Raw genomic sequence first — 72,089 nt, 5'->3', positions numbered from 1 at the left:
CACAACGCACAACTGTGGGAATACACACGTGACCAAACCACATACAACATGTCAAACTACACGACCACCTACCAGACACGACAACACCACTCCATGGTCATCCTGGGCTACCCCTGCACCCAATACAGACATTACGTGGCACCACAGCCACACAACAGCTTAATGTGTGGAGATGCGGAATGCAGCCATGTGCAAGCATGCATGTGACCCGTGAATGGGAATGTAAACAACGAGAAGTGAGGCGTGGATGTGCAGGACAGACATGGCTATGCAAACCACAGACATGTCCATGCAGACCACAACTGCTGGTGACTGGAGAGTAGTAAGCAGTGGATGCAACAATGTCACCCCAGGCCGAGGAATAGATAGCCGAAGTGTGGCACGCTCCGTCCCCCTCTGTGTGTGTGAGCGTAGTGGGTTGGCCATGAGTACGCCACGGCTGTGCAGGAGTGTGGTAACAAACCCCGTTCCGCAGTGTGTGGTCCACTCCCGGGAAGGCCAACGTCACTGACAGTGCGGCGCCGCACGGCCTGTAACGAGGCCGACGCCGTGGACAGCGGGGCCTGTGCGCCTGCTGCACCCCAGGACGCTGATGCACAGACCAGGCCTGCCCGCATCAGCGCCCCAGGGCCGCACTGCTCACCTGCTGACACCATTGTGTGTCGAAGAGGGCCCAACACGTACCGGTGCAAGCTCCAGTCCCCAGTCACGCGTGCTCAGCAGCCTCCGCAGACCCTTGCTGGCTGCCCTGACCCACATCACTCCTTAATTGTTGACATGCTCCACCGGCGTCCTCTTCGGACCAGTAGTTCCCACATGGGGAACAGTGTCCTGAGTCCTGAATGGCAGTGACCCCAAGTCCGTGGCAGCGGCCACAGCACAAGACTCCCTTCGATCAGTGTGGCATAATTGCATTAAGCAGGCCTGCAACACGTGATGCCACTAACCCTGTACGCCATGAGTGACCGTCATCGGCCGGCAGAACATTGTTGGTGTCTGAGCCTGTGGCATGGGGGTTTTCATCAGCAACGGGCAGGTACGGACTTGGTGTCGGGCCTGGGTCTGTGGCATTCGTATGCGCCATGTTGCTGGACACAGCTGGCATGTGCCCTCTGCATCATGCCCTGGGGGTAGGCACCCCATTCTCCCCGTGACACTCCGTGGAAGGCACATATGACACATACAAGACCCTGCTATGCCCTCATGACCCTACCCCAGTCTCCTGCAGTTCAGAGTCTCGTGTCGGTGGGCCCGCGTCGGCCGCTGTACATCTGGGGTCACTAGCCCTGTGCGACTCGAGTCATTCCCCCTTGTAGTTCTGACATTGCATTACTGAGTGCCTCATGACTGTTGGAGTTGTTGCTAGCACCAGCTACTCCCTGAGGGCTGGCTTACACTCACCCCACACACAGCCAGCACAGGCGTCATTGTATTGGTGGGCCTGCCATCACATCCTGCCAAAACAAGTATTGACTCTGCCCAGAGGCAGTACAATGCGGCCCACATACGCACCAGGGGCATAATTGAACACACATTTGGCGTGTTGAGGACACGTTTCAGGTGCCTGGACGGCACAGGTGGAAAGCTCATGTACAGACCGGACTTCGTGTGCAAGATGATCGTTGCATGTTGTGTGTTGCACAACATCTGTGTTTGCACCAATGCCCCATAGATCCCAGTTCCTGAGGTACCCTACGATGATGGTGACAGTGGGGCAGGTGGCCCACATCCCACTGCAGCTGCGGCAGGAATGGCCCGTAGGAACTCCATCATTGACACTTACTTCTCATGAGCACGTCACATTGTGGCCGTCCATGGCAATCGTGGGATAATTGAGGATGTTCAATAGCGATGCATGTGTGATTAAAACATATTTGCCAGTAACAGGTCGTACTTGTACATTGTCATGTTCCATGTCCCTGCATTTTCAGGTGTGATTTGCCATGGTGTGCACATTTGCGGAACCTGTAGTGTTCTGTGTTCTGTTGTGGAGGGGTTGCTGTTTGTACCGGGATGTTGTCAATGTCGAGGTGCTCTTCTGCTTATGTGTGTATGCTGCACGGTGGGCAAGTCGCTCCTGCGTCTCTGATTTGTCTGCCACTGGTCTCTTTCATGCGGTGTGCCAGTCGGTTCTGTTCTTAAACGGTGCTTGGATGTTGTGGTGTACATGTTGTCCTCTGCAGTCGGTCAGGGTGCATCCATGGTACTCCTCTGTTGATGCTTTTTTTCTGTGGCATTTTCCGTATGCTGTTCTTGTGCTTTTTCCCGCATTATGTGTGCGTATTGCTGCCCTCACGCTGGTTGTCACTGTTTTCTTTTCGCGCTTTGGTCCATCGCCGTTTTTTTGGTGTTGTGGTTTGTGTTTTTATCTCCGTCGAGGTGGTTGTATCGCGGTCATTGTCCGCGGTTTCGGCAAACTATCGCATGGTACCGCTTTGTTCTGAATTTCACGTTGACACAGGGTTATTTTCCCGCAATGGGCTGCGATGTTGAGAGTTGCGTTAAGCCACTCTTGCGGTAGTTATCACACGTTCTTGTGAATGTACCCCTAAATTCTGTCTGGGAGGTGGTTACACCTCCCTGTGAGAGGAAACCTATTCTACCTACCCATGCTCAAGCTTGTCTCAGCAGCAAAAAGATTTTAGAAAAACGTGATAAATGTTTGAGGTGGTGGCCTGCCCATCTGGCATTGTGCTTCCCCCACACCTTGGACCTCAGCCAGTGTTTGTGAGCTCATATAGGTAAACTGGGAGATTTTCTTTCAAGAAATCCACTACAGGGATGAAGAAAGACACTAGAGACTAGAGAAAATATTAAAAAAGGAATAGATAGGAACAACCTTTACTGGTATCATGCTCTCACCTCCTTCGCTGTTCCTTGATAGTCTTTCTACCGCCTGAGTAGTTTGGGGGACTTACCCCCAAATTTACTTTCCCAGGTGACAGAAATCCATTATACACTGGGGAATATTTAGAATAAAATTAGAGGAAGTGGACATGCCTGTCCTGGCATTGGGCTGCTTACTCTTCACACCTTGGCGTTTCTGGCAGTCTGGTGCCTGGGAGTGGGCCCAGTGCCGTGAGTCATTGGCCCCCACCTTAAACCCTTTTTGGACATCAATCCCTGGTGTCACTTTCTGATCCCTGGGAGGAGATTGAGAGCCTAAATACCAATCTTCCCACTCAAGAAGATTGAAAGTCAAAAAAACACCAGGGATTGGCATCTAAAAAATATAACGTTGGAGGGATTGTTGGCCATCCTGACATTGGACATCACCCTAGGCAGTAGATCATTTAATGTCCAATGGAACAGAATGTCACTAGCAATCAGCCTACCCTAGCAGTCATCATGCACACTAGTCACCACAGATCTAAAATAAAAAACAATGGGTTGAGGGTGATCCTGTCCTGGCATCGGATGACCCTCAAATTTCCTGGGCTCCAGAGAGTCTTACTTCCCCCTTCTGTGGTGGATTCAAATGTTTTCCACTGATCTGCCCACCTTGGAGGGCAGAGAGCCCACTAGACACCTCAGAGTGGGTGATGGGTGCACCAATCCTGGTTTGGGCTGTCTTTCCACCCACATAGTCAATACAGTCTTTCTGACCCTATGGAGAACACTTTTGGGGCTTTACAACCGATCTACATATCCTAGCGTAGTAGTTAGCTCACTAGACACCAGGGATTGGAGACCAGAAAAAAAATGCTCTGTGAGGCTCGTTTATCCTGTCGTCAGCTGCATGTGGTAAGAGTCTTTGTGCCCCATTTGGTGTAGACTGAAGGGTTTGCACCCCAATCTGCCTATCCCAGGTGTCAGACAGTCCACTTGTCACTAGCAATTCCAAAAATTGATTGCAGAGTGGATCCGGCCAGTCTTAGTATTTGGCCCTAACCATGGACATCAGACTGTCTTTTTGAAGGGCAGATTGGGGATGTACAAACAATCTGCCCACCCTAATGGGACAGCATGCAAAATAGACACCAAGGAGTTTTGTTTTTTAAAGGACTGGTGGGGGGCTAGATCCTTCGTGCATAGGGATGCCCCAACCTGTGGCCTAAGTTATTATGCCTACACTGAGGTCCAGAGCCAGAATATTGTAGTCTTCCCACCTGGCAAATGACAGGCAATTTGTATTTCTCTGGGTGTAGTTCTGATATATGGGCTAACAAAGATGAGTAAAAACTCCCCATTATGCTTCCCGTAGGCAGAATACAAGTATATGGTGCCCAAAGCCAAGACGGGCCAGGAGGACACACATTAGAACCCTCCAGTCTGTTTCATGAATGGGCAAGAAAACTGCTTGGTGCCCAATAGTGGTTGGTGGGAGCATCCCATTGCGAGAAACAGCGAACCTTACACTCCTCTCTCACTGTTTTCCCTGATGGTGTGGTGGCAAAATTGGTGTTAAACATTTACATTTGCCCACCTAGGGAATAGACAGCCCATCCGATTACCACAGAAAAAAACATGGAAAACTGCATAGGGTACATAATGGGTCTGTCTTTGGTTTGGGTGGCACCTAGTACCCTAGACAATCTCTCCATGCAGCAGATTGGTGTGTTTACCACAGATCTGTCTACCTCTGGGCAGGGCAAGAAATCCAATAGATTACCAATGAAAAAGTACAGAGAAAAGGAATGTGGGGTGAAAGCTGTCCCAAATTGGCATTGAGTCCAGACACCAGATAGACTTTCCTACCCCTGTAGGAGATAGAAATGGGGGTTTAGCCCTTCTCTTCTCGCACATCTGTCAAAACTAGACCAAAAAATAAAATGTTCCTCCTATTTGTTGTAATGCTATAATCAGTTATACATTGTGAGATCATGTATTGACCATTGACTCAATTTTGCTTTAACTGCATTATGTGAGCAAGGTTTCATCTTGTGTCTGTCTGACCATGTCTTTCAGCTGCAAACGCAGGCAGGCCCAGGTTACTTTAGTGCATAGGTTGTTTATGTTTCTCACTTCAATGAACGAGAGAGATAAGCTGCTAGAACATATGGTATGGGATGCGTACAGTGTCCAAGGAGAGAATGTGAAGAATTCTGCTTCAGAACTCTCATCGGAACCTTTCTGCTTCCTTTAAATGATCTTGACGCAGGGAGTGTAGCCAGTACCTACAGTGCTGATGAAGGGCGGGCGTGCTTCTTGAACTCTCCCTCAGTGTTAATAAAAAGTATAAAGATGGAGACCTCATGGCACTTTGACAGGACCTCTCAAGTGGAGCGAACGCTCTGCCCAGGGCCTTCTTGGTGTACCTGGTTGAGATCGCCTGCTTGAGACTGTCAACGGGTTCCCCAGTCGTGCTCACAAGGATGATGCCAAAACAACCAGTTGGTGAAGTATTCTAAGTTTTAATTACTTATTCTTACATATATAAATTCACTACATGCATTTATCTTACATGTATGTAATTGCCATTTGATATATGGGAACTCGCTGCAATAAATATTCCCCTTTACTTCGCAAAGAAGTGTTGAGCTTTGTTAAAGTTGTATTTTGGTATTCTAAAGTGTGTAGAGCCCTATTTTAAAGAGTGTTCACGTTGTATCCTGGTGTTTTGAAGTCTTGCCCAGGTGCTCTGAAGAAAAAGCAAGAAACTTGAAATTGGGAATATCTGGAGTATTCAGGTTCTCTTTTGTCCGTCACCCAGCGAAGCCTACCAACTCTGAGAATTTCTGAAAAATACACAACGAAAAGAATCCAGTGAGGTGTGGCTTGAATAGATCCAAGTGCAATTTCATAAGCGGAATGGTGTACAACTGTTGAAGTAGTGGTCAAAAGGTGCCTAGCTCCTCACATTATTGTGACAGAATCTTAAATCCTTCTAGCCAATAGCCAAGGTTTCACCATCATGCATTTCCAAATGCCTGAAACCAAACAAGCAATGGTGGCTAGGGAACCTGTTTGTAGCACAATCACATGTTGCTAAAAGTGTCTAGTGATAAAGCAGAATTACAGTTGCCCACCTCAAGAAATGGTTTGCCACCAATTAGAACCATAAATAATTCAACATAAATCACAGAGATCTGGGAAGCAACCAGACCAACATACACTGAAATAACGACAAAATTGCCAGGCATAAACAGATGAAACAAGAGATTATCTTTGAATATTAGACCCTTTATTTCATATTCTTTGGAGAATTTGGATACAGCAAACGCATTTCGCCCATATCTGGGCTTCTTCAGGGCTGCAATATATACAAATATGGCTTACATTATTTCATTTATAGTTACAACTCATAACCTCAAGTTAAAATATTAACATTGAAATACAATCCACCAAAAATAATTATGAGCAAATTAGGGTAAGCAAAAAAAGATTTTAAATACAGTTCTTTGATCCTCAACAAAGGATATTAATAAGCATAAATTATATACTTAAAACACACATACAAGTTAGCTCATTTTCATTTCAGCTCATTAAAGCATAACAGTCAGCAATAAAAGTGCACTCAGAGAGGATAGGAGATGATAACACATGTAATCAGCAATGCGTATTAATAAACGAGCTGAGCAAATGCTATAATTCCTTTAAAGCAAACTGTTCCAGTAATGCTTAAGAACCAAAGAGACCTTATATTTGCAGCATCAGGAAGAATTATATGACATTAATTCAAGCCCATTCCATCCACCAAACACAGGGAAGTTAATCTCGCTTACCATCCAAGAAGACAGCTCCTTAGTTTCATGGCTATTCCCAGTGCGATATCTTTTTATTGAACCAGAAGCTACAAACAAAGAAGATGAAGTCACACATCCAGCTCCACAGATGCTACTTAAAATACTATGTAGCAGTTGAGGATTAGTAAGCATAAAGGGCTAACAAAACAGTCATCCAAAATTAAGTGAGTTTGTCAAAGTTATATAATGCATGTAGACCTCTTTTCAAAATCGATGGGAGCTTTACTTGAATTAGTTCCTCATTTCAAACCCATAGCCAATTGCAAATGCAGATCATCCAAGTACTTTGTAAACATGTGCATACGTGTTGCTCTTAAATAGGCTCAGCTCAAACATCTGGTACAGTTACGAAACGCAAAGAGATCTAATTGGCATACCTGTACAGCTTGATATCAATCAGCACAAGTAAAATCCAAATTCGTGAATGCTGAAAGTCTTGAGTGAAGAGGTATTGACAATACGACACAAAGAAGGAAAGGATAAACACCGGGGTGATGTGAAAAAGTAAAAAAAGACGAAAGAGAAACACACTACTTCACCCTATATACACAAGTAAAAAACGTAAACCTCAACAAACACTTTAACGAACAGAAAAAGCATATCTTAATCCCAGAATCTTTGAAAAGTGGCCCAACACTCTCGATCCTATATGTCCATTAAGAGTTAAAAATGCACATCATGAGTAAAACATCATCAACACTAATGATTGAAACATTAAGTTATTCGGCCAGAATTTTATGGAATCACATAGGTAACAGTTTGGCTAATAAGTGACTGTATGCCATAATACAAGGGAATCTATAGCATATATAACATATCAGTGCGACTAGGGTTCTCCACGCATGTATGGAATTTAAAAAGCTGTAATCAGCATCGCCAGTGTAAAATGTGGAAAGGTCAATAAAAGGAAAGGTTATTCCTATTGGCTATAATGTAACACATGATTATTACCGAAACAGAAGGAAGGACAAATCATGAATGGAATCTATTCAGGCCGTTGTATGAATTAAAAGGTACAGCCAGACAGGGCTGGGGTGGAGGCTGTTTCTAGCCACACCACACTGCAATGAAGGGCACATTTGGTGCCCTCCTTGCATACTCAGGTTTGAGCCAGTTCAGGAACTCTTGGTTCCTGCTCTGGCGGGAAACTGGACAATGGACAGGACAGTATCCTCCCCTCTGTTCCAACCCTTTCCTTGGGTGATTAAGGGCTCCCTGCCGGTGGATCCTCAGATTCATTGAGGAACAAGACTTACTCCTGAAACCAAGACCCTTTTCAACCATCTGTACACTTGGACTTCATTGGACTTTTGCCTGAAACTGAGAACGCATCAAGGAAGACTCCTGCAGCTCCTGGTCCCGCTGTTTTACAAGTCTTCTGTCTCGCCTGCTTGTGTGCTTCACTCAGGTTCTCCATAAGACATGTGAGCATGAAGGACAGCTGTGGAAATCTGTTTTGGAGTGAAGGAGTCACTCTCCTGCATCTGTAGGCACCACAACAAAGCTGACTGGTCTGCTGCTCCTGTCTTCCTACGGATTTCCCAAGGTTCAGCAACACAGGTGGTGGTTCTGTGGCTCTCCAGGGGCCTTATCTGTCTTCCCTGCAATTAGGAGGATAGTGTCCCTTGACAGAGCAGCTGGTACAAAATCCCTGTGCACAGCACCGACTTGTCATTGCCAAGGCTTGTTGACTCTACATTCCAGAGATCTTCGGACTACAAAAAGCTCCATCCTCCAGCACGTCATCCCTTGAAGATCAGTATCCTCACTGGGTCCCTTGCACTGTGGGCCCCCATCTTTATTGAACTGTCTGAGGTTCTCTTGAGACTCCTGTGTCTTCGGCGTCTGGGTCCTCTCGAGGGCCCTCTTCTGCTTTGGTGGGCTTCCCTGCTTGCTTAGGGCCTGCTCTGAATCTCCTGCTCTTGGTTAGTCTCTTAGACCATGCTAGTTCCAACAATTGCATCTTGTGGTCTTCCACGCCAGGCTTGTTGGTGCACCGGCCGGACCCCGACCACCTAGACATGGATATCTGACATGTAAATGGTAATGTACGTCTCCTGGTCTTCCTCATACTCCTGATACCTACAGCTGCAGCTACAAGGTCCTCGTCAACTCTCCTGAACTCCGTGCCAAGGGTGGGCATTGTGCTTCGTGCCTCCTTGTCACCTCTGTGTGGCATAGACTCTGTACTCTTTGCTTGCAAGTTCTCTTCTTTAAAAATCCACCCTTGGATTCCACCGGACATCTTCAGAGACTTCGCCAGAGGACTTTCTTTCCAGGTCTTCCATTGTTGTCTACGGGAGGTTCTGTCGTCGCTTCACCCCTATGCACCCGGCTTACCTGGTGCAGGCAACCTGTTCCTAGTGCATCCACAGGTGGTGTGGCTCTTAAACTTTCTGTCCTCCAAAAGGTTTCTTCGGGGGTCCTCTGGAAAGGCTCCTTTTTCTTTAAAATTGAAACTGCAACTTCTCCATTGACTTCAATTGGTCACCCAGCTGGTTTTCCACTCTGCACACAGCCTTCGTGGGGTTCCTGGGTACCTACCTTGAGTGGTTCCTGGTTCTCCCAGGTCCTCTGAGTCCTTTGGTCCAAGTCCTGTCCCTCCTTGCAGATCACATTCCACTTTTTTAGTATCTGGTTTGGTCTCCCCCTGGACACCAGTGTATATTTGTACTACTTGCCTGATTTCTTTAAAGTATTTCCATGTGTATTATTGAAATCTCTGGCTAGGACATATACCAATGTGATAGTGATTGTGTTGTTAATAAATAGACGTATTTTTCTTAAACACTGGGTGGTTCTTTTTCATCTCATCTAGTCTATTGATTAAATGTGGTAAAACAATCTGCTTTACACTCCTTCAAGATAAATTACCACTTTTAGAGCCCAAGGTTAACAAAGACCACTAAAATCACCGTAAGGGCTGCCTATATTAGTGCAAGGTGCATCACTCCTTTAAGTGTGCACCATATACTAAGCCAGCCTCCTTCATTATATGATTCAAATCACAAAATTATTAGAGTGATTCAGTAAGAGGAACATTTGTATAAATAGGTGTATGTTTAATGTTTGTGAGTGATTTTCAAACAAAGACTGGAGGACCACCAGCATCACACTCAGAACTTAAGAAACCTTCACAAAATGTATATTCAAATGGCAAGTGCTTGTTCATGAGAGCAACTAAAAAGTGTCAAGATAGTTTAGCCTGTTGTTAATTAAACTATGGGCCTAACACTTATTGCAGCTGTAGTGTATACACTCACCTTCCTATTCATTATATGCACTTCTTTATAGATAGCGGTGAAGTTTTGAGAAAGAACAGTTTTTTCTACACATCTGTGGACCCTATTTTCATTTTCATTCAGGTCTCTAGCTCATTTCTTTTCTTGGCAGTTACGTTACAGGTTGGTCAAAACCTATATTCAGTTGTAGCACAAATCATTTGAGATCAGCTGTTGGGTGGAAGACACAATGGTTTGTCCTGTGTTTGTGTACTTGCCCTGAAAAAAGACACTGCACAAACATCGCCTGTTAACGACAAATGCATCTACCATCTTTGTGCTTGTGCAGGCCACTAAATTTTAGATATTTTTTGTTCTCACAGAGGGAGCGCACTCAAGAAGATCGTCGACGTGAACCACCAGATTGGAATCAACGACAGGTAGGTTTTCCCAACTTTTTAAAATTCCCTGAAGATAGGGAAAAATTCAGGAGATCTACTCTATGAGAATCAGTAAAACGCATTTGTGTGGTTTACATACCTGTTAATACAAAATGACAAATGTGATCTCTTTTGAACTCCTGCAACTCTTGGGATATTTTGTGAGCACTCCCAGAGCATGCCGCAGAAGCCCCCATGAAGAAAATGGGGACACTGTGCTGCCAATGGCACCCAATCTCCAGGTGAGCATTACATTGTTCCAGGTTCCCAGATGAGTCCTACATGTGGCTATCAGGATTGAACTAATCATGATCAAGTGGGTCATTTACAAGTTAGAGAAATGTGTGAACTGTAAATCGGTGGTTCTCTCATTACTTTAAATTTGCAGTTCCCCTACCTCATTTAGGGCCTGATAAGGATGGCGGCGTGGCCGCTAGCAACAGACTGTCTGTGGCGGTCTCTCCACCATCTGAACCAGTTTTACTGCCCACCACATTAGGATGGCGGGTGGTGTGATGGCAGTCGGTAACACCGACCACCACGCATCGGCAGAGGGCCTCACAATTCCTGCAATGGTCGCTGTGCCTACCAGGCATCGCCATAGGGATTACGATGTCCCTCCCTGCCAGCCGTTTCATGGCAGTAGACCCACCGTGGAAGGGCTGGCAGAAAAGGACATTGGGGGCCCTTAGTGGTCCCCCCCTTGCTCCCGGGCTCTTGATTTTGGGTTTAGGGAGACACCCATTGTGACCCCCTACATATCCCTGCACCATGTGGCCGGCACCACATGATGCCCACTACGTAGTGCAGGGATATGTTCCCTGTCTATATCTTGTACTGCGGTGTGTGCTGCAGCACGTAGTACCTGCTGCAATAAAGGAGATAGGCAGTGCAACTGCCTTGGAGATGGTCGCATCGCAATGAAGTTGACGGGACCACCAACAGTATGTCGGGTGGTCCCATTGTCCGATAGGGTCACGGCAGACGTGAGTCCGCCTGCCATCCTAATCAGGCCCTAAATGTAGGGCTTTTATGACAAGAACCTCCACTGTGTGATAGGATGTGCACCCATGCCCTGAGTTACCTATCTGCACGTGACTCTAGCATCCTGGCTTTCGTTGGGCCCCAGCACCCACTAAAATCTGCATGCATTCTGAGGCCCAGAATACACATTAACCCAGAACCTGGCTCTGAAGTTAAGTATCGAGTGTCAACATCGTACTCCTTTGGAAAAACTGACTTGACACAAGTTAATTGGATGTGCACCCATGCCCTAAGTTACCTTTCTGTGACTCTAGCATTCTTGATTTCTTTTGGCCCCAACATCCACAAAATCTGCGTCCTTGCCGAGGCCCTGACCAGAAATTTACCCACAACCTGGCTCTGAGGTTAAGTATGTCTTGCCAACTATAGTGTTCCTGGAACGTGTACAGTGAGTGGGGGTGACAGCATACAGTTCTCTTCCAGGGGATCCTCATCAAAGTCATAAGTACTTGAATATTACCGCTCATGCGCGGGGACCCCGGAAAATATATAGAAATATATGTGAAAACATATATATAGCTCTATATATGTATATATATATATATATATATATATATATATATATATATATATATAGATATATATATATATATATATATATATATATATACATATTTTTTTAATTTTATAAAAAACAATCAATGCAGCCTTTCATACACCACAGGCTGAGCAATGCTGTAAAATGTTTCTTTGCACCTATACAAAAACAAAGCAGGAAAACAAAAGACATTTGAACTGCTTTCAATGCACAGTAGAAACCATAACCCTGCAAAGAGAAAAGCAGGCATTGTCAGCTCATAGGCTGCATCGTAATTCCAACAGTATAGAAAGCTGAAAAGCTAACCCAGAGAAACACAAAGAAACTGGCAACGTGCCTTTAAGGCAGCCATGACCCCTAGCTTCCCATTATGCCTCAGGGGTGACAGTTAGGTCAGTTGTTCTTTCCGGCTCCTTCAGTCAGGACCCTGAGTAATCAGCTCTCACATTTTTAACTTTTTGTCAGAAATAATCTCTTACCTTTTAATCAAAACCTTATTACTTCGACATTTTATACCTGTTGGAGTATTTATTTGCAATTTTTCAGAGTTCAGCATTTTTTCGCACTCAGAAATGCCCTCTCTGGTTGATCCTTGCCCTTTCTATGGCAAAATGAAGGATAAATCAGACTCACATCCTGTATATATTATTTGCCTTTCTAATTCTCATGTTCCCAAGACTTTGCCAGCACTGTCAGTCCTTATCTAAACATACTCTGAAGGACAGAGAGAGGATTCACCTCTATAGACTGGCTGAGAAAGGAAATCTTCCTCTAGAGGCAGGTCTACGGTGAGGCAGAGGAAGGAGAGGGCCAGATCTTCTTCCAGAAGCAAGATTCCGATCTGCTCTCCATCGTGTCGGGCTCAAAAGTGCCTCCACTGAAACATCGACGAAAAGACCATCGACGGCGGGCTCGCAGTCGAGAATACATAGGTCTTTGTCAAAGAAGACCAAAGATAGAGGTACATCATTGTCTAATCCTCCGCTGTCGTCAACCCGGCGACGATCGGCGTCGAGGAGTCTAACTCCGTTGGTGCGGGATCGCCCAACGTTGAGGCATCTCTCTCCTTTGTCGCCTTCGGTACGGCGTTTGACGTCGAGACATCATTCTCCGTCAACCAGGCGGCGGTCAATGTCGAGGCCCAGATCTGAGACGACGTCGAGGAAGGGTTCGTCGCCAAAGCATCCATTGAAGTATTTGAGACAATGCTCAATGTCGAGGCAAAGATCCCCTACGATGTCGAGAAGACCTTAGACATCGAGGCAAACTTCTCTGTTGGGGTCCACGAGACACTCAACATCAAGGACGAGATCCGTGAGGTCGAAGGGTTCGACGTCGAGAAGGATTTCTCCATCACTCTCTCCTTGTTCGACGCCGAGTCTTGGAACTTCGAGGGATATTCATCTTCCAGCGTCAAAACTTAAATCTCCATCAACAGAGCAGCAGTCGATGTCGAGACAGAAAGAATCTGCATGGTCGGCATCGAAACCAAGATCTCCTTCAAAGGACTCAACGATCCTAGCAGGGCATAGTCGCTCGAAGTCGAGACATTTATCATCGATGTTGCATCGTTCCTCAAGACACCATTCCACTTCTAAAGACTTCTCAGAGCCTTCAGTATCAGCAGCAGTTTCTCCACAAGTGATCTCGACGTCGAGAAGCTCATCTTCTCCGTCTCCAGGGCGGCAGGTATAGAAAACCTGCAGATTACGGCTTCACCGGCGCAAGGACACAAATCTCCTCCTGTTCACCTTTGTCCCAGATGGCTTTTTCCAATCCATCATTGCCAGAAAGAACCTTCAGCACAGGTGCAGCGACCTATGGACTATTCAAGTCCTCTACATAGGTCTCCTCTAGCACGGTTGGTGCAAGCTGTTGACCTGACACCTACCACGACACCCAGAGATCGCCGTAGCAAGTCACCTACATGTAGATCTTCTCATGGTCATCATAAAAGACGAAGATCTCCTTCTTGGACATCCTTCTCGACCCACTCCTCCATGGGGGATTATTCTCCTACTCTCACGGACAGTCCTCCTTCCAGACTGTCACCTGTCGATGACATCAATTCTTTCCATGATGTCCTCTCAAGAGGAGCGCAGAAGTTTCAGTTATATTTGAAACTAGTCTAGACCAAAGGTCTGCATCTAGACTGTTGGACCCGGCCTCGTGGCGTGGTCCTTAACCCCCTGGATTGTGCCCGTTCCCCGCCCCGGCCTTCACGGGCCACCCGTCTGAACTGCACCAAGACCCTTCACCCGGAGCTGCACGTGGTCGCATACTCCTCGTGGCTCCGCCATCTTGTTGGCATACACGTCACCCCGTGCACCAGCCGGCGCGACCCCGCTCAACCCGGCCTCGACCCCAGCGAAGCCCCGCCATCGAGGCACCACGAACTAGCCAGGGGGGGCCGCAGGAACCATTCATCGCCCCCGGCGGAGGACAGTATCGATGGGACCCCCAACTGTCCTCCCCTCTCGAGGTGTGATCGCCCGGCAACTCCCATGGGCCTGGCGCCTCTCCTGCTGGGCGTCTGGCCACCTCCACCCGGCCACTCCGCCCCCTCGGGCGCATAGGTCCGGACATCAAAGGGCTCCAGACCTATATCTGGGGCGACCCCACCACAGCTCGGCAGTTGTATCCCGGAGTCGAGAGCCCTGCTGATTGAATCGCGGCTGACCCTACGGAGAAGAACTCTTGTCGGAACCATCACGAGCCCTGCTGACTGCGTCGCGGCTCCTTCTTGTGAACCCTTTCTGAACCACCTGGAACATCGGAGCCCTGCTGACGCTGTCGCGGCCCAACCTCGCTGAAACCTTCCTCGGAGCCCTGCTGACGACGTCGCGGCTCGAGCTGAGCAGAAACCATCTTGAGAGCCCTGCTGATTGAATCGCGGCTCTCCACGAACTGTACGTCGGAGCCCTGCTGACGCCGTCGCGGCTCGACCCCTCCGAGATCCGGAGGTCCTCCAGCTTGAGGATAAGAACTGGGCCCCAGGTACCCTCGTACCGCATTCCTGCCAAAGACTGTCCCGCTACCCCGACCCTTCCAAAGAGACACTGAGACTTTTGGTGGATCCCTTGATCCCTTCATGTAAATATTGACCTCGTAACCTTTTTATTGCTGATAAAGAATTGCTTGTCACAAGACAACCTCCTTGAGTCCGGTGTGGTGGTGTTACTGTGCTAGTACGTGATAGGAGAAGGATCTCTCAGGAGACTTCTCGGCAGCGCTCGGCTACTTCGTGCAGTGTGAGGGCCCCCCCTTGGTGGTCTCACCGACTCCTCGGGGTCCGCCTTCCAACATTTGGTGGCCAGCGACGGGATCCGAGCCGAACGCAGTACGTACCAGCCAGTACCCACTAGCTACCCATCCAAACGAACAGCATCATGAGCAGCCAGGAAAACAACGCGACAATAGAGTTCCAGCCCGAACGGCTGGAAGAGTATACGCACAAAGAATTAAAACAGTTCTGCAAAGACAAAGGCATTGCAACCACCAGCCTAGGTACCAAGGAGGAGATGCAGAAAGCTCTGAGGACATGGCTGGAGGCCAGGGCAGGCCCCTCCCAGGAAGAAGGGCCCTTGCCCCTGACTGAGACCACAGCAACCGCACTGACTCCGGCAACCGGAGGAAGAAAGAGCCTAGAAACCGGCCTCTCCGAAGAAGAAATACGAGAGCGGGAAAAGGTCCGGAGCCACGAGCTAGAGCTCGCCCGACTGCGGCTGGACGGCGAACTCCAGCTGGCAGAAAAGAAACTGGCGCTAGAGCAGCTACGCCTTCAAGAAGAGATAGAGGAGAAGAGACGACACCGGGAGTTGGAGGAAAAGAAACTAACTCTTGAGCACGAGCGCAGTCTCAAGGAACTCGAGATCAAGGCCAAGAACGGAGGGACCGACACCCCCGGTACTAGAGACACTCTACCGCCTTCCGAGGCCAAGGTACATATCCCGAAAGAGGTCGTCAAGGAGTATTACAAGAATGACGACATCCAACAATGGTTCAAGGCCTACGAGGTGGCCATGGCCTCTCATCGGGTGCCCCGAAAAGACTGGGGCGCGGGCCTGTGGGGGCGGTTCCTGAGTGAAGGGCGGGACACGCTGCTCCAGCTACCGGAGGAGGTGATGACCTCCTACGATCACATGAAGGAGGCCCTGCTCACCCGCTACGGGCTAACAGCGGAAATGTACCGCCAGCGGTTCAGAGACTGCAAGAAAATCCCGGGTACCACATGGGTGGAATATGTGGACTTTTTCAGTCGGGCCCTAGAAGGGTGGATCAAAGGGAGCAAAGTAACCACCTACGGGCAGCTGGTCGACCTCATCGTGTGGGAACACCTTTCCAACAATTGCTTCGTGGAACTGAGACAGCACCTCCTCGACAGCAAAATGACCGACCCGCGAAAACTGGCCGTCGAGGCCGATCGATGGGTCAACTCCCGGGTCCCCCGGAACTCAATGGGGGAGTACCAGAGGAACCCCAACGGACCCCCCCGCCAGCGCGGTGGGGGGGGAGGGCCGAACAGGAACCGAGACCCTCCCGCCGGGGCCCCCAGGAGTCCCCCTCGAGGGCCACCGCAGCCACATCTCTCTCCGAGCCTAGCCCAAAGGGTGGGCCCGGCCCGACCCGGACCACGGCCACCAGTGACCTGCTACGGCTGCCAACAAACCAGACACTTTGCCAGCGATCCGGCCTGCCCTCTGAACCGAAGAAACGGGGCCGGCGGGCCCCCGCCCCGACAGCTGACAGCCGCCGCCTTGGGGGGAGGAGAAGAGGAAGAGGAGGCCCGCGACCGAGAGGACACTGAGTGGGAGCCGGCAGCCATGTCCCTGGTCTGCCTGGGTAGCCGAGAGATGGTACCCTGCACCCCCATCCCAACCAACACCCAGAAGTACCGGCAGCAGGTCACGGTCAATGGACAACGGGCCGAAGCCCTTCGTGACACAGGCGCCAGTATCACCGCTGTCCGCTGCCACCTGGTGACCCCGGAACAGATTCTACCGAATGTGCTGTGCCCCGTACGGACGGCCGACAACAGTGAAAGCCTATGCCAGATGGCCCTGGTCCCCTTCGAGTGGGGAGGGGTGACGGGCCTGCTGAAGGTGACAGTGCGCGACGACGCCCCGGTCGACTGCCTCCTGGGGAACGACTTGGAAAGTTCCCCCTGGGCTCAAGTAGAGCGACGAGAGCACCTCCGAATGTTGGGACTGGCTGATTGGGCCTGCGCCATCACTCGGTCCATGACCGCCCAGGCCCCCCGCTCATCCTCGACCTCCGGGACCGGCCAACCCGAGGGGCTCACACCCCCTCCCACCAGCAGCGAGGAGGCGGCGGATACCGACCCTGGACCCCGCGAATCCTCCCCCGAAGAGATGGCTTCTCCGAGCGCCCTACCAGAGCTGACACAATGGCGACACGAAGGGGGCCCCACCCGAGAGCAGTTCCAGCAAGAACAACAGTCCTGTCCCTCTCTCGAAGGGGTCCGACAACAGGCGACCGCGCAAGCCAACGGTGACCAGACCGGCACCCACTGGATCTACTGGGCCGAGGGCCTGTTGTGCAGTGAACAGAAAGTAGCAGAACTCGGGGCCAGCCGCGTGTTGGTGGTCCCCCTCCGCTTCCGGGAGTTCCTTCTCAACCTGGCCCATGATGTGCCTCTCGCCGGACACTTGGGGCAAGACAAAACGTACAGTCGTCTGGTGACCCACTTCTACTGGTCCCGGATGCGGAGAGATGTGGACAACCACTGCCGGTCCTGCCAGACCTGCCAAGCCAGCGGAAAGACGGGGGGTCGGGTCAAGGCCCCCCTCCAGCCCTTTCCCGCCGTCAGCACCCCGTTCGAACGGGTCGGAATCGATATTGTGGGACCCCTGGACCCCCAAACCGCCCTGGGCCACCGCTTCATCCTGGTCCTCGTGGACCACGCCACCAGGTACCCGGAGGCGGTCCCGCTAAGAACTATAACGGCTCCTGTGGTAGGCCGGGCCTTGATGGGGATCTTCTCCCGAGTGGGGTTCCCCAGCGAAGTGGTGAGCGACCGCGGCACAAACTTTATCTCCAGGTACATGCGGTCCCTGTGGCAACAGTGCGGAGTCACATACAAGTTCACGACCCCCTATCACCCTCAGGGGAACGGACTGGTTGAGCGGTTCAACCGAACATTAAAAGGGATGATCCAGGGCCTGGAAGAACCCCTCAGGCGGAAATGGGATGTCCTGCTGCCCTGCCTCCTGTTTGCCTATCGGGAGGTCCCGCAGAAGTCCCTGGGGTTCAGCCCGTTTGAACTATTGTATGGACACCCGGTCCGCGGACCGCTCAGCCTGGTCAAGGAGGGCTGGGAGATGAAGCCCCGAGGCGCCCCTCCTGACGTCTACCGATACCTCCTGACCCTCCGAAACCAGACCCGCAAGTTCCGAGCCATGGCCGAAGCCAACCTCGAGGCCAGCCAGGAGGACATGAAGCGGTGGTACGATCGCAACACCTCTACTATAGAATTCGAGCCAGGTCAGAAAGTATGGGTCATGGCCCCGGTCGAACCCGGCGCCCTCCAGGACAAGTGGACCGGGCCCTTCAAGGTGGTGGAGAAGAAGAGTCCCGTCACCTACCTGGTCGATCTGGAGTCCCCCCGGAACCCCCTCCGGGTCCTACATGCTAACCGGCTAAAACCCCACTTTGCCCGGACCGAACTGAGCCTGCTGCTGGCGACCGACGAGGGGGGCGAGGACGACTCCGAGCCCTTGCCCGACCTCTTGCAATCCGACCTTCACGATGGATCGATCGAAGGGGTCCAACTCGCCTCGTCCCTGACCCCGGAACAGCGCAACGACTGCCAGCAATTACTGCGGGACTACGCAGCCCTCTTCTCTCTCACCCCGGGGGTGACCCACTGGTGCGTCCACGACGTCGACACCGGGGAGAGCCCCCCCATACGAAACAGAGCCTACCGGGTGCCTGACCGGGTGCGGGCCTGCATCCAGGCCGAAGTAGCGAAGATGCTGGCCCTGGGGGTCATCGAGCCGCCCGACAGCCCGTGGGCCAGCCCTGTCGTCCTGGTGCCCAAGGCCGCAGCTCCCGGTCACCCCCCGGAGTTGCGGTTCTGCGTGGACTACCGAGCCCTGAATGCAGTAACTAAGACAGACGCACACCCGATACCCCGGGCCGACGAACTCATCGACCGCCTAGGGGCCGCTCGCTACTTGAGCACGCTGGACCTCACCGCCGGGTACTGGCAAATCCAGCTCACCCCCGGCGCCCAAGAAAGATCCGCCTTTTCGACTCCGGATGGGCATTACCACTTTCGGGTGATGCCCTTCGGAATGAAGAACGCCCCGGCCACCTTCCAAAGACTGGTGAACAAGGTTTTGGCCGGGCTTGAGGCCTTCAGCGCGGCCTACTTAGATGACATTGCCGTGTACAGCAACCACTGGGCCGAGCACCTCCTCCACCTGAAGACCGTCCTGGCCGCCCTCCAGCAGGCCGGGCTCACAATCAAGGCCAGCAAATGTCAAATCGGCCACGGATCCGTGACCTACCTGGGCCATCAAGTGGGGAGCGGGCAGGTGGCCCCCCTCCAAGCGAAGATAGATGCCATCCAGACCTGGGAACCCCCCACTACCCAGACCGCTGTCCGGGCCTTCCTGGGCCTCACCGGATACTACCGGCGGTTTATCCGGGACTATGGGAGCATTGTTGGCCCCCTCACAGAGTTAACGTCCAAAAAGCAGCCCAAGAAGGTACACTGGACACCCCGCTGCCAAACAGCCTTCGACACCCTAAAGACAGCCATGTGTACCGCTCCGGTGCTGCAGGCCCCGGACTATCAGAAGGAGTTCGTGGTACAGACGGACGCCTCCGAGTATGGGATCGGGGCCGTCCTATCCCAAGCCGACGAAAAGGGGCTCGACCGACCAGTGGCCTTCATCAGCCGACGACTACTGCCCCGAGAGCAACGCTGGAGCACTATTGAGCGCGAGGCCTTCGCTGTGGTGTGGGCCCTCAAGAAGCTCCGGCCCTACCTCTTTGGCACCCACTTCCGGGTCCAGACCGACCACCGGCCCTTGCAATGGTTAATGCAAATGCGGGGCGAGAACCCCAAGCTGCTGCGGTGGTCCATCTCGCTACAAAAGATGGACTTTGACGTCGAACACCGGCCCGGCAATGACCACGCCAACGCCGACGGCCTGTCCCGCTTCTTCCGCCTTGACGAGGAGAATCCCCAAGGAGATGGGTGACTCTCCATGCCTTCGGCTGGGGGGGACGCCTGTTGGACCCGGCCTCATGGCGTGGTCCTTAAACCCCTGGATTGTGCCCGTTCCCCGCCCCGGCCTTCACGGGCCACCCGTCTGAACTGCACCAAGACCCTTCACCCGGAGCTGCACGTGGTCGCATACTCCTCGTGGCTCCGCCATCTTGTTGGCATACACGTCACCCCGTGCACCAGCCGGCGCGACCCCGCTCAACCCGGCCTCGACCCCAGCGAAGCCCCGCCATCGAGGCACCACGAACTAGCCAGGGGGTGCCGCAGGAACCATTCATCGCCCCCGGCGGAGGACAGTATCGATGGGACCCCCAACTGTCCTCCCCTCTCGAGGTGTGATCGCCCGGCAACTCCCATGGGCCTGGCGCCTCTCCTGCTGGGCGTCTGGCCACCTCCACCCGGCCACTCCGCCCCCTCGGGCGCATAGGTCCGGACATCAAAGGGCTCCAGACCTATATCTGGGGCGACCCCACCACAGCTCGGCAGTTGTATCCCGGAGTCGAGAGCCCTGCTGATTGAATCGCGGCTGACCCTACGGAGAAGAACTCTTGTCGGAACCATCACGAGCCCTGCTGACTGCGTCGCGGCTCCTTCTTGTGAACCCTTTCTGAACCACCTGGAACATCGGAGCCCTGCTGACGCTGTCGCGGCCCAACCTCGCTGAAACCTTCCTCGGAGCCCTGCTGACGACGTCGCGGCTCGAGCTGAGCAGAAACCATCTTGAGAGCCCTGCTGATTGAATCGCGGCTCTCCACGAACTGTACGCCGGAGCCCTGCTGACGCCGTCGCGGCTCGACCCCTCCGAGATCCGGAGGTCCTCCAGCTTGAGGATAAGAACTGGGCCCCAGGTACCCTCGTACCGCATTCCTGCCAAAGACTGTCCCGCTACCCCGACCCTTCCAAAGAGACACTGAGACTTTTGGTGGATCCCTTGATCCCTTCATGTAAATATTGACCTCGTAACCTTTTTATTGCTGATAAAGAATTGCTTGTCACAAGACAACCTCCTTGAGTCCGGTGTGGTGGTGTTACTGTGCTAGTACGTGATAGGAGAAGGATCTCTCAGGAGACTTCTCGGCAGCGCTCGGCTACTTCGTGCAGTGTGAGGGCCCCCCCCTTGGTGGTCTCACCGACTCCTCGGGGTCCGCCTTCCAACATAGACCTTTACTACCACTGGTGCCTGGTCTCCTTCAACCAGTCATGGACATTTTTCCTACCCCAGCATCTATAAAGATAGCTCCTGCGAGAATTCTAAAAAAAATACAAACCAGCGGAACAGGATCCCTTATTCCTTAGGTCAGATCCTCCATCGGATTCGGTGATTATCACAGCAGCGAAGAAAACACATGCAGTCTCCTCTTCATCATCAGTTCCTCTGGACAAGGAGAGTAGAGCCCAAGATTCTTGGGGTAGAAAAGCATGCGGTTCTGCAATAGCTTCTTTAAAAGTGTCTAGTGCTGCAGCCCTGTTGGGCCGCTATGATAGATCATTGTGGGACTCACTAGAACATTTTAAAGAAAAACTACTAAAAGAGGATCGTCAGGACTTTGTGGAGATTCTCCAAAAAGGGGCACTATTGGCCAATCAAATGATCAGCCTAGCAACTGATGGAGCTGCTCTAGCCCCGCATTCATATTCGCATGGGATATGTGCAAGGAGATCTTCCTCGTTACGTCTTATGGCTTTAAAACCAGAAGCCCAGCAACGCATCATGAATCTGCCTTTCTCTGGTAATTCTCTTTTCGTTTCCCACACCAATGAGGAGATGACCAGAATAAAGACTGGACCAGACATGCTTAAAGCCGTAGGCTTGGAGAAGAAGAAAGAGTTCAGGCGTCAGTACAGGCCTTAAAATTGCAAAGCCTACCATCAGAGGGTTCAAACCCCTCAATGGTCCCAGAGGCAGTACCGCCAATCCAAATCCCATTATCGAGGACGTAGACCCTCCAGAGGTAGAGGAGCACAGCAATCCTCTACAACAGCCAAAAACACCGGCAAACAATGAGTTTCCGCTTCCTCTGACGCCGTTGCCCACTCCAGTGGGAGGAAGTATCTCCGGACATGTAGAAGAGTGGCGCAACATAACCAAAGACCAGTGGGTGCTAAATATACTAAAGAATGGGTATGCTCTACGTTTCTGTGCACCCCCAAAAAACATTCCTCCAGTAAAGACAAATCTTCGCCAACTAAAAATGTTACATCAGGAGGTTTCTATCCTTCTACAAAAATTGGTCATAGAAGAGGTTCCTCCATCACAACGAGGAAAAGGGGTATACTCCAGATACTTCCTAGTTCCAAAGAAGGATCAAAAGCAAAGTTTCAGGCCTATTATGGATCTTCGCTTACTGAACAAGGTCATCCAGAAGGAAAGATTTTGTATGTTGGCGCTTCATCAAATATACCCACATATTCAGAAAGGGTACTGGATGTGTTTGATAGACCTCCAAGATGCGTACTTCCACGTCCCGATTGCACCACGACACCGGAGGTTCCTGCGCTTCATGGTGGGCTCCAAACATTATCAGTACAGAGTTGTGCTGTTCGGCCTGAAATCTGCTCCACGAGTATTCACAAAATGCATGGCAATGGTAGCCGCAGCTTTACATCGCCAAGGCCTGTTTGTATATCCATATCTAGATGACTGGCTGTTAAAAGGTTCTTCTCCCCAAATGGTGAAGAACCACTACCGGATCTGCCTGAACTTCCTGCGTCGCTTAGGCCTTCATGTAAATATGGAAAAATAGGTCTATCAGCCCACTCATATAATTCATTATCTAGGCCCAACCCTGGACTCCAGCACAGGATAAGTGTTTACTTCGAAGGAGAGACAGTTATCAATCAAACGAAAAATGCAATCCCCTCCTTCAAGTGCATCAACCATCAGTTCGACAAGTGAAATCACTTCTAGGGTCGATGGCATCTTGCATTTTTCTCGTCCCCAACTCCAGCTTGAAAATACCTCTATAGCAGGATTTGGAGGACAAATGGGACCAATCCTCAGGACATTGATAGGATTGGATTCATCTTTCCCAATCAGTGAGAACGTCCATTCTCTGGTGTTCTCGTCCGAAAAATCTTAGTGGGAGTCCCTTTCCATCAACCTCTTCCAACACAATCCTTGATCACGGATGCCTCACTTCAAGGATGGGGGGCACACATGGGTTGTCTACAGACTCAGGGCAAGTGGTTGAGCAAAGAACAAACTTATCATATAAACATGCTGGAACTGCGGGCAGTTCATCTAGCTCTCAAAGCGTTCTATCCATCTATTCAGTACAAGTCGATATTAATAAAAACGGACAACACGACCACCATGTATTACCTAAACAAACAGGGTGGAACTCACTCTCGCCCACTGTCCCTGGAATCTCAGGCGATTTGGCACTAGCTTCTGGCCAGACACCTCTCAATCACAGCAGTCTAACTGCCAGTAGAACAGAACTTGCAGGCGGACGCTCTAAGTCGACACTTTGAAGAGCAACACGACTGGGTGCTAAACGACAAAGTGGTGGTGGACATTTTTCATCAATGGGGTCATCCATCCATCGACCTCTTTGCAGACGAACTAAACAAAAAATGCCACACCTTCGCGTCATGATTTTACTGACCAGGATCGAGAGGGAATGCCCTTTTGATCGACTGGTCCGGACATTTGCGTATGCTTTTCCGCCCCTTCCTCTCATTCTGAAGGTGGTAACCAAGCTCATTCGCTCCAGGATGAAAATGATCCTAATAGGACCGGACTGGCCACGTCAATGGTGATATACATACCTGTTGCAGCTTTCAATGTGTCCATACATGAAGCTTCCGTGCAGACCGGACCTTCTGACCAAAATGAACGGGAAGATCCTTCATTACAACCTTCCCTCACTGAACTTGGCATCATGGCTCCTGAGGTGGTGCAATAGGGCCACCTGAATCTCCCTCAGGACTGTATGAACATTTTGAGAAAGTCAAAAAGACCGTCCACAAGAAACTCTTAATCTTTTAAATGGATGAGACTTTACTTGTGGTGATTGCATAATGATGTTCACCCTACTAGTGGGCAAGAGGAGGTAATCTTGCCTTATCTTCTACATTTAGCCAAATCAGGTTTAAAGTATACCACCATAAAAGTTCACTTGGCAGCCATTACAGCCTACAGAAAGTCACCTAACCAACCTTCTTTCTTTCAGCTCCAGGTGATCATGGATTTCCTTCAGGGTTTGAAGAAAGTTTTCCCCCCTGACCGATCTCCTTCCCCTCCTTGAGAGTTGAATCTGGTTTTGTCAAAACTGATGGGTCCTCCTTTTGAAACCATTCATAACGCCACACTGCAGCACCTTACATGGAAAGTCGTTTTTTTTAGTGACTATTACTTCAGCACGTAGAGTAAGCAAAATCCAAGCACTCTGTTCCAACGAGCCGTACATGGTTTTCCACCACAACATAGTGGTTTTGAGGCCTCACCCGACTTTCCTTCCGAAGGTGGTATCTGACTTCCATGCCAATCAAACGATTTCTCTTCCCTCTTTCTTTCCTGATCCTCCTACGCCAGCAGAAAGGTCTCTTCATTCCCTAGACCTTAAAAGGGTTCTCAAATTCTATTTAGATAAAACAAACTCCATAAGAAAGTCTGATGAATTGTTTCTAAACTATGGTGCGATCAGGACAGGTTTTCCAGCCTCCAAGTGTTCCATTTCCACATGGATAGTGCCCTGCATTAAGCTGGCGTATCAATTGGCAAACAAACCCCTACTGTTTTCTCCCAAAGCTCACTCCACTAGGAGAAAAGCAGCTACGATAGCTTTTCTACATAAAGTACTGATGGCCGAGATTTTCTAGGCAGCAACTTGGAAATTGGTACACACGTTCACAAGACACTATTGTCTCAATTCGAACTCCAGAGCAGATACCCAAGTTGGCCAAGCCTCCTTGAAAAATGTATTCCAATTCTAAGTTTGTTGGAATTGGTATTCTTAGATGTGTTCTGCATGTTTTATGATTCTCAATGGCCCGCATGAAGAAGGGATGGGCTTGTTACTTGATTCAAGTGCTTATGACTATTGATGAGGATCCCCTGGAAGAGAAGGATAAGTTACTTACCTGTAATCCTTGTTCTCTTCCAGGGGTATCCTCATCAAAGTCATAAGCACCCCTCCCGCGGCAAATGATCCAAAAACTGTCACCTCTTTGTGCCCTGACCTCCGGGTCTCCGCAAAGAACAACTGACCTAACTGTCACCCCAGAGGCATGAGGGGAAGCTAGGGGTCATGTCTGCCTTAAAGGCTAGGTGCCTGTTTCTTTGTGTTTCACTGGGTTCGCTTTTCAGCTTTCTATACTGTTGGAATTACAATGCAGCCTATGAGCTGACAATGCCTGCTTTTCTCTTTGCAGGGTTATGGTTTCTACTGTGCATTAAAAGCAGTTCAAATGGCCTTTGTTTTCGTGCTTTGTTTTTGTATGTGTGCAAAGAAAATTTTTACAGCATTGCTCAGCCTGTGGTGTATGAAAGGCTGCATTGATAGATTTTTTTATAAAAAATTATGCATGTGTATATATATATATATATATATATATGTATATAGAGAGAGAGAGAGAGAGAGAGAGAGAGAGAGCTATATATATGTTTTCACAATTATTTTTATATATTTTTCGGGGTCTCTGCACATGGGCGGGAATATTCAAGTGCTAATGACTTTGATGAGGATACCCCTGGAAGAGAACTAAGATTACAGGTAAGTAATTTATCCTTTTGAATCATTAACAGGGGACAGGCCTTTTTCTATGCTCCCATAGCTCAGTGTGATTCCTGCCGGTCTGCTTGTCTAAAGGTTTCCCTGATATGTCATGCTCAGATCCTGCACTGACATCCATGTGTGAGTGTCAAGTGTGTGTTGTGTGTATGGTGCAGGACTCCATGTTGGTCTCTGCTATAGGTTAGTCGATCAACTTTGGATTGCCTTTGACATGGCACGAGGTGGAGGTGCTGACATAGCCCCCGAATCAGTGGAAGTGTTCCGCCTGCATTCCTTAACACAAGGGTAGAACCTCAGAGACAGAAGAGTGCAAGGATAGAGAAAGAGATGCTCTTAGAAATTCATTGTAACCTATTTAGCAGGGGTTGCTAATTAGCCTTTCATGCACATTGCCGTTTGGGTGATGGTAGGGGTTTATGTCAGAGATTCTGTTGTTAGTGGGAGAGACTTTTCTTGGTAGAGCTTTGTCCTTTGGTCTTCTTCAGAGTGGCCAATCCAGCAATGCTGTTGACAGCTGACTCTGCCTTCACTGTGCACAAATTATGAATGTCAGCACCCTAACCAAAGAGTCGATTCCCTACCAGATGCACCATAGATTGTGACCTCTGCCGAGCTGTGGCTGGCCACTTGGGGCTGCTGATATAAGCCCTGCTTGTCTGCAGCATAGCACAACTGCATACATGCACTGGGACAGCCAGAGTATGCATTTTACAAACTGGTAACAGAAATGCCTGAGAACATAGACTGTGAACTTGTTAAACAGAATTGCTTTACGTCTTCTTTTTTTTAATATATTTTTATTGCGTTTGTTGCTAAACAGTTAAAACAGTAATCAATGCCCACCCCACCCCGACCCTGTCCGCAGTAACTTTAGAGCGTGTTATACATGTAGTCTCAATTATACAGTAAAGTTCAATGATGCTATTACAGGTGCAAATACCGAAGTGCAGTGGCAGCATTCGCCACTACATGTCGAGGGCTAAGAAAATCTGTGCTCAAATATTGGTTGGTGCAATTACAGATGTCAATGTCAAATCATCCAATGTTTGCTGAAGTTGGGTGGCTGCCAAATCCCAGCTCATCCTTCCATCCTGCCCTGGTGCAGTTCGAGCTACTTTGCATCGTGCACCACACTCAGCTCGTAACCACAGTAAATATTCTCGTAAGCAATGCTTCTGTTTGTGAATCTTTGATATGATCCAATGTTTTGCTGTATATTTTGTGGAGTTACTCTTCACAACTCAGCAATTTTCACAGTATGTTTAGTCGTTTTAGAGAACGACAGCAATCCCAGCAAGCATGCCTAAATGGAGCATTGTTTCAGGCAACTCTGTCAAATCTCGCAAGGTATCAGCAACACTCTCCTAAATCTCTTGTGTGCCCGACATTCCCAGCACATGTGTATACACGTTCCAACCATATTTTTACACTTCGGGCATTTGTCTAACATAATCCCTGTGCACGCATTTGTACTGAATGAATTAATGCCTCGTGTTACGGGACACTCATCTAAAATGTCTCAATATAGCAATGCCCCGCAATGGTTCACTAAGATCAACCTCCCATTGCAACTGCAACCTGATCATACCAGGTGTTTCCTTAGGCAAAATCAATAAATATAATCTACTAATAAGCTTACTGTTCCCCTCATATCTGGCCCCGCGAATAACAGCGGCCAGCCCCGCATAAATAAGGAAATTGCCGCCCATCATAGTCATACCCCATTAAGTGCAAAACGTGGTGTAACTCATCAAACGCCCTTCCTTATACAGATTCCCTATAGTAGGTGTAGTATATATCTACCCGTCCATGTTGAAAAACTCCCGCCATGACAGGACTAATAACCCCCAGCCATGGCACCAGGTGTTGTAAGTACATGTGAGTATATGCCGTATTCTTCGTTACTTGTTCCCATATTTCTAACAATGTGCAGAGTTATGAGGAGAGTGACTTTCTGTTTCTCCGACAAAGCAGTGCAGGGCTAACACCTCACGTGGTCTAACCAATCTGGCCAACATACTCGTCACAAGGTCAGTTTTTGGCTCATAAACCACTCAGTGGTATACCGTAAGTAGGATACCTGATAGTAACTTCTAAAATGTGGGGCCTGCAATCCTCCACGATCCCATGGTAGTTGCAGCACTTTTGCGGCAATAAGTGCTGGTCCTGTACCCCAATACAATAAGCAAAACATCTCATTCAATCGTTTGAAACATGCATCCGGTATTTGCATTTGCATATGCTGTAATGCAAACAATACCCGAGGGAAAAGGATCATTTTACTAACCGCCATTTTTCCCTTTAAAGACAAAGGGACTTTAACCATCGTTGCACACTTCATTCCACATTTATCAGTAAGTTCCCCACATTGCCTTCGTATACCTCCACTGCGCTGGAGCTCAAGTACACTCCCAGAAATTTATTAGGTGTGCTCTGTAGTCTAATATTACAAAAGTCCCCCTCACCTAACCTCGGTGCCTGTAATGATTACATGAAAACAAAAAACAATGGTTCTGTTGGGAAACACGTAGACTTAGTTAAGTATGTACTTAATACAAATAATCAATGTGTCAGTAATCATTCAGTAAACAACAACGAAGCACACACATGAACCAAGAGATTCAGAAATTGAATTCGTTTTACTCTGTGATATGTATCAAAATATTCAACAAAATATTTACAGGACTAACCAACCATAGAACACATAAGACATAAAACAATCAGTGACTGAGCGTGCTTATTGACATGGAATTGACCACAAATTCACATATAACATATATATACAATAACAATACACAGTGATACACAAAAAGGTCCAAAATCAAGAGCATAGACCAAAGCAGGATATAATTTTCCTAGTTCTGATTGTGGAATTGCGTAGACAAATTGGACAAGTAACGTCGACGTTTCGACGTTACTTGTCCGATTTGTCGTAGTAGTGCTGGATTGTGTGCATCTAGAGCGGGTCTTCATCAGGGCAAAAAGTTGGGCTGGCGGCCTGGGATCAGAATTTTTTATAGGATTTGATTTCCTGGTATCGCATTAAAGGAGATGTCAGCCGACATCTGGATTGATCATAGATTCTTGACAATAATTTATTCAATTTGAAAGAAAGTGGTGCCGTCATAACGATCGCCACATAGTAGTGTTCTCGGTCGAGACGTCTATGTCCGTCTAAGACTCAGCCGCTAATGACCATGACCGATTTATAGCATAAATCCTGAGTGGGCGTCCACTTCCTTAATAGTCCTATATACAGCAGGCCAGGACCTTTCAGGATCATTCAAAGCCAACAAATTGTCGTCGGCATACAAAGATATAATTTCCCTATGCATTCCAACCAGTATTCCATCCTCCTTGTGCCAAGCCCGTATTAGCCTTGCGAGAAGCTCAACAAGCAGAGCGAATATCATTGGAGACCGGGGGCAACCCTGTCTACTGCCCATCCCACCTTCCAACCATCGGAAAACTTGTTACCCAGTTTCACTTTGGCTCGGCTGTCAGTGAAAAGTAATTGTAACCATTTGAAATAAGTATTTCCCAGATTGTACTGCTTCAGCACTGCCATCATATCTCTCCAGTCTACTGTATCGAACGCTTTATGTGCATCCAAGCTGGCAAATGCGCAAAGTTCATCCCCTTTCTGGGCCGGTCCCCAAAAGTAGGAATGCTTTCCTTATATTAGTAGTGGTAGTACGTCCCCCCACGAATTCCGCTTGATCAAGATGGACCAGCGTCCCAGCCACCCTAGCCAGGCGATGAGCTAAAATCTTCCGCAGCAGCTTAGCGTCCACCTTAATCATCGATAAGGGACAATATGATTCACAGTCAGTTACATCATGACCAGGCTTTGGTAGAAAATCAATGTCCGCCTGCCTCAATGGTCAGGGAAAACCCCTCTATTAAATGCATCCTGGTACATATTCAATAATGGCTTGCACAACAACTCTGCGTATTCCCTGTCAAATTCAACTTCCAAGCCATCAATCCCGGGTGTCCTCCCACGCTCAATTGCACAATTGCCCAGTGTATATCCGCTTAATCTATAAGAGCATTTAATACTTCCTGCATCTCAGCATCTACTTCTGGCAATCGAGCTGTATCTAGGAATACCGCCACTCCCTCCTCATCATACTTGTATAAGTCTGAGTAAAATTCTACAAACTTTTTAATATCTCCTCATGAGCTGTAAGGACGGTTCCCTGTGCATCCTTTATTGCAGCTATTGCACTACCAGCCCGCTCTCTTTTTACCAGCCATGATAGTAGCCGCCCCGGAACATCATACTGCTCATGCTTTTTTTCCATATATGTTTTCTAGTCATGGCAAGCCAAAGTTTCCTGTGCCTCATCTAAATCTCCCTGCAATGTGCTCTGTCCATACCTCATCCGTATGTGGTGCCTGTCGGTCAAAATCCCAAATCTGGCATTCCAAAGTCATCACTGTGTGCACCAATAATCACCTGACCCCTTATGTGGCTGCCATGCACTTACCCCTAAAGGTAACTTTAAAAGCCACCCATAGAATCCGTGCTGAGGCAACTGTGCCTGTAATAATCTCAAAGAATCCTCTCACCTCCGCTCGGATAGTTTCTCTATAAGCCTGGTCATGTAACGCACATATGTCATATGGCCCCCCTCAGCGAATTAACAGAGCGATATTTCCTTCCCCTTTATACAACCTGGTCATCTCTTCCTTGTTATTCAACAAGTGTCAACTATAACTGATGAATGATTTTCAATAAACTGCATAGCTTACTCAGGTTGTTTGAAAAATATATCTTGCCCTTCCCATCAATTCTCAAGAGTGATGGAGGGAGCAAATCATAGTCCCACCCTTTATCTCTCAACTTTCTTTTAACTTCAGGGAACAATTTCCGTTTTTTTTGAGTAACCACACCATAATCTGGATAAAAAAAAAGTGTGGCACCATCGTATTTTATTTATCCCTGTGCGTGCGCCGCTGCTAAAATCTGAACCGAATCTCTGTAATGCAGCATGCGTGCAAAAATCATACGGGGAGGAGCATCAGGTTTAGGTTTGCCACCAGGAGTTCTGTGGGCAAGATCGACATGGAGCTCTCCCTCCACATTTAGTCCTGGTAGCACTTTAAGAAGCTCATTCTCCAAAAACAGTTCCACAGGTGTCATCTCTGTTCCCTCCGGTAATCCAACAAAGCACACATTATTTCTCCGTGAGCGATCCTCTAAATCCGCAGGTTTTCTTTCCTGTTGGTGTATGCGGCATTCCTGATCCCTCAAATGACTAGTATGTGTGCGGAATTTGTCCTCTGTAGTGTCCATCTGCGTTCCCAGATATTTAACTCGCTCAGATAGTTTATCCATGTCCTGACGCAATAAAGTCACTATTACTGCCACACCATCTATCTTTTCAGTGATTGTATTTTTCCCCATCCAGAATTAAGTTCTTGATTTCTAGATTGGATGGTGAAGTAGACTCCCCCTCCATGTCGGTCTCATGTGCGGCCCCAGCCTGTGGCATCTTGGCTATGCTCTCATCTATGGTGCTGAGGTTTTTGGAGGCCCCACCGAGCCTCCTTTAAGTTTAGGAGGCATGCAAACTTGGAGGAGCCTCTGCTTCCAACCCCCCACCTGCAACCCAGCCAAAGGTGACACAAAACAAGACTTAAGCACGGGCTGTTAGGTATGGTATGAGCAATCCCCTCCAGCATTATTCAGTACATAGACTGGGGTTCCACTTAGATCCTTCTGCACACTAGGTCAACACCGAGAGCAACTCAGTTCATCAAAGCAGCCCGAGGGGTATATTTAGATCTGGACCGCAGGGTGTGCACTTAACTCCATCGGCCACTCAGGAGAACCGTGAATTTGCAATCCAGGTACAGATAATTTCAACCCTGCTGGTCACAAGGCACTAATCACTCCACTCAGAGGGTCCAGGACTCAAGGCAGCATATAACTAGTGGAGGGTTGTGACCTCCCCATCTCACCAACTCCGCTTCATGTCCTGCCTGGAACATGTTCTACGTGGCCCTTTGTCTTCACCTCAGACCACCGTTGAGAATCTGCGATGTTCCCCCGTGATGCAGCCGTCACCAGTGGCGCCGTCTGTAGAACCCGCCTCCCCAGATCCTTACAGAAATTCAGCTTTTGCGGCAGTGACAGCCGCCACGTCAGACCGAGTGCCTCAGCACCAGCATACAAGCCCCATGCCCAGCGGTCCATTTCAAGCTTTCACAGCCACAACCTGCCGGCCTCCACTGCGTCTATCAGCAGGCTCTCGAGTCCCGCAAGACAAAGCGGTCAGCGGTAAGCACCTCGGGGTAGCCGTCCATGCCTCAGGGAGGGTTAGAAGAAGCAAGGGGGGTCCCTTTATGCTCTCGAAGCTCTGATTAGGCATGTTCACTCAGTCATTGATCTTGGCTCCCCTCCAGTGCTTTTTGACATTTTTTAATGAATATCCAAGCCACATAACAGAACTGCTCATACAAGAGTATACATTTCTCTAAGGGTCGCAGACTGTGATAAAGCACTTCCATTGTGGCCATAATAGGCCTGCACCTGTACTTAAATTGAAGCTTTGCTGTTTTATTGTGTAGTAGATTTCCATAGATTTTGCCATGATCATTCTCCTACCTCTTCCCACTTCTTTACGTACAATATTACATTTTAGGGGCGGATTCGGATCCGGGTTGGAAAGCACTCCGATGGATTCGGATCCGAAGTGTTTTTCGACCGAGCCGGACCCCTACAGTCCGACCGAGCGAGTACCATGCGCACATATGTTGTCGGACTCGGTTCGGTCGGACTCCCATAGAAGTCAATGGGAGCCAGTTGTACGACGCGTACATTCGCTCCCATTGACTGAATGGGTACGTCTCGAACAAGTGCACCCCCTACAGTGGGTACGCGTCGGTGCCATCCGCACCGTACATGCCTGTGTTGGGGAGACCCATAGGTCTCCCCCTATGTCCGAGTCGTAGGGCTGCGGGTGTTAGGGGGTCTGACGCGGACCCCCGAAGTCCGACTCCAGGAGCTTTTGCGAGTTTAACACTCCGTCTCGCACAGGCTGTCCGACGCGTGCATCGTACTGGCTCGGTTGTAAATCAGATCCATTGCACGCCACGGTTAGCTTCCGAACGAGACGTACGGAGCGGTTCGGACCCGTAAACGACTCGGTCGGTGAATCTCACGTAGCTCGCATCGTACTTGCTCGCTCGTACAGCTGTACGAGTCGGCCAGAAAACACGCGAACGGATCGTAGTTTTTCCGGCCGGATCGCGTTCGGTGCCCTTCTGACCCAGATCGGAATCGGCCCCTTAGTGTGACCAAAAAGATAGAAAAGCAAGAAAAAGAAAAAACAAACATAAAAAAGAAAATGAAAGAGTGCTGGAGAGAGAAAGTAGAGCCTTAAAAGAACAGAAACTAAATTTTGAGGAAAAGAAAGCTACTTTTGGGAAAGATAAGAACACCTCCAACTCTGCAGGGTTATCTGCATGTCGATACTGTAACACAGTGAAAATACCACAAAAAATAATATCTCTTTTACTCTTCAAAATTCAATGAAAGCACCTCAAATTTTAAATACTTTAAGAATGTACAATGCTAAAAGACCCCTTGTGCTTTCAGTTGGCTCTTTACGTTTTTTGCTGGGGAAATCACAGTGATTAACCCACTGGATCGGGAACAGACTTTCTCCTCTGGTCAAAACGTAGCAATGCTTCCACACATCTAAAATTTAAATTTATAATATTTACACAGTTTACATAATTAAATATTTGTTAATATATTAATACTAATTAACTACTAAGAAAACAATTACATTTAATTACTTTACCACCCTTTATCCATACAAAACAAACAACCACACCTAATATATATATATATTTTTTTACATAATTAATAATCAATTAAACTATTAATATTACTACTATTTAATTAATTTTCCACCCTTTACCCCTACAAATGTAACTCACACATAGAACCTAAGCAATATTTTAAGTGTATATTTACATAATTATCATTTAAACAATTATAAAAATTAACATTTATTTAGTATTATAATTTCCTACACATCCTTTACCCATTCAAAAACCACAGAACCCGCACCCCAAAAATATATTGTACAATTTACATAGTTATCAATAAAATAAACATTTATAATGTTAAATAATTTTTAAGTAATTATAATTAATTTACTTCCCACACTATACCCATACAAAGCCCACAACTAGCATGCTAAATGTAACTTGGAAACATGTATTTATGCAATTAACATGAATATTTATCAATTAAATAATTATAAATAATTAAAAATTAATTAATAATAAAGTATGAGAAATTAACTTCCCACCCTGTACCCTACAAAACAGAACCCACACCTCAAACTTAAGAACAATATTTTTTTTGACTATTTACATATATAATTATCATTAAATAATTAAGAATAATAACAATTAATTATAAATTAATTATAATTAATTTGCTTCCCAACCTATACCCCAACAAACCCACCTCAAAAACTTAAAAACGAAAAATATTAATTATACAATTAACATAAATAATTAATTAATTACTATTAATTTCAATTTTTTTAAATTAAGTAATTATAATTAATTTACTTCCCACCCTATACCCCTTCAAAACCCTCAACCCGCACTTAAAACTTAATTTTTTAAAATTATTATACAATTAACAAATACTTATTAATTACATAATTATTATTAATTAAAAAAATGTATTAATTATTTTTAATTAATTACATTAATTTACTTCCCACCATAATCCCAGATAAAACCCACAACCTGCTATGGTACTAAAAATAACAAAAACTATTACATTACAGTTAAAAGGTGTACACTTATAAGTCCCTGGTATATAGTGCTAAGATACCTCGGGCATATGTACATCAGGGGTCTCCCATGGGCTGCAGCATGTATTGTGCCGCCCATGGGAGTCCTTTTAAATTCAGACTACATGCCACAACAGATATAAGTTGTCTTATAACTGAGGTCACTACACTTAAAACCTATAAGTTACCCCTATAGTAGACCCTTCAGTCCTGAGGGTAGGGTACTTGCTTATAAATTTGAGGGTGCCCCTGCATGAGTAGGATATGCCTACAAACCCTGGAGTAGATATTCCAGGCTTTGTAAAGGCGGTCAGCCATTTTAAGCCATTTTGGCTCTAATAACGATGTCTGGCTGACTTTTTGGTGTGGGAACCGACCGTATGTCGACGGTTCCGAACACCCTATTGCAATGCATGGTGCGGTCACAATCTTCCATTTCCCTATGGGAGCTTGTGCAGCAGTCAGAAACCGGCTGCAGTACAAATCTCCCATAGAGAAATGGGAGTTCCTTTAAATCCATTTACAGGGGGGCGCCATTGGTGCCTCCCAGGCCTCCAACCGGAGGCATGAAGTCGCTTTCCGACAAGCTTTTCATGTCAGAAACTAACATCATAATCCCGACGGCGGAAACGCTATCCATAAGGGGATTATGTGCGGCCTCCGACTGGTCGACGGGCTCCTTGAGACCATGGGAAGCCAGTCAGTCCGACAGGCCGGTTTAAACTCCAACAGGGATGATCCCATGTATGGGGGGCCCCTTAGGGGAGCCCCCTGTACTCCTGGTTAAAGGCTTTCAGGGTCTGTCAGCAAGCTAATGCTATTGCCAACCACAGACACTGTTCTGCCCTTCTGCTGCTGAGCTGCTCTCGAGCAGGGGAAGGTAGAACAATAGGTTTCCTGGCAAAGGAAGGAGTGACCACCTCCCAGACAGGAATTAGTGTATTGAGATGGGGTGGGGATGATTTCCAGCCCCACCAGACTGAATTGAAGGGCACATTTGGCCCTCTTCTTGCATACTCTGGTTTGGTTGTCTTAGTTCCCACTATGGTGTGAAACTGGATAAAGGACAGGAAAGTATCCTCCCCTCTGTCCAGTTCTTCCTCTGGGAGGGCCCCTGAGTCGTTCCAACTCTTGCCTTTGGTATTTAAGGGCTCCCCCGTGGGTGGATCCTTAGATTTGTAGTGGAACAAGACTCACCTCTAAAACCAAGACACTCTACAACCGTCTGGACACTTGGACTTTGCCTGGAACAGAGACTGCATCAAGGAAGACTGCTCCTGGTCTTGCTGTTTTGCAAGCCTTCTGCCTCGTCTGTGTTTATGCTTCGCTCAGGTTCCTCATAAGACCTGTGGGCATCAAGGACATCTGAAGAAATCTCTCTCGGAGTGAAGGAGTCACTCCAGTGCATTTGCAGGCACTACAACAAAGCTGTTCGGTCTGCTGCTCCTGTTGGGCTACGAAATTCCTGAGGCTCAGCAACACAGGTGGTAGTTCTGTAGGCCTGACCTGTCTTCTGTGAAATTTGGAAGACAGTATCCCTCGTCAGAGCCGAGGGTACCAAACCCCTATGCACCTCATCAACTTGCAGTTGCCAAGGCTTGTTGACTGTACTCTCCAGAGAAATTTGGGCTAAATAAAGCTCCTGCCTCCAGCACCTCATCCCTTGAAGATCAGTATCCTCACTGCATCCCTTGACACCATCTTTGGTGAGTTGCCTGAGGTCCTCTTGCAACTCCTCTGCTTCGAGCTTTTGGTCCTCTCGAGGGTCTTCTTCTGCTTTGGTAGGTTCCCCTGCTTCCACTGGGCCTGCTTTGACTCTCCTGCACTTAGTGAGTCCCTTGGACTTTGTTAGTTCCAACAATCCACACCAGTTGCGGTTACCAAGGCTTGTTGGTGCTCCTGCCGGACCCCAAACACCTAGACACCGACATCCAACATGGGACAGCTGGTGTACAGCTTCTGGTCATCCTCAGCATTGCCTGGTCCCCACAGCTGCAGCGACAACATCTTCGGCAACTCTCCTGACCTCCCTGCCAAGGGTGGGCATTGGACGTCAGTGCCTCCTGGTCACCTCCACGTGGCATAGACTCTGTCCCCTCTGCTTGCAGGTTGCCCTCTACAAGAATGCACCCTTGTGTTCCACCGGTCATCTTCAGAGACTTCTCCAGAGGCCATTCTTCCCAAGTCTTCCATTGTCATCTACGTGAGGTTTCAACGTCACTTCAACCCTATGCACCCTGCTTCCACGTTGAAGGCAACCTGGTTTCTGGAGCATCCACTGGTTGGGTAGCTCTACAACCTTCCATCCTCAAAAAAGGTTTCTTCGGCGGTAACCTTGGAAATTGTCCTTTTTCTTTAAAACAGCAACCGCAACGTCTCCATAGACATCTACTGGGCACGCAGCTGTGTTTCCACTCTGCACACAGCCTCCGTGGGGTTCCTGGGTACTTACAGTGGGTGGTTCCTGGTTCTCCCAGCTCCTCTGAGTCCCTTGGTCCAAGACCCGTTCTTTCTAGCAGTTCGCATTCTACTTCTTTAGTATATGGTTTAGTCTCCCTCTGGAGACCAGTGCATATTTGTGCTACTTACCTGATTTCTAAGAAGCATTTCCATGTGTATTGTTGATATCTCTGGCTAGAACATATATACCAATGTTATAGTGATTGTGTTGTGTAATAAATAGACTTATTTTTCATAAACACTGGTTGGTTCTTGTTCATCTAATCTACACTATAGATAATGGTGCCGATCACGATCCTGTAAAAACCGGGTACGAACCGTCGGACGGAGCATATTCCCCGTCCGACGCGTACCCGGTCGTCAAAATATACAAACATGGAATTACGATTCGCACGGGAACACCATTTCCGTACGAATCGTAAAAAACCCCGACCGAACAAAATAAACCTACAAATGCGATCCGGGAAAGCGCCGACCTGACGTCGGGACGCTCGCAGCCTGCCATTCACAAACCAGGAATTACGATTCGCACCGACGTCATCCCGCACGGTGAATATTTTCCGGCTGCCAAAAACTGCCGGGAAAGCAGGACGACGCGAACAAGGACTACCAGTACGCGACGGACAGACAGGACGACGCGAACAAGGAGTACCAGTAGGACAGACAGGACGACGCGATCAAGGAGTACCAGTACACGACGGACAGACAGGACGACGCGATCAAGGAGGACCAGTACGCGACGGACAGACAGGACGACGCGAACAAGGAGGACCCGTACGCGACGGACAGACATGGACCCGAACCTACGTGTCATCCCGGCCCTCATAGCAGTCGACCTCCTCTACAGGTTCCAACGCAGACGCCGCAGAAGGTCAGAACAACTAAGGGAGGGGGGAAAGTGGGGTGGGGTGGGGGTGGCAGGACCAGGGCAGGCCACAAACCCCCCAACAAAGTCACACAGCACACATGCCCTGGACATACCTGACTCCCATGCCCTGGTCACTACGAGGGGGTGGGGGCGTGTCCAGCTAAGCCAGCGACCGCCACAACGGAAGTCCGTCACGACGCGAACCGGCAACACAACCAGACAGGTACGTCCCGTACCCACGCCTGAAGAGCGTGGGTACGAGTCGTTCCACGCCCACACCCACGTCACCCCAACAATGGCGGGATGGCTCGTACCCACGTGGCAAAGGCCTGGGTACGGCCCGCACAAGCATCACATAGCGTGGGGACGGATATGTACGGACCCTACCCCCACCCCTTATGCATGGAGCGTACCCCCACCCCAACAGTGTAAGTACGACACGTACCCACACCCGCGTACGTATGGAGCGTAACCCCACCCCAACAGTGTAAGTACGACCCGTACCCCCACCCGCGTACGTATGGAGTGTACCCCCACCCCAACAGTGTAAGTACGACCCGTACCCCCACCCGCGTACGTATGGAGCGTACCCCCACCCCAACAGTGTAAGTACGACCCGTACCCACACCCGCGTACGTATGGAGCGTACCCCCACCCCAACAGTTTAAGTACGACCCGTACCCCCACCCGCGTACGTATGGAGCGTACCCCCACCCCAACAGTGTAAGTACGACCCGTACCTACACCCGCGTACGTATGGAGCGTACCCCCACCCCAACAGTGTAAGTACGACCTGTACCCCCACCCGCGTACGTATGGAGCGTACCCCCACCCCAACAGTGTAAGTACGACTCGTACCCACACCCGCGTACGTATGGAGCGTACCCCCACCCCAACAGTGTAAGTACGACCCGTACCCCCACCCGCGTACGTATGGAGCGTACCCCCACCCCAACAGTGTAAGTACGACTCGTACCCACACCCGCGTACGTATGGAGCGTACCCCCACCCCAACAGTGTAAGTACGACCCGTACCCCCACCCGCGTACGTATGGAGCATACCCCCACCCCAACAGTGTAAGTACGACTCATACCCCCACCCGCGTACGTATGGAGCGTACCCCCACCCCAACAGTGTAAGTACGACCCGTACCCACACCTCGAATGCATGGCGCGTAGCCCCACCCCAACAGTGTAAGTACGACACGTACCCCCACCTCGAATGCATGGCGCGTACCCACATCCGTGTATGTCATGAGCGTACATATTGTGAAATTGGAGAGGTGGGTGCAGAGTCCTCCCAGCAGTGCCCTGAGACAGGAGGGGTGGGGGCCTATCACTCCCAGCAGTGCCCTGAGACAGTAGGGGTGGGGGCCTATCACTCCCAGCAGTGCCCAGAGACAGGAGGGGTGGGTGCAGAGTCCTCCCAGCAGTGCCCAGAGGCAGGAGGGGTGTGTGCAGAGTCCTCCCAGCAGTGCCCAGACACAGGAGGGGTGTGTGCAGAGTCCTCGCAGCAGTGCCCAGAGGCAGGAGGGGTGGGTGCAGAGTCCTCCCAGCAGTGCCCTGAGACAGGAGGGGTGGGGGCCTATCACTCCCAGCAGTGCCCTGAGACAGGAGGGGTGGGGGCCTATCACTCCCAGCAGTGCCCTGAGACAGGAGGGGTGGGTGCCTATTACTCCCAGCAGTGCCTTGAGACAGGAGGGGTGGGTGCCTATCACTCCCAACAGTGCCCTGAGACAGGAGGGGTGGGTGCCTATCACTCCCAGCAGTGCCCTGAGACAGGAGGGGTGTGTGCAGAGTCCTCCCAGCAGTGCCCAGAGACAGGAGGGGTGGGTGCAGAGTCCTCCCAGCAGTGCCCTGAGACAGGAGGGGTGGGTGCCTATCACTCCCAGCAGTGCCCAGAGACAGGAGGAGTGTGTGCAGAGTCCTCCCAGCAGTGCCCAGAGACAGGAGGGGTGTGTGCAGAGTCCTCCCAGCAGTGCCCAGAGACAGGAGGGGTGGGTGCAGAGTCCTCCCAGCAGTGCCCTGAGACAGGAGGGGTGGGTGCCTATCACTCCCAGCAGTGCCCTGAGACAGTAGGGGTGTGTGCAGAGTCCTCCCAGCAGTGCCCTGAGACAGTAGGGGTGGGTGCCTATCACTCCCAGCAGTGCCCTGAGACAGTAGGGGTGTGTGCAGAGTCCTCCCAGCAGTGCCCTGAGACAGGAGGGGTGGGTGCAGAGTCCTCCCAGCAGTGCCCAGAGACAGGAGGGGTGGGTGCAGAGTCCTCCCAGCAGTGCCCATGGAACACAAAGGGTGGAGTAGTCACAGATACCATGCCCACAAATGTCAGTCAGGTGCACAAAGACCCTGCAGTACATGTACCACATGTGTGCGAGGCTGGGAGTATACGCATGCATAGCGCAGAAAAGAAAACATGTACACTTGAAGTCATGTCAATAGGCCACATACACAAGTACAATGACTAATGACTACCAAGGATGCCACGAATGATGCAGGTGGAGACATCGCTCAGCATGCATGTGCAAAGGTGAAGGACTACGTCACACACCCAGCTAATGGACACACAGCTCTGTGCCAAAGTCAGGGGACACCCTGCAGGGAAGAAGTTAGGGTACACAGAGGAAGGAATACACCTTGGGACAATAGCAACATGCAGCAACTGCTTACATGAATGGAGAAAGCTAGCTAACACCGTGTGATGGCACACAGATCCCAGGGTCCCCCCTATGAGCAGCACACTACTAGATTTCCCACACACCCAACACATGACCAACACCCACAACCATGTAGCAGCCCCACCAACAGCAATGCCAGCAATGCAGGAGTGTTACAAGGGCAAAAAATAAATAGCTTTATTCAGCATGACCAAAAAACTAGTATGACGTAAGTCCAAGATTAACAAAGGCCATAGGGCAGTCCAGGAGTCCCAGCTGGATGGGGGACACAGTGGGATGCGTGTCCCCTAGCTTGCCTGCACAGTTACAATCCGTTGTCTTCCACAGGGGTGAGGGCATCATGTGGGGGGGAAGAAACAGGCACCGCAGGGACAGGAGGGTGAAGGGTAGGCGTTGTGGGTGCAGGGATGGAGGACTCCACCACAGGGGGTGGGGCAGGGCCAAAGGCGGAGGCCAGGATCTCGCTGCACACCTTAGCAAGGTCCTCCAGGGACTCCCCTGCACCCGAAGGAACCACAGGCCCCAAGGAGGGGGGGGGGTCAGAGGGATGGGTCGCAGCGCCACTGGGGGAGGGTGTGGACAGGGGGGGGGACTCAGCCACCCTGACCGAGGACTTCCTTGACCGCTTGCGTGGTGGCGTCACTGTGGGGCTCAGGGACAGAGCGGCCATGAAGGAGTCTTTGGGGGAGATGTGGCCAGGAGAGCTGAGGGGAGGGGATTTGGAGGGAGTGGATTGGGTGGAATGCGGACTCCCACTCTGGCTGCGTGTCACACGTTTGCCCCCCGACCCAGTGGGTGTGCCTACTGCACCCTGTGTGTGCGTGTCAGGAGGTGTGCGGCGGACCTTCCCTGCTGGTGTGGTGCCTGTGTCTGTTGTGGTGGGTGCATGCTTACGTCTGGGTGTATGTGGGACAGGCATGGGAGTGGGAATTGTGGAAGGAGCAGGGGTAGGGGGTGGGACGTAGCGCTGCAGGAGACCCACTGCTGCAGTCAGTGTGGAGTCTATGGACCTCAGCAAGTTGCGTTGGTCAGCCTGCGATGAATGAATGCCCTCCAAGTATGCCTCCATGTTGTTGAGGACCTGGCTGTGGCCATGGAGGACATTAAGGATCGCAGTCTGACCAATCTGCAACTGCCGCTGGATATCCACAGACTCAGCATTGGCGGCAGCAGTGGAGACAGGGGCAGGGGGTGCGGTGCCTGGCAGGAAGGAGACATGTGGTGACCGTGCACGTTGGGAAGGGACACGAGCACGTGGGAGGCGGCTGATGCCAATGGAGGGGGCGGTGCCAGATGTAGGGCTGCTGTCAGATGGTGGTGCAGCCACCGCCCACTCGGAGAGATCATCCTCGGACCCGTCAGCTTCATACTCTGTTGTGCCAGTCGACAGGTCCCCGGGGTCACTCTCCTCCGCCTCAGTCCCACTCGAAGTGCCAGCCCCGATGTCACCGCTGGCACTGGTGCTCGGTCCCTCCGCGCCGTCTGTGTCCATGTCTCCCTCCGTGTCCCCCGACGATGCTGTGGGCAGGGTGAAGAGACAGAAATTAATCATACACCTGTATACATATGTCACATGAGTCAAATCTACGTAGGTTACAGTGCATAGCCTGAAACAAAGGATGAGTCACAACTACAAAACAAGGTACATACGTAGGCCCTGCAAGACACAGTTGTGTGACCCACAATGCCATGGAAAAACTATGGAGAGCATGACACAATAGCAAATGAGATGACATGGTATTCTGACTGAGGAGCAAGGCCCTGGGGACAATACAGCACTGCATCTGCACCACACAGCGTGGCAGGAAATTGGGATGAGCCAGGAACTAGAGGCACATGCAGCATAGGTAATACTGAGAACATGCCCACCCTGACTGGCACGCTGCACCTTGAGTGTATGTCCAGACAAACATCACACACTGGCCAGTCCGAGCAAGGTGATGACAGTTCTTGACATGTAGGCCATGCCCGCCCACCCACCCCCTACATGAGACAAATCTGTGGAGACACAGGAAGCACTTACATCTCTTAGTCTGGGTGAAATACACATGGGATGCAACAATTCAAGATTGCACACCAAATACCCAAGGTGCGCCTGTCCTAATAATAATCTACAAATGGGGATCATCAGATGATTGCAACAAGACACACAGGCAATGGCCACCGTGAGTATGTACTTTGAAAATCAGGTCAGGCTGGACAGTGGACACTTGTAATACATCTCACGTCAAGGAACATGGTGCCAGGGGACAATGGCACAGAGCACAACCTATGCTGTAGACACAGAGATTGTCGACATACTCGGATTACACACATGATACCTAGGAAAAGATGCCCCTGGGGACAGTAGTGGCCACACAACTCCATGCTCCTGAATGGGAATGACTGCAACACACGCTAACATCCCTGCACTATGCCTAACGCACACTCATGCACATCATGTCACAGGCCACCACATGGGACATGCCTGCTGGAAGGCCTGGCACTCGAGAGATTAACTCCCATGTCTGGACTCAGCATTAGTGCCAACTGACATGGAACCCACAAGTCCAGAACTGGACAGGGCACAGGCAAGGTCACAAAACCTGTTACACACCACCCCCACACATGATGCTGCAGGCATTGTACACTTGGAGAAGGTGTCAGGCTACATAACCTTGTGATGGAGTGACTACACACAGACCAGGGAACACATTGCAAGGAGGGGAAGGGAGGCAGGAGAGCACTGCAATACTGTGGGGAACAGGATCTGCACAGCACCATAAACCCTGGAAGTGTATCCATGGAACAGTGCACTTACAAATGCTGGTGAAACACAACAAACACACACATGTACCTACCCCCTTCCGGCTGCTGCATGTCCTGTAGACGCCTGTCCAAGTCAGGAAAGACCACCGCCAGCACACGTTTCTGGATGTGGGAGAGACGGCGGCGCCCGCGGTTCTTGTGGCTCTCAGGTGAGTCCCCCAGCAGGACCCGTGCGATCCTCCGCGTCCAGCACCGGATATCCTGCCAGCGTTTCCTCACCTGGGACAGGTGCCGCCTCCGACCATCCGCACTCCTCACGGCGCTGACGGCGTCCAGCCATATCTGCTCCTTGGCAGAGGCGTCTACCTGTGAGGATGAACAAGTGACACTACATCAATACACCTTGCACATGTCACGGGGACACAGATTAGAACACATTTGCTGTTTACAACAAGGCATAGTGTGCATCCAACGCATTGCAACTTTGTCATAGGGACATGATCCTCTGGGGGAAGGCCAAAAGCAGTACGTGCCATTGAAAGGACACAGGTGGAATGAGGGCAACTACACAATCAATGAGCCAGGCTCACACTGTGCATCACACCCACCCCTCCTGTCTCAGGGCACTGCTGGGAGGACTCTGCACCCACCCCTCCTGTCTCAGGGCACTGCTGGGAGTGATAGGCCCCCACCCCTCCTGTCTCAGGGCACTGCTGGGAGTGATAGGCCCCCACCCCTCCTGTCTCAGGGCACTGCTGGGAGTGATAGGCCCCCACCCCTACTGTCTCAGGGCACTGCTGGGAGGACTCTGCACCCACCCCTCCTGTCTCAGGGCACTGCTGGGAGTGATAGGCTCCCACCCCTCCTGTCTCAGGGCACTGCTGGGAGGACTCTGCACCCACCCCTCCTGTCTCAGGGCACTGCTGGGAGTGATAGGCCCCCACCCCTCCTGTCTCAGGGCACTGCTGGGAGTGATAGGCCCCCACCCCTCCTGTCTCAGGGCACTGCTGGGAGTGATAGGCCCCCACCCCTCCTGTCTCAGGGCACTGCTGGGAGACATCAGGCATTCCCCCCCTGGGACCCCCCCTACAGTACATAGCATGTGTGTCACACCTGGACACAATGGCAGAAGTCACAGTCACTAAAAAGGGACACAGTCTGTGCCAGTGGACACTGCACTCACCTGATAACCTGGTCGCCCATACAGCATGGGGTACCGTGGGAGGATCACATCCACCAAAGCCATGTTCTCCTCCAGGGTGAATGGCAGTGACCTCTCCACAGCCCTTGACATGGTTCCAGGGAATCAGTAGCAGCAGCTGGGTCGTGGAATACAAATATGTGCAGGCAAGTGCTCCCTCATGGGACCTGGCTGCCTTATATCTGCCTTGCTGGCCCATCTCATGCACAGGAGTACAGAGTGATTGGTCACTCACATTTGCATCCTATGTTTCCTCCAATCCCTTCAAACCTAGCAGTCTGTGGGTTCTCTATCGGTTTCATTCTCCTGCATGATGTCAGCCCCCCAAACACATTGCAACAAAGTAGATTAATTCCAACTGACTTCTGCTGTGCACCTTCCAGAACAAATTCAAAATTTGAACTTGGTCTCCATGACAACCAGCATGCATGTAGGCCTTAATACTTGTCCCTCATGTGTCCCCTATGTAATTTGGAGCTTCACACACAGGTACGGTGCGTTCCGGGGCCCTAGGGCACCCCAAATGCATTGCAACGGCCCGTACACGCGTGCCTACGTTCACTATCACTATGGGTGTCCTCGCGTATGCGTACACGTAGTGATAGTGAGCGTACAGGCGTGTGTACGGGCCGTACCACTACGAGTACGCATACGCGAGAACACCCATAGTGATAGGGAGCGTACAGGCGTGTGTACGGCCCGTACCACTACGAGTACGCATACGCGAGGACACCCATAGTGATAGGGAGCGTACAGGCGTGTGTACGGCCCTACCACTATGGGTGTTGTTGCGTATGCGTACACGTAGTGATAGTGAGCGTACAGGCGTGTGTACGGCCCGTACCACTATGAGTACGCATACGCGAGGACACCCATAGTGATAGGGAGCGTACAGGCGTGTGTACGGCCCGTACCACTACGAGTACGCATACGCGAGGACACCCATAGTGATAGGGAGCGTACAGGCGTGTGTACGGCCCTACCACTATGGGTGTTGTTGCGTATGCGTACTCGTAGTGGTACGGGCCGTACACATGCCTGTACGCTCCCTATCACTATGGGTGTCCTCGCGTATGCGTACTCGTAGTGGTACGGCCCGTACACATGCCTGTACGCTCGCCATCACGATGGGTACACATACGGCAGCACTCCCATAGTGATATGGGAACGTACACAGGCCCTCTTAGCAGCAGTACGGCGGTTTTCACACATCACAGTGGTGACAGGCGGCACACAGGTAGGGATAGGGCGGACATACTTGTCCATGGATGGACAAACTTGTCCATGGATGGACATACTTGTCCATGGATGGACATACTTGTCCATGAATGGACATACTTGTCCATGAATGGACATCAAGGCATCGTCTGTGCATTACTACATGTGTGGGGCACAGGTGTGATGGGCTGTGATGTGGAACATTACTCCTGGGCCGAGAAGGCACCAGATGTATGATGAGATGTGTACAGTTGTACTGTGTGACGGTGCAATGTGTGCCAGGCATGCCCTTGACTCCTTTGACATGTGTGCATGTCGTACTGCACACTTGGGGTGAGCGTCACTGGCATGGCACGGACACCAACACACGGAAGTGTCCCCTGATGCCCGGTACAGGGGTTACCACACCTGACTTGTCACTACCCACGGTGCACAATGTGACTATGTCATGTATGTGTGGGGGCTTCCCATCAGGTTGATGTTGGAGCACCCTCAAAAGCTGCAGCTGTTGCAGCAACCAACATGTGTCTGTGTGTAGATTGACATTGCACACTGTTCCGCACACCATGCCACATGTGGTATCGGATGTGAGGTACACATGTATGCATGGGACACGGAGTAGCGTGACAAGGACATGTCTGCATCCTCACAATGAATGTGTGGTGAGTCATGACATGTGCACCTTCATGGCAAGGTGTGTGGGCTGTCCTAGTGTAATGTCATGTGACCTGTGGCTCTAGTGTACCGCTACCAGTATCTGCAATCGGCATCCTACTTCTGCTGATGTGTGGGCGTATGTCACTCCTGTCTTGCGTCTGGCTGTTCACTTGCACTGGGACACAGCTATTCCCATGGCATGGCATGGGGAGGTTCTCTATCTCCGTGTGTAGCTGGGTCTTGGTAGGAGTGTCACCTTGCATCCATACGTGTCCTGGGCATGTAGCACATACCTGACTCCCTATGTAGCATATGTGTATTGACAGATTAACATGTGCTCAGTACATATGAATTGTTGTCGTAGTGCACTCACTCTTCCTTGTCACTTCCAAATTACAAGTCCGGACTTGGCTGCCATGCGGGAGAATGATCGGATCCGGTGCTACCGCTTCCCACGACGGTTGATTCTGGAGTTGACGGCGAGACTGGCACCACACCTGCAACCGCAGCACAGGTATCCTACGGCGCTGACACCCCAGCTGAAGGTAATGGCTGCCCTACATTTTCTTGCCACGGGTACCTTTCAAAATACCATAGCTCATGTTGGTGGCATGTCCCAGAGCATGTTCTGCCGTGTGCTGCATGATTTCTTAGAGGCCATGTTGAATCACCTGGATGACTTCATCAAGTTCCCAACCCCTGAACTGTTGACTGCGGTCAAGCGTGGATTCTATGCCCTGGGAGGGATGCCCCATGTCATTGGGTCCATAGATGGGACACATGTAGCTTTGGTACCACCACACGCACGGGAGGTGGCGTACCGCAATCGGAAGCACTACCACTCCATCAATGCCCTTGTGGTGTGTCAGTCCAACATGGTGATTTCACATGTCTGTGCTCGTTTTCCAGGATCAGCACACGATGCCTACATCATGAGGCGTAGCAGGATGCCTGAAATGATGATGCAGCTGCGCAACGAAAGAGCATGTGTTGTTGGTGGGTACAGTCTGTCTGTACTGTATTTTGCATAGCCTACCAGCACGACCGCTTCACCACTTCTAACGATGTCCATGTGCTTCCCATGTAGGGGACGCTGGCTATCCCAACATGCCATGGCTGCTCACACCTCTCCGCAACCCCATCACGCCGGCCCAGCTCCGCTACAACACCGCCCATGGCCGGACAAGGCGAGTGATAGAGAGGACGTTTGGCCTGCTGAAGAGCCGATTTCGGTGCCTCCACAAGACCGGCGGCGCGCTCCCATATGCCCCTGCGAAGGTCTGCAAAATCTTCATGGTCTGCTGCATGCTGCACAACATGGCAGTTGAGAAAGCTGTGCCACTCATCCTGGATCAACATGACGAGGACCATCCACCCGTGGAGGAAGAAGGGCTTGGCAATGGGGCTAGTGATGTGGAGCCGCAAGAGGACATCCGGACTCGGCTCATACGCGACTTCTTTGCTTAGTGGTGAGTACCAGTGTCTGAGTGTGCACGCATTGGTCCCCGTGTGGCATGTGTTGTGATGTGTGTCTCCACCTGCATGTATGGCACGTGAGTCAGAGGTGTGTGTGGGTGTGTCACTGGAGTGATGGTGCCAGTGATGGTTGTATTTCCCCAGTCATAATTGTGACCTAGCATGTTGTCATCCATACATGTGTCGAGTAAATGCACATGCAAGTGGCTGTGCTTTTTGTGGCTGACTTCTTGTGTGTCTCTCTTCCCCAGGTACTTGCGCATGCCGTCTGCTGGTTGCATTGTTGTGGCACTGCTATTCCTCATGGACACGTCATCGTGGGCTGACTCAGCGTTACAGGCACGGACACGTTTGGAAGTTTCCATAGGGTAAGGGATGCATCAGGGGTGTATTGGGTGTGGCAGTTGTTCACGATGTATGCACACTGCCCCTGTCGATGTTTGGTTCCTCTGCAGCCATGTGGCATCACCATGGGACACAACATGCAGCTGTGTACACCTGAATAGATGGTCTGCCTGGTTGACAGTCATCAGTGATGGGATAGTGGATTGTGATGATGGCATCAATGTGTGTAACACTGCCCTCGGACACATACGGTTAGCATTGGCTTGACATGGTGTGGGACTTCCACATCAGCGGATCAATGGTGTATGGCAGTGTCTCCGTGAGCAGCTGTGGGTGTTTAGCTGTTAGCCGACAATTGTGTGCCAGTTCCATGGCTAACACGCATTTGTGCTGCAGAAGGGGGGTGCCAGTGTTGGACCCACATGTTACTCCACAAGATGTGTTCATGTGTACTTCAAGTTGCCTCTGCAATCCCGAACACATGACTAATAAAGGTGTCCCTATGCCTCCAAGGTGCCTCTTCTCAGTCAATGCTGGTGTGTTGCCACGGTGCATCCAGCATGTCTGGCATGGTTTTCCCTGATAGTGGCTATGTGTCGATGTGTCGAGTAGCAAGATGCAAGCTGTGTGTGTGGGCTGAGACTGTGTATTGGGCATGATGTCCATGAGTGTGTGGGTATTGTGACATGTGCCATCCCCATGCATCCAACGTTGGCCAGGCCCCCATTCTCTGCATCCACCGGACTCAAGCTTGCAGGACAAGGTTCTGCCACCTGTCTACACATACCTGGGTGCCCCCCAGGACACTGGACATGATCCCTGACCTCTGCGCATGACTGTTGCTGTACTCAATGTGTCTGTCAGCACGGTTGTGCGGCCACCCCCTCAGCTGGTTGGGCCCATCACGGGTGTGTATGGTGCTCCATGTCTGTCTTGCCTAATACACTGTGACCCGTGTGTCCTGTGCCAGACTCAGGCCCCAGGGTGTGGATGGTTGGAGTCAAAAGAGAGCTCAGGCATGTTTAGACTTTACAACACACATGTAAGGTAATAATGCAACCAGCAGGCATCTTCTCTTCATGGTGTGAATTTTTATTTTGGGGGGGGGGGATAAAGTGAGGGGCTTTCCGGGAGTTTGGAATCCAAAGTTCAGTAGGGGAGTTGGTGTCCTTGCCATTGGAAATCCTCATAGTCCATGCCACAGTCTTTGTCAACATTGGTCAGACAGTGACCAGCAGGGCCATGTGGCAGAGAATGTCTCTTGATGCTGTGATGCTGTTGCTCCAGTGGGCCAGGTGCCATGCCAGGTGTCCTGGGAGATGGTGATGTAGCGCCGACCCTCACGGTCCTTTCTGTGGACGACCCGGCCACCTGCGGGGACCCTCAGCAGCAGGCTGTGACGATGTTTGGGATGCTCCGTCGGATGTCTTCTCCTCCTCCTGATCCCTCCCTGTGGGTGGTGATGTTCTACGCCGTCTGGCACAGGGAGGGTTGCCCATGTTGTCGGCCATCCGACGGAGTGTATCGTGAATCCCCTGGAACACCGTCAGTTGCTCAGCCTGTCTGTCCTCCATCCTCCGTTGGTGTTGCAGTAGACAGGCATGTTGCTGGGCCTGCTGGGTCTTGATCCCCTCGAGGATGGACACAACATGGGCCATGCCCGTGGTGTCCTGCCGGTATGTGTCCATGATGTTACGGACATGGGCAAATACCGGTTCCCCAGCCAACTGGTCAGGCTCGCGCCTCCGCCGCCCTCCACTCCCACCACCCCTGCCCACTTGCAGCTGGCCTGCCCTTGTGGGTACATCGGGTCTCCGGGACCCCTGAGGGGTGGCATTGGCGTTGTCGCCTGCCTCCTCCTGGGTGCCCGGGACACCGTGTCCCTCCTGGCCAGCCTGGCTGCATTGTGGTGGTGGGGCAGGGATCCTGGGTGTCTCCTGGGATGTGGCAGGAGTGGGGGTGGTGGTTGGCACAGTTGTACCTGACGCAGGTGCTGCAGGTGGTTGGACACCAGAGGGGCCAGGTCGGTCGGGGTCGTCCACAGAGTGGTGAGAGTCGTCGCTGCCGGTGGGATCGGGCTCCCGCAGATCCGGGTCCTGTGAGTCTTCCCCCCCAGTGTTGGGGGGTGAACCACGACGTTGACCTGTGTGTGAGAGAGACAATGTTAATTTTGGTCCATGCAACATCCATGTTTCATCAGTTTCAAAGTTGGCACTTTTCCTCTTGGAATTAGGATCTGTCTTGCATTCCACTCACAGTGCACTTGTGCATGGGTGTGTCCCTTGGGCACCACTTTGGCCCCTTTAACTATGTGTGGCACAGTCTTACTTGCTGCGTCAAGTGTGACTGCAGTCAGCAGTGGAGTGGGCAGGTGTGGCGAGCCATGCATTGGCGCCTTCCGTGTAGCACTGTACATGTGCACATGGAGTGGATCCACACACTTATATAATGCAGGTAGCTGTCGTTGTGCTCGTGAACAGGTTGTGACATGGCCCTGTGTTTTGCCATGGTGAAGAGGGGGGGTTCTGGCACTGGCCACCCTTGGCTACATGTACGCAGTCTACCTGCTGACGAGCAGACATTCCCACACACCACACGGCTGATTTGCTCTCCCTGTGTCTCCCTCCCTCTATGTCCCCCTCTCCCTCCCTCTCTGTCCCCCTCTCCCTCCCTCTCTGTCCCCCTCTCCCTCCCTCTGTGTGTCAGCCTCCTCCCTCTGTCCGTCTTCCTGTGTCTCCCTCCCTCTCTGTCCCCCTCTCCCTCCCTCCGTGTGTCAGCCTCCTCCCTCTGTCCGTATCCCTGTGTCTCCCTCCCTCTCTGTCCCCCTCTCCCTCCCTCCGTGTGTCAGCCTCCTCCCTCTGTCCGTGTCCCTGTGTCTCCCTCCCTCTCTGTCCCCCTCTCCCTCCCTCTCTGTCCCCCTCTCCCTCCCTCTCTGTCCCCCTCTCCCTCCCTCTGTGTGTCACCCTCTGTCACCTCAGCCCAGCTTCCTAGACACACACTTTTTCCAGTCCTTAGAATGGCCCTTGGCTTGTTGCTGTGAGTTTGGTTCTGATCTCCAGGCACCCATTGGGTGTAGTGTCTGTGTGTGCGCTGCTGCTGTGGTTGTGTGTGCTGCCACTCTTTCACTGTGTTGGCTGTTCATTAGCTGCTGTCATGTGCACAACAGTGCCTTCACCCCCATGTGTTGATGCAAGGCGTCCGCCATTTGCTGGCGAGTCTTTTCTGTGTGGGGACACACTGTTTGTCTGGCTGTGACCTGGGCCATATGGGCAGAGGGCATTGTTGTCTGCTTCTGAGTTGCACTATGTGATTTTTGGGGCCCACCCTCCCGCCATCCGGGTTACCGTGTCATGTGTTGGTGTCTTCTGTGGCCTGTGACTTGACATTGTCCAGCTGGGTGCATGGGGCATGGTGGCGGCAGTGGCATGTGCGTGTTGAGGAAATATGAATTTTTATGGTCAATTGTGTCCCCTATCTAGACCCCAACGGCTCCATGTACATGCTACAAGTACATGTATGTTCCCTCCACTTCAAGCTATGAAGACGCAAATACAATTGTGTCCAACGTTAATATGTCCTCTTTCATATCTGCCATGAATGGGCCAGATATTCCGTTCCTAAGTATGCCTTGCCACCGTCTTTATATGGTATACTTTTCACGTTTTCCAGCTCTGGCAAGGTAGGCCCTGAATCCTGCCATCGAGTTTCTTTCCTGCTTCTGCCTCTGAATGCTCCAGCCTGGACCTGCATCTGTATCCATGAACTTTGTCTTACTTCCTGCGCGGCTAACGGTGCCTACCCCGGCCTGTTGCCTGCCAAAACTGTATTCAGCCTTCAAGTTATCTGCTCCGTTCCCCAAGAAATGCATTCTTGTCTAGTAGCTTAGGTAAACATCCCTCCAGCTGCAGAGCAAAGGGCCCGGCCTTACTGTCTCCGTGCAAGTAATTCATGACTCGCGTTACCATGGTAGGCCCATGCCCCCTCGCATCTCATGTAGACACTTAGACGCTTGTACACGCACTAGCAGTCAGTTTAGAATAGGATCTGTCCGAGAAGACCTTTCCTTCCAGATAATATAGTTCCTTAAACACAAGATATTAGATATGATTTAGGACTAGGTTGTCCTGACACCCCAGACTTCTGTCTCCTCATGTAGGGCTAAATGTCAAGTTCCCTTCACCCTCTAGTTACACGTCAATCACACGTCATGCGGCTGCGCGCGCATCTCTGCCATGTATTTTTGCTGACTTTGCAGGATTCTCTTATGGATCCACCCATTTGTGTCATCATCATAATGACGTTTTTAGTATACGCCTCTATGCACGCCTATTGTAACGCCTTTTCTATTACGTACGTGTATTCTTATCAGCTGTTACGCCTCCTGCATCTGTCTTTACTGTAATGCATTACTATATATGCCATAACCTGTCAATAATGTATTGCTGATCCCTTCCTGAACCTTCGTGGTGACGGAACTCGATTGCCTGGTTCGAACCATCATTCCTTTGTAAGGAATAAATTCCCTATTATACCCTCGAATACCACGGATTCTGCCTCTTATTTTTACTGAGTTATTCGTATTGTATTTTGCCGCATAAATTAAGTCTAGGTAATTTAAATTTACCACATAATTGGCGCCCGAACAGGGACTCCTCTCACACCCCACGCGCCGGAGGTGCGTTGCAGACCCGGTCTCCTGCCACAGCCAGACGGACAATTACACGTACCAGCAGGATTTCCTGTATCTCCCTCAGGCCAACGGGGGCGACTGAGGCTGCGATCAACACCCAGACGAGGCGGTGAGGAGTGCGGAGAATCCCGACCAGAGCCTAGCTGAGAGAGCAAGATCCGAGGTATACAGAGGCCCACCAGATTCCGAAGTTCCGAAGTATCTAAGTCACGAGTCGAGTCCAGTCCAGTTTGGTCTAGTCCAGTCCAGACTTCCGAGGCCTTCCGTTCCGTGCTTCCCGGTGAGTACCGTTGCTGGGGACGCATCTAGACGTGCACATTAGTTTGTGCCGGTCAAGACGGGTCTGGGTACACAGACCTGGTCTGCACTGTGTTAGCAGTGTATCTGTGCTGTTTAGCAGTACATACAGTATATTTAGCATTATGCAGTTAACTAGTTTTATTCTAATTATTATTGTTCGTTCTAAAATGTTTTGATATGTTTTAAATGTCGTGGTATGAGTGATTGTTCGATCTTCATTAGTGTGTTTATTGTAACTATTGTGTTCAAAAACCGAGTAAGAATTAAGTAGCAAGGTTCAAGATGCCGTTATTTTCAAAATTAAGACAGATAAAAACTAGAAAAGGGATACTCGAGGAAGCTGTTCCCATCCCACCTAGGGACACTCCAGGGTACTTTATGTACCATAAACATGGCCTAGATGCCGTATTATATCTTGATCTATGGGTGGACTACACCAAGGATTTAGCAGAGAGTCAGAGATGGCCCGCTGCCGGAACATGGGATGCAGATTGCATCATGAGAATAGAAGAAGCGTTATGGAAAAAGAAAGCCAGACAGTCACAGAAAGATGCCATTGAACTATGGCGTAAAGAATCGCATAGGCGCACAGAGAAAGCGTTCAGAAAGGAAGAGAAAAGTAGGGAAGATTCAGAAAAAGCCCGAGAAAACATATTAATTGACGAAGGTACCCGAGTAAAAACAGAACAAGTAGACAGACAACGAAACACTCTTATGAATGGTATGTATCCTCTTCTGGCCGAGGGTTTGCCTAAGGCCACCTTGGAGGTACCAAAAGATCTGCCACCTCCGTTACTCCCGATTAAAGTACATCCCAAAACCGCAAAAGACATTTTCCTTTCATCCTATTTAGACGATGCAGCCCCCGAATATGCTAATGGTGCGCAGCCACGCACACCACCCGTTAACGACACTCAACCCCAAAATCAGCTGCACCCACCTCCGCAGCAACAAACTCCTACTCAAGTTCTAACCATTCCATCTGTTTCTACAGTCCTTCCTGCACCTACACTCTCTACCCTACACCCAACAAATCCTTTTGGACTTGGCACCTCAGGAGGTGCGACAGGAGGTTTTTCCACGCCACCGCCAACAACTAGATTAACTTATAGGGATTTGGCATATCAACGTACACCCCAAAGAATATCAGACAATATATTAAATGAGCCTCTTTCCGATTGTAGATATGATCCAGTGCCAGGAAAAGACGACAGAATGTTGCTGTCTTCAGTACGTTTGCGACGAGCTGCAAAATATTTAATGACGTTACCAGGAATGATTGAACATCTAGACAAAATATATCGCTTTATCCAAACAGGGCAAGGTCCTGAAAGTATTGCCGAAGCCATGGAATACCAGAAAGTAGACATACAAAAATAATTGTTACGCTTTTTCATAAACTACTTGATCAGAAACAGAGATAGGCCTGAGGTAGATTCGGAGGAAATGCAAGCACTCACCAAATGGGGTCAGAATATAACAGACGGGAGACATGATAAACAGAAGTGTATAGAAGCCATGTGCCGAAGGATCAGAAAAGAAGTAGAACGAATACATGAAAGCAGAGTAGATGCAGATAAAACTGAATCAGAGGAAGAGGAGGAGGAACAGTCAGAAACGAACACAGGACAATATGAATTACCAGCTAAACAAATGATAGCTTATGTAGGAAAAGGAAGATCTTTTAATAAAACAATACGTCCGATACGTCCAGAATGTAACATAATTTTTCAAACAGTTATCTCAAATGCAAGGACCCCTGAACACTTATTCCAGGCTACTGATAAATTACTTCGAGAACGAAGGGGGTACCATATGCTCGATTCTATGGATGAACAAGAATTAGCCAGGTCAGCAGTACAATGGGCTGACAGCTCTGAAAAATACAGTGATGATGCGCTAGCACACACGTTTCTGAATCTCGCCCCAGACGAACAGCGTTTAGCTAGTATATACATGATACAACATCTCCTTATATTTTATAAAGGCCAACACTCCGATCCTGGTCCCCTACCTGATATATTGATAGAACTGCTCATGAATAAATGGAGAGGTTTAGGTACCGATCTAATTAAAGTAATCCTAGAATACAGACGTAGATATAGTGCCTTTTTGTGTCCAGAACATGATCCAGCTCCTTCCATGGAGAGAAAAACGTATTACATAGACAGACAGAATCCCTTACGCGAAGTACACCCAGTTAGAAATGATGACAATACGTTTAGACGTGTGTTTGTGTACACACCCATAACCAAAATAGAACTATTGGAAATGAAAAAATTAGTGCCCAGCCATGACAAAGATCCAGCAGGTTTTCACCGTGAACTAAAGGACATGTTACTCATGGGTGATTATACCTATCCTGACATTATGAAAATATTGAAAGTATTATTGCCTGCCGGTATTTATGAGAAACTCAAGGAAAAAGAATGGGAGGTGGGAGACCAAAAGATTGATTGGACCGCATTAGAAACTGAAGAAAATAGCAGAACTGCAGGCGTAGGGCTTGGGGACAAAACAAAAGCATTGCCAGGACTATTAGTACAAGTATTGCCACGTTTATTAACTACGAAAAAGGAAGATTGGGGAGCAATCTCAGCTTGTAAACAGAAACCCGATGAAGACACTAGTGATTTTTATTCCCGATTTGAAAAATGTTTTGGTATTAATAGCGGCCTGAAAGCAAATAGTGAGTCATATCCACATCTTTTTGTAACAAAACTAGTCGAGAATTCCCTGCCACAGGTTAAAAACAGAGTATTGAAAGTTGAAAGCACTTGGCAAGCTAACAATCCTTCACAAATGTTACAAATGTTACAGTATCACCAGAATAGAATTAGAGAAGAACAAGAACACGAACAAAGACGTATGAAAGACACGAAAATGAAAATGCTTGTCGCTCAGTCAGTTCCAGCTGACGGTCATAAAAAGGGTGCGACACAGTCCAGTAACTCAGTGGTTCCCGTTAAAGGGACATGCAACTATTGTAAACAGCCAGGTCATTATATAAACGATTGTGCAGTTCTAAAACATAATATCTCCACGGGTAAAACCAAGGAGAGACCACGTCCGCCTAGACAGGATCAGATCCAACAACAAGTACCTCAGAATATACAGCCTATGCAAGCTGCACAACAGACCGTACCACAACCACAGCCACAGCCTATTGCTGCAACACAAAACACGACCCAACAGATGTACCAGTATGCACAAAATGACTATCCAGAGTATCAGCGTTATACATGAAATAGCCTAGAGAGGGAAGTTGGCTTACCCCTTATTGAGGTTCCTGTAGATCAAGAGGGTCCCTATGTACAGAGTCAAGTATTAGGGAAGGCAGAAAGTTTCTACTTGATACAGGGGCAAGCAGAACAACTATAAGTCACGACGAAGTTCCAGGGGCACCCCTCTCAGGCTCACAAAATATTTCCCTTGGTTTTTCAGGAAAGCCTACTATTAACGAAGTATCGCAACCACTTGCATTTACAGTCGGTCCATTGACACGGACTACAGATCTATTGCTTACGAAATCCTGCCCAGAAAACTTGTTAGGTATAAAAACATTGAAAGCTCTAGGAGCTATAATATGTTGTTCTCCGGACGGAGTACGACTATTTTTGCGTGACTTTAAAGGTCACTACGTGTCTAGAGACATGGATCACAGGTTACAGAATCTACCTGCACACTTATGGGCACAAGGCCCCACTGATGTAGGTTGTATGCACATTACACCATATCGAGTTACACTAAAAACAGGAGTGGTACTACCACGAATGCGACAATACAAATTACCGCCAGATGCTGTAGTGGCTTTACTGCAAATCATTGACGAGCTCATTACACAAGGAGTGGTTGTAGAAACAGACTCCAATGTATGTAATTCTCCGATTATTCCGATTCTTAAACGAACTGATCCAAAAGCACCCCCAGTATATCGATTAGTTATTGATCTGCGCGAATTGAATAAATGCATTGTACCACAATATCCCGTGGTCCCAGATATCTCTTCATTACTGACAGCTATTGATTCAGAGGCAACGTTCTTTACTGTAATTGACCTCAAGAACGCCTTCTTCAGCGTCCCAATAGATCCGGAAAGCCAATATTTGTTCGGATTCAGTTTAAATGGACGAAGTTTTAAATTCGCACGCGCGCCTCAAGGATTTACAGAAAGTCCTAGCATCTACAGCCAAGCACTGAAAAGACAACTTGACAGTATCCACATGCCTGTTAACACTGCACTGCTTCAGTATGTCGATGATCTGCTGATCACCGCCCGAAGCGAACCCGAATGTGAAAAGGCTTCACTGACGGTTTTACATTTCCTAGCCGACAAGGGGCACAAGGTGTCCCCTTCAAAGCTGCAATTTTGTGCCCAGCAAGTTGTGTACCTAGGGCACTTGCTGTCCAAATAGGGGAGACAGCTCACACCTGACCGCATCCAGTTAATTGTAAACATGCCACCACCCAAGACACAAAAGGAGGTACGGGCCTTCATAGGCCTCACTTCGTACTGCAGGCAGTGGATTCCCCAATATGCATTTTTAGCAAAACCACTCATTCAGTTGACAACCCAGGAGGCAGCGACATCGACTGTCCTCCCTTGGACTCCAGAACATACACAAGCTTTTGAAGACTTAAAGAAAGCTTTATGCCAAGCACCTGTTTTAGCGACACCATGTTACAGTAAGCCTTTTACACTCTTTGTTACAGAACGTGAAGGTACTGCCTTGTCAGTACTCACGCAGGAACAAGCAGGATCATACAAGCCATGTGCTTACTTTTCTAGCACGTTAGATCCCGTAGCTCAAGCTCTTCCTGCGTGCCTGAAATCAGTTGCAGCGACAGCTCTAGCGATTAGACAAAGCGATTCCATAGTACTAGGACATCAATTGACAGTACAAGTACCACACGCAGTAGAGGTTCTCTTGAACCGGACACAAACACAACACTTGACTATAGCAAGACTGACAGGTTACGAACTCACATTGTTTCAGCCACACATAGAAATCAGACGTTGTAGTACATTAAATCCTGCCACACTTTTGCCATTAAGTGGAACAGACCCACTGGCACATGATTGTATTGAAGTCATTACTATTACGACGAAACCCAGACAAGACTTGACAGATGTCCCATTACCAGACCCCGACCTGACACTTTATGTAGATGGTTCATGTATGAGAACAAGTACAGGAAAGTTAGTGGCCGCTTATGCAGTCACGACAGACACCGAAGTCATTGAAACAAATTGTATCGACACATTATCAGCTCAAGCAGCAGAGCTTATTGCTCTGACACAAGCCTGTATTCAAGCCAAGAATAGAAAAGTTAACATATACACAGATTCACGTTATGCTTTCGGAGTCGTACACGACTTCGGAGTCCTTTGGCGAGAGAGAGGTTATTTGACTTCTCACGGTGCCAACATTCAACACGGTCCCCTCATTCAAGCTCTGTTAGATGCAATACATCTGCCTACTTCGATATCTATCATGAAGTGCAAGGCCCATACAAAAGTCACCGATATCATTTCCCAGGGTAACGACCTAGCAGACCGAACAGCTAAGCAAACAGCACAGAATCAGACTCCTGCAACTGACTTGACAAAGACAATAGTTCCGACGCCGACACACTGCATGACAGTTAAGGATCCCGCCCTTGATGTAATTGACATACAGACACATGCTACACCAGAGGAAATAAAGAAATGGACTGACTTAGGAGGGATCCAAACAGATCAGGGATGGATGACGAAGGGAAAATCCATATGGTTTCTCCCCGACTCAATGGTTCAAGTTATCATTAACACAATACATAGTCCAGCACATCTAGGAGAAAAGGCCATGTTAGACAGTATTCAACACATTTGGTTCAACAAACACTTACGAGCTGCAGCTAAACAGAAAGTCCGAACTTGTATGATTTGTTGTCAGTTCAATCCAGGTAAAGGCGTACCTGTAGAGCAGGGTGGATTTCAACCTCCCGATCACCCTTTTGAAGTCCTCCAGATGGATTATATCCAGATGGAACGATGTCGAGGATTCAAATATGTCCTCGTAGTTGTATGCGCTCTTTCCCGTTGGACAGAGGCGTATCCCGTCTCAGATTACACTGCCCCGACTACTGCCAAACAATTAGTTTGTGAATTCTTCCCACGGTATGGTTTGCCCCGTATCGTGTACTCAGATAATGGGCAGCCGTTCTCATCCGAGCTAATGAAACACATTTCACTCCTGTTAGGCTATCAATGGAAATTCCACTGTGTCCGACATCCCGAGGCAGCAGGTCTCGTGGAACGTCATAATCAGACCCTGAAAATACGACTTTCTAAAATCTGTAGAGAGAAAGGTGTCGACTGGATAGTAGCCTTACCAGTTGCACTATTTTACATGAGAATGGTAGCACATTCTCGCACAGGGCTATCCCCGTACGAGGTGGTCTTCGGTAGGCCACCAAATATGTGGGGAACGCCTATACCTCGTAAAATAACTGATGTTAATTGTAATATGCTGACAGATTACCTTGCTTCATTGATGTCTGCACTACAATCTTGCCGTTCACAGGTAGCTGCAGCCTTTCCCGACAACACCGAGGTAAAGCCCCATGAAGTGGTTCCTGGGGATCTCGTTTTCGTCAGAAACTTCGACAGGAGGAGCCCGTTGGAGCCTCGCTGGCTACAACCAAAGCTGGTTCTTCTAACGACGAGGACAGCAGTGAAGGTCGAGGGTCGCAAGGGTTGGTTACACTCGAATCATATCAAGAAATTTCATGGACTACCATCCGATCTGAACTCTCAGCCCTGCCCCCTTCCAGAGACTGATTCAAAACTCCCCCTGGTTGAAAAGACCGAATCTCAAAACTACAAACTGAAACTAAGGTCTAGCAAGTCAGACAATTCGATTGTTTAAGTCCTCTCCAAGGTGAATCGGTTGAATTAAGTCTTTGACATGTATCCTCTAGACCGAATAAGAGAGAGAAATAGACAGAAACAGCTCAAGAAACATGCATACTGTAAATCACTTCATAGTCACTGTATAGTGACATTGTTGATTATGTTTTTTCTAAGTCTTTTTATTATTGCTGCAAGTATACTGTTACACATGTACTATCCTATTTTCAAGCGTGCTTACAATGTTACTGCCGAACATTCTTTTAGTGAACTACCTCCACATGAGTTGTCCTATAGATTTGCGCTGCGCAACAACACATTCATTAGTATGTTACATCATTCCCATCAGACCAGCAATGCTACAAATTGTTGGATATGTGGCCGACTCCCTCCCTATCAGAAGTACAAAGGAGTTCTGCCTCTCTTTCCGTACCCATTTACACACAATGGTTCCTGTGGAGCATGGTTTAGTTTGATTAACTCTTTAGATTCAAACACCGTAGTTTACCAGAGCAACTGGGTATGGGGAAACCTGAACTTAGTTTTGCTTAAAGCCTGTTATCCTAACAAGGAGGGACTTCCCAAAAGAACAGGAACTGACCTAGAAAATGAAGTATATGGATTAGGTAATTTTACACTTAACCTCATGATTCTGAATGTTGAATCTGAAGCTACACTAGTCTTGCCTGCTATGTCAGTATTACCAGTTAAAGGTGAATTCTGTGTAAGAAAGAATGGTTCAGTACACCTGGGTCATAGTAAATGTACTACTGTGATCGAATTTAGTGATAAAGGCAAGTCTACATTTAGAGCTTCCTGTCACTCCTACTTCATCTGTGGCCACACCGCATATATACGCCTACCCCTAGATTGGGATGGTACCTGTTACATTGCATTCCTTCTGCCACCTGTTTTCCTAGCCCCTCCTGATTATCATAGAAATACCAATCTAGTACACCATAGACCCCAGAGAGATATCCCGATTGTTGACTACACCGAAACAGCATGGGAACAATATACAGACTTCAATAAAGGTCTCTTTCCTTACATAGGTGTTGTCTCAAACAGTAAACTGATACGTAGATTAACCAGAACCCTTGAAGCAGTAGTGAATGAAACTACCTCTGCCCTAGGCAACTTAACAGAGAGCAGTCTGCGATGCGGATTGTTGTTCTTCAAAATCGTCTTGTCCTTGACGTCATCCTAGCAGATAGGGGCGGAGCTTGTAGGGTCATCGGATCAAGTTGCTGTGTTTTCATCCCAGAAAACGCGCCATCTGTATATAAAGCTATAACTCGTCTTCACAAGATTGCAAACCAGATACATCAGAATGCAGGCACCTGGACATGGTCCGGTTGGTTCTGGAGCGTGTTGTCAGCCTGGGGATGGAAAGTCCTATCCTTCCTAGGTATTGGCCTTCTCATAGTATTCAGTTGCTGCTTATGTCTACAATGTGGACCAGCGATTTGCGGCCTGTGTGCCACATCGTGTATTCCACGTTCAAGTTTTCGTTCAAGATCCCGGAAGAAGAAAGAAGAGCAAATGATGTTACATGAACAGATTGATGGATTCCTGAAGATCGATATTTCATGAGGGTCCGTAGGGGACAAGGAGGGAATGAGGAAATATGAATTTTTATGGTCAATTTTGTCCCCTATCTAGACCCCAACGGCTCCATGTACATGCTACAAGTACATGTATGTTCCCTCCACTTCAAGCTATGAAGACGCAAATACAATTGTGTCCAATGTTAATATGTCCTCTTTCATATCTGCCATGAATGGGCCAGATATTCCGTTCCTAAGTATGCCTTGCCACCGTCTTTATATGGTATACTTTTCACGTTTTCCAGCTCTGGCAAGGTAGGCCCTGAATCCTGCCATCGAGTTTCTTTCCTGCTTCTGCCTCTGAATGCTCCAGCCTGGACCTGCATCTGTATCCATGAACTTTGTCTTACTTCCTGCGCGGCTAACGGTGCCTACCCCGGCCTGTTGCCTGCCAAAACTGTATTCAGCCTTCAAGTTATCTGCTCCGTTCCCCAAGAAATGCATTCTTGTCTAGTAGCTTAGGTAAACATCCCTCCAGCTGCAGAGCAAAGGGCCCGGCCTTACTGTCTCCGTGCAAGTAATTCATGACTCGCGTTACCATGGTAGGCCCATGCCCCCTCGCATCTCATGTAGACACTTAGACGCTTGTACACGCACTAGCAGTCAGTTTAGAATAGGATCTGTCCGAGAAGACCTTTCCTTCCAGATAATATAGTTCCTTAAACACAAGATATTAGATATGATTTAGGACTAGGTTGTCCTGACACCCCAGACTTCTGTCTCCTCATGTAGGGCTAAATGTCAAGTTCCCTTCACCCTCTAGTTACACGTCAATCACACGTCATGCGGCTGCGCGCGCATCTCTGCCATGTATTTTTGCTGACTTTGCAGGATTCTCTTATGGATCCACCCATTTGTGTCATCATCATAATGACGTTTTTAGTATACGCCTCTATGCACGCCTATTGTAACGCCTTTTCTATTACGTACGTGTATTCTTATCAGCTGTTACGCCTCCTGCATCTGTCTTTACTGTAATGCATTACTATATATGCCATAACCTGTCAATAATGTATTGCTGATCCCTTCCTGAACCTTCGTGGTGACGGAACTCGATTGCCTGGTTCGAACCATCATTCCTTTGTAAGGAATAAATTCCCTATTATACCCTCGAATACCACGGATTCTGCCTCTTATTTTTACTGAGTTATTCGTATTGTATTTTGCCGCATAAATTAAGTCTAGGTAATTTAAATTTACCACAGTGTTCATGGAGTGTGGTTGAGTCATGCGATAGGTTGGGGTGGTTGCGTGCCTGTTAGTGATTTTGGTTGTGGATGAGGTCCCCCCCATGTGAGGTGCGTTGTTCGTGTACTCACCCGGGTCTCGGAGTCCTCCTAATCCTTCGACTGCCTCCACCGGCTGTATGGCCATCACCCTCTCCTCCCAGGGCTGGTAGTGTACGGGTCTGCGGGAGGGCCCTCCTCCAGTGGCGCTGGCCTGGTTGTGTTCCTCCAGCATCTTGGCTCGGACCCTCCTCCGCAGATCGTACCACCTGGCTCGGCATTCCTGCCTGGTCCTTCTGGTGTCCGCAACAGCATTCACAGCATCGACGATGGTCTGCCACATGGCTGTTTTTGCTGCAATGCTGGTCTGTCTGACCAATGTTCCAAAGAGCTGTGGCTCGACTCTGAGGATTTCATCAACAAGGACCTCCAACTCTCGGTTACTGAACTTTGTATTCTTGTTAGTGGGCATGGTGAGGGGTGTGGGTGTGGATGGTGGGGGGGTGTGTGGATGGTTGTGGGTGTGTGGGTGTGGTTGTGCAGGTGTGTGTGTGTGAATGTGATGAGGGTGTGTTTGTGAAGGTGGTTGTATGAAGGTGTGCAAGTGTAAGGTGTGGTGAAGCTTGTAGTATGGTTCTGTGGTGTCTGGCAGCAGTAAGTCTGTTGCAAAGGCTCATGGTTTGTGTGTGTGGGCCCTTTTTATTGGTCCATTGGTGGGTGTGGCTGTGTTTGAAGTTTGGGTGGGTGTGTTATAAGGAGTGGTGGTGTTTTGGGCCTCTGTTTGTTTTTGGCAGTTGCAGGTCAGTGAATGTGTTTTTTTAGTGTTTGTTGGCCATGTTTAGTGGCTTTGTGCCATTCGAATAGTGTATTCTTGTGTTGTTTTGTTTGTCCTGGTTGTGTACGTGCGTTTTGAGCGTGTGTACGGTGTGTACATGGGCCATTTGGTTGTACGGTGCTGTCCTTGTGTGTGGCTTGATACGACTCGTACATGCGGTTGTGATGTTGGGGCCTGGGGTGCGCTCCGTACTTAGGAGGTTGTGTTGGGGATGCGACGGGAACGTACAGGGGTGTACATAGACGGTGGTACGACACGTACAGGGGTGGGGGTACGAATCGAACGTACTGGGGTGTACATAGATGGTGGTCGGACACGTACAGGGGTGGGGGTACGAATCGAACGTACTGGGGTGTACATACATGGGGGTCGGACACGTACAGGGGTGGGGGTACGACTCGAACGTACTGGGGTGTACATAGACGGTGGTACGACACGTACAGGGGTGGGGGTACGACTCGAACGTACAGGGGTGTACATAGACGGTGGTACAACACGTACAGGGGTGGGGGTACGACTCGAACGTACAGGGGTGTACATAGACGGTGGTACGACACGTACAGGGGTGGGGGTACGACTCAAACGTACAGGGGTGTACATAGACGGTGGTCGGACATGTACAGGGGTGGGGGTACGAATCGAACGTACTGGGGTGTACATACATGGGGGTCAGACACGTACAGGGGTGGGGGTACGACTCGAACGTACTGGGGTGTACATAGACGGTGGTACGACACGTACAGGGGTGGGGGTACGACTCGAACGTACAGGGGTGTACATAGACGGTGGTACGACACGTACAGGGGTGGGGGTACGACTCGAACGTACAGGGGTGTACATAGACGGTGGTCGGACACGTACAGGGGTGGGGGTACGAATCGAACGTACTGGGGTGTACATACATGGGGGTCGGACACGTACAGGGGTGGGGGTACGACTCGAACGTACTGGGGTGTACATAGACGGTGGTACGACATGTACAGGGGTGGGGGTACGACTCAAACGTACTGGGGTGTACATAGACGGTGGTACGACACGTACAGGGGTGGGGGTTCGACTCGAACGTACTGGGGTGTACATACATGGGGGTCAGACACGTACAGGGGTGGGGGTACGACTCGAACGTACTGGGGTGTACATAGACGGTGGTACGACACGTACAGGGGTGGGGGTACGACTCGAACGTACTGGGGTGTACATAGACGGTAGTACGACACGTACAGGGGTGGGGGTTCGACTCGAACGTACTGGGGTGTACATACATGGGGGTCGGACAAGTACAGGGGTGGGGGTTCGACTGGAACGTACTGGGGTGTACATTGATGGTGGTCGGACACGTACAGGGGTGGGGGTTCGACTGGAACGTACTGGGGTGTACATACATGCTGGTCGGACACATACAGGGGTGGGGGTTCGACTCGAACGTACTGGGGTGTACATACATGGGGGTCGGACACGTACAGGGGTGGGGGTTCGACTGTAACGTACTGGGGTGTACATACATGGGGGTCGGACACGTACCGGGGTGGGGGTTCGACTCGAACGTACTGGGGTGTACATACATGGGGGTCGGACACGTACAGGGGTGGGGGTACGACTCGAACGTACTGGGGTGTACATAGACGGTGGTACGACATGTACAGGGGTGGGGGTACGACTCGAACGTACTGGGGTGTACATAGATGGTGGTACGACACGTACAGGGGTGGGGGTTCGACTCGAACGTACTGGGGTGTACATACATGGGGGTCGGACACTTACAGGGGTGGGGGTTCGACTGGAACGTACTGGGGTGTACATTGACGGTGGCCGGACACGTACAGGGGTGGGGGTTCGACTGGAACGTACTGGGGTGTACATACATGGGGGTCGGACACGTACAGGGGTGGGGGTACGACTCGAACGTACTGGGGTGTACATAGACGGTGGTACGACACGTACAGGGGTGGGGGTACGACTCGAACGTACAGGGGTGTACATAGACGGTGGTACGACACGTACAGGGGTGGGGGTACGACTCGAACGTACAGGGGTGTACATAGACGGTGGTATGACACGTACAGGGGTGGGGGTACGACTCGAACGTACAGGGGTGTACATAGACGGTGGTCGGACATGTACAGGGGTGGGGGTACGAATCGAACGTACTGGGGTGTACATACATGGGGGTTGGACACGTACAGGGGTGGGGGTACGACTCGAACGTACTGGGGTGTACATAGACGGTGGTACGACACGTACAGGGGTGGGGGTACGACTCGAACGTACAGGGGTGTACATAGACGGTGGTACGACACGTACAGGGGTGGGGGTACGACTCGAACGTACAGGGGTGTACATAGACGGTGGTCGGACACGTACAGGGGTGGGGGTACGAATCGAACGTACTGGGGTGTACATACATGGGGGTCGGACACGTACAGGGGTGGGGGTACGACTCGAACGTACTGGGGTGTACCTAGACGGTGGTACGACATGTACAGGGGTGGGGGTACGACTCAAACGTACTGGGGTGTACATAGACGGTGGTACGACACGTACAGGGGTGGGGGTTCGACTCGAACGTACTGGGGTGTACATACATGGGGGTCAGACACGTACAGGGGTGGGGGTACGACTCGAACGTACTGGGGTGTACATAGACGGTGGTACGACACGTACAGGGGTGGGGGTACGACTCGAACATACTGGGGTGTACATAGACGGTGGTACGACACGTACAGGGGTGGGGGTTCGACTCGAACGTACTGGGGTGTACATACATGGGGGTCAGACACGTACAGGGGTGGGGGTACGACTCGAACGTACTGGGGTGTACATAGACGGTGGTACGACACGTACAGGGGTGGGGGTACGACTCGAACGTACTGGGGTGTACATAGACGGTGGTACGACACGTACAGGGGTGGGGGTTCGACTCGAACGTACTGGGGTGTACATACATGGGGGTCGGACAAGTACAGGGGTGGGGGTTCGACTGGAACGTACTGGGGTGTACATTGACGGTGGTCGGACACGTACAGGGGTGGGGGTTCGACTGGAACGTACTGGGGTGTACATACATGCTGGTCGGACACATACAGGGGTGGGGGTTCGACTCGAACGTACTGGGGTGTACATACATGGGGGTCGGACACGTACAGGGGTGGGGGTTCGACTGGAACGTACTGGGGTGTACATACATGGGGGTCGGACACGTACCGGGGTGGGGGTTCGACTCGAACGTACTGGGGTGTACATACATGGGGGTCGGACACGTACAGGGGTGGGGGTACGACTCGAACGTACTGGGGTGTACATAGACGGTGGTACGACATGTACAGGGGTGGGGGTACGACTCGAACGTACTGGGGTGTACATAGACGGTGGTACGACACGTACAGGGGTGGGGGTTCGACTCGAACGTACTGGGGTGTACATACATGGGGGTCGGACACGTACAGGGGTGGGGGTTCGACTGGAACGTACTGGGGTGTACATACATGGGGGTCGGACACATACAGGGGTGGGGGTTCGACTCGAACGTACTGGGCTGTACATACATGGGGGTCAGACACGTACAGGGGTGGGGGTACGAATCAAACGTACTGGGGTGTACATAGACGGTGGTACGACACGTACAGGGGTGGGGGTTCGACTCGAACGTACTGGGGTGTACATACACGGGTGGGGGTGTACATACACGGGGGTACGTCTCGGACGTACGGGGGCGGGGGGGAGTGTTGGGCGCGTATGCGGGCACATGTCTCCATGGTTGCTATGGGAGTTCGGTGCGGACGGTGTTTTTTCCATACGGTTGTAAGATCGGACGCACGGGATGGATCGTGATTCCTCGGTCGGACTTCACCTTTCACATTTGTACGGTAAATCGTCCGAGGACGTGTCGGACACATTTTCCGACCCGAGGACGTGTGGGAAATCATTCCCGATGCGGTTCGTATGGACTTTTTACCATGCGAATCGTGATTGCCAGTTCGTACGGCACTTGTACGATTCGTACGGTAAAAAGACCGGATAAGAGTCGCACGGGGAATTTTTTTACCGGATCGTAATTGGCACCTAAATGTGGTAAAACAAGCTGCTTTACACTCCTTCAAGATAAGCTACCACTTTGAGAGCCTAAGGTTATCAAAGACCACTAAATTCACCATCAGGGTTGCCTGGATTAGTGCAACGTGCATCACTCCTTTAAGGTTGCACCATATTCTAAGCCAGCATCCTGCATTATGTGATTCAAATCCCAAAATGATTAGATTGATTCAATAAGTGGGACATTTGTATAAAAAGGAGTATGTTTAATTTTTGTGAGTGATTTTCAAACAAAGTTTAGGACTGTGAAATGCCAGAATGGATGACCACCAGCATCACACTCAGAACTTAAGAAACCATGACAAACATTTTTAGTCAAATGGCACATGCTTGACCATGATCGTAACTACAATCTGTCAAGCTAGTTTAGCCTGATGTTAATTTAACTATGGACATAACACTTATTACAGCTGTAGTGTGTACACTCACCTTCCTATTTATTCTATGAGCTTTATATATAGGGGTCGATTCCGATCCTGGTTTTTTTTTTCCCGTACGACTCGTATCCGTATTTTTTTACGTACGAATCGTACAAGTCCCGTACAAACGGCGAAATACGATTCGTACGTGAAAAATACATACGAATCGCCTCGGGAATAGTCTACGAGACGTCCCCGGACAGTTTTACATACAAATCGTAAAACTGAAGTCCGAGCGCGCAAGTACGATCCGTACCGCCCGTCTGAAAACACAAGCGCATGGAAAAGGCTCCGTACTGAGCGAACTTTGTACAAGCCCTTCCCCGAGTACACTTGTGCCCGGGGTACGAGTCGTACGGCCCCCCCCAGAATCCCACCCCTCCCGCGTACATCTGCACCGTACCCCTCACCCCCCCGTATGTCCGGCCCGTACCCCCCACCCCCTCTGTATGTATGGCCCGTACCCCCTACCCCCCGTATGTACGGCACGTACCCCCCACCCCCCGTATGTACAGCACGAACCCCCACCCCCATATGTACGGTGCGTACCCCCCACCCCCTGTATGTAAGGCATGTACCCCCCACCCCGTATGTCCGCACCGTACCCCAGGCGTACCCCCCACCCGCGTATGTCCGCACCGTACACCAGGCGTACCCCCCACCCGCGTATGTCCATACCGTACCCCAGGCGTACCCCCCACCCGCGTATGTCCGCCTGGGGTACGGTCCGTACATACGCGAGGATTAGGGTATGCCTGGGGACAGTGCGGACATACGCGGGTGGGGGGTATGCCTGGGGTACGGTCCGTACATACGCGAGGATTCGGGTACACCTGGGGTACGGTGCGGACATACGCGGGTGGGGGGTACGTGCCATACATACGGGGGTGGGGGTTACGCGCCGTACATACGTGGGTGGGGGGTATGCGCCGTACATACGGGGGTGGGGGGTACGGGCCGTACATATGCCATGTTGGGGTACGCACCGTACATGATGACACGTACGATGTGGGTGATGGCGTGTACGTCGCATAGCGGGCCCCCTTTTCCTCGTGCATCGTAGCGTACTTAGCTTTTCCGGCACTTTTTGGCTCCCGTAAAAATATAGCCGTGCGGAGTGCTGTTGGTACGAAGCGTACTTGCTGGTCCGTAAAACGCTGCCTGACTCCGTGCGGACGTCGCGTACGCGCTGTCCAGGATCAGAATTGTATGTATTTGTTAGCCGTACGGTGTTTTTTACGATTCGTACGGAAATGGTATTTCTGTACGAATCGTACTTGCTGGTTTGTACGGTGGAATTCCCGGGTACGAGTCGTACGGAGAAAACGCTCCGTACGACCATTTGTACCCGGGTTTTACAGGATCGGAATCGGCACCATAGTGGTAAAGTTTAGAGAAAGTTCTGGTTTTTTCCACACGTATGTGGACCCTATTTTTTATTTCCATTCAGGTCGCTAGCTCATTTCTTTTCTTGGCTGTTACATTACAGGTTGGTCAAATCCTATATTCACTTGTAGCACAAGTCCTTTGAGATCAGTTTTTGTGTGGAAGACACAACGGTTTGTCCTATGGTTGTGTACTTTACCTGAAAAAAAGACACTGCACAAACATCGCCAGTTAATGGCAAATGCATCTACCTTTAGTATCATCTTGCTTGCGCAGCCCAATACATTTTAATTCGTTTTTTTTCACACAGAATGAGCGCACTCAAGAAGATAGTCGAAGTGAACCATCAGATTGGAACCAACGGCAGGTAGGTTTTCCAGACTTATTTAAATTCTCTGAAGATAGGAAACATTTAAGAGATCTACCCTATGAGAATCGGTTAAACGCATGGGTGTGGTTTACATACTTGTTAATACAAAATGACCAATGTGATCTTTTTTGAACTCCTGCAAGACTTGTGAAATTTTGTGAAATCTCCCAGAGCACTCCGCAGAAGCTCCCTGGAAGAAAATGGGGATTCTTTGCTGCCAATGGCACACAATTTCCAGGTGAGCATTACATTTTACTAGATTCCCTGATAAGTCCTACATGTGGCTGCCATGAATGAACTAATCATGAACAGGTGGGCAATTTACAGCTTGACGAAATGTATGAACTGTAAATCGGTGGTTGTCCCATTACTTTAAATTAGCAGCTCGCCTACCTCATTTAATGCAGGGCTTTTAGGACACGAACCTCCACTGTATGGTAGTTGGATGTGCTTCCATGCCCTCAGTTACCTATCTGCAAGTGACTCGAGCATCCTGGCTTTCATTGGGCCCCAGCACCCACAAAAATCTGCATGCAGTCTGAGGTCAAGACCATATATTAACCCAAAATCTGGCTCTGAGGTTAAGTATGGAGTACCAACATCATACCGATGACACAAGTTAATTGGATATGCATCCATGCCCTAAGTTACCTATCTGCAAGTAACTCTAGCATTCTGGATTTTGTTTGGCTTCAGCTGAGTGTGATTCCTACTGGTCTGCTTGTGTAAAGGTTCCCCTTATATTTCATGGTCAGATCCTGCACTGACATCCGTGTATGAGTGTCAAGTGTGTGTTGTGCGGGACTCCATGTTGGTTAAAAGTGTATCTCTGCTATAGATTAATGGATCAACTTTGGATTGCCTTTGACAGGTGGAGGTGCTGACATAGCCCCCCAATCAGTGGAAGTATTTTGGCTGCATTCCTTAACTGGATGGTACACCCTCAGACACAGAAGAGTGTAAGGATAGAGACAGAGCTGCACTTAGAAATTAATTGAAACTTATTTAGCAGGGGTTGCTAATTAGCCTTTCATGCACATTGCCATTTGAGTTATGGTAGAGGCTTATGTCAGAGCGTCACATTCTGTTGTTAGTGAGAGAGATTTTTCTTGATAGGGCTTGGGCCTTTTGTCTTCTTCAGAGTGGCCAATCCTGCAAGGCTAGAAAGTTCCTGTTGAGCATTGCAGTGCCGGTTCGACGAGGAGCAAAGGCCCTATGATGAAACATGACACTGTTTTAGAAAGTGTGAGGCCTCAAATTCCAAAAAGGAACCACTCCAATGGTTCCAAGAGCAACCTAATCTGTTACGACTCTTTTACATACTATCCGCCCCTTTCCACAGAGGAATTGCATACCAGTCAGATTACGAGTATCAGTTTGGAGCATGTATGCAGGACCATAATGCTCTGTCTGTCCCACCTTTGTTGTAATTGACCCTCCTCTAGCCCAGCAATCAGCAGGCCAACACAGAAAAGCAATTAGCAAAGTGGCAGTCCCTCTTGTAGCACAGCTCCTCTTCTTGGCAGACTCTCCTTAGGACCCCAAAGTGAAGTAGGGAGTGGGGCTTATTATCATGTGTCCTTGTGAGATGATTACAAAGCTTTTGTGGTGCAAAAGTCTTCTTGTAACCCAGCTCTGTCTGCTAGCCCATCTGACCCTAAGTTGGCAGGGTATGCCCAGACATTGGTCCCTTGCTCACTTTGTCACTAGATTCAAGCTAGCCCGGCTGATATGGGGTGTTACCCGGAAACCGGTCCCAGGATGCTTTTTTTCTGGTTCAGGGAAGACCTGGCTTGGCAGTTTGGACTGGACTGTTCCCATGAGGCATAGGGTCAAGACTGATTTACACATAGCTGGGTCTGAACTGAGGTG

The sequence above is a fragment of the Triturus cristatus genome, chromosome 4_2 (assembly GCF_964204655.1).
Source record: "Triturus cristatus chromosome 4_2, aTriCri1.1, whole genome shotgun sequence".
Classification (NCBI taxonomy): domain Eukaryota; kingdom Metazoa; phylum Chordata; class Amphibia; order Caudata; family Salamandridae; genus Triturus; species Triturus cristatus.
The sequence above is the reverse complement of the archived record's forward strand: the minus strand, read 5'-3'. Positions refer to the sequence as shown.